The sequence below is a fragment of the Lissotriton vulgaris genome, chromosome 10, assembly GCF_964263255.1.
Source record: "Lissotriton vulgaris chromosome 10, aLisVul1.2, whole genome shotgun sequence".
Classification (NCBI taxonomy): Eukaryota; Metazoa; Chordata; class Amphibia; order Caudata; family Salamandridae; genus Lissotriton; species Lissotriton vulgaris.
In genome coordinates this window covers 327,019,678-327,091,766 of record NC_141698.1, presented here as the reverse complement: position 1 = coordinate 327,091,766, position 72,089 = coordinate 327,019,678, and positions in this window count along the sequence as shown.

Sequence of the window (72,089 nt, the reverse complement as noted above, 5' to 3'; positions counted from 1 at the left end):
TTCCAGTCCAGGGAGGACCTGGCTTGGCAGTTCGGGCGGACTGTTCCCATGGAGCACAGGGTCAAGACTGATTTGCATAATGCTAGGTTCTAACTGGAATGGCATGGTGAGAAAAAAAACTATGGATTTAGGCCCAGATCTCTGTACTGGGGTGAATGTATGACATTTTTCTGCATTCTGTCCATCAACTTTTGTTTTTGCATTTGTCACCCCGAGTGGGACGGGTATGCTCAGACGTGAGTCCTGTGCTCTCCATGCCACTGGAATCAAGCTATCCTGGCTGATGAGGGATGAAAGCCCGGAACCGCTCCTAGGATGCTTGTTACCGGTCCAGGGAGGACCCGGCTTGGCAGTTCGGGCTGGACTGTTCCCATTGGGCACAGGGTCAAGACTGATTTGCATATGGCTAGGTTCTAACTGGAATGGCATGGTGAGCAAAAAACTATGGATTTAGGCCCAGATCTCTGTACTGGGGTGAATGTATGACATTGTTCTGCATTCTGTCCATCAACTGTTGCTTTTGCATTTGTCACCCCGAGTGGGACGGGTACGCTCAGACGTGAGTCCCGTGCTCTCCATGCCACTGGAATCAAGCTATCCTGGCTGATGAGGGCTGAAAGCCCGAAACCGGTCCTAGTATGCTTGTTTCCGGTCCAGGGAGGACCTGGCTTGGCAGTTCGGGCTGGACTGTTCCCATTGGGCACAGGGTCAAGAGTGATTTGCATATGGCTAGGTTCTAACTGGAATGGCATGGTGAGCAAAAAAACAATGGATTTAGGCCCAGATCTCTGTACTGAGGTGAATGTATGACATTGTTCTGCATTCTGTCCATCAACTGTTGTTTTTGCACAGCGCTGGAAAGGGTGGCGGGCCTCAAAGTGAATTGGAGAAAATCCAGCTTGTTCCCTACTAAGCAGGAATGGAAGAAACTCCGAACGATAGAGGGTATTGAATGGGAAGGGAGATGCATTCAGTACCTAGGTGTACAAATATACCACGATAGAGTCGATCTGCTGGAGGGTAATGTGGGAAAGATTATACAGGGAACAAAAGCCAATTTCGAATTCTGCGGCACCCTTCCCTTGTCGTTGGCAGGCAGGACGTCTTTGTTAAAGATGGTGACACTCCTGAGACTCTTTTATGTTTTTGGAGTCCTACTAATATGGATCCTAGCAGACAGTTTTAAACAGCTCCAGACTATGATGACGGAATTCTTGTGGGGAGCGGGCAGGCAAAGGGTAGCACTGACAACTTTAATGAGGCCTAAGACAGAAGGGGGACTGGCAGTAGCAGATTTCGAAAAATATGTTGCAGCCCAACTGCAATGGCTATCGAAATGGGTGGCCAGCCAACTTCGGGGAACAGCACAGCAGGGGGATGGTTACCCTGCTTCAGATCTTCTATCCAGGATAGTGTTGAGATTTCCTGTGCCAGAGAGGGAACAGTCTGTGGAAGCACACGTGGTCCGCAAATGCTGGGCCAGAAGGTCGCAGAAGGCTAAAGTGAGATGCCCTTATGCGCCGGAGATACCATTAACGTATTGTGTGACGCTGCCTCACAAGGCGGTTTGGAGGAAACTGGGAGCATGGGAAGAAGCTGGAGTGCTCACTATAGGGCAATTATATCAAGATGGCATGTTATTACCATTTAATGACTTCAGCAAGCAAAACAGGATACTGGGGGGAGATTTCCTGCTTCATACATCTTTAACTGCTCAAATACGTAAGCAATTGGGGGCTGGTTTTACTGAACCTGGATTAGATGAAGGCTGCCAATATGTGGTAACGGCGGTGGGGACGTTTAAGGCAGTCACCTGCCTATATGGAAGGCTGAGTTGTGCAACCCTCCTCCCACTCGCTGAACTACAACAGAAATGGGAAGAGGACTTAGGGAAAGGTATGGGGTATAAGGCATGGGGGAGGTAACAGAAAGAGCCAGTAAGGTCATTAGAAAGTTGGTTCATTTTTATGTATTCCATAGGGCATACCTCACACCAGGCCGCATTAATAAGTGCCCCGTTGTGGAGAGGTGGGGGTGGAGTTCCTACACATATTTTGGAGTTGCCTGGAAATAGGGGATTACTGGAAGAAAGTGACGGAAATCCTAGCGGAAATTACAAAGAAAGAAGTGGCCTTAACGGCAGGTTACTGTCTGCTGCACAGATTTTCACATACCTCTAAGAATAAAGTCACCAGCAAATTTCAAGACCTGGGTTTGGTGTTAGGAAAGAGAGACATTACAAGCCATTGGAAAGCAAGGTGAGGAGCTAGCATAAGCTGGTGGCGACGAGAGTTTATGAAATGGGCGGGTTGTAAGGGGACGATTTGCTTACAAAATGCTAGGCATACTGTGAGTGAGAAGGTGTTAGAAGCAGCAAGGGCGTGGGAAGCTTTAACAATGCAATTAAAGCTGCTCAATGATATCTTGGAAGAGGGGCAATGGGAATAGCCGTGGGTGTTTGGTGGCTCAGCGGTTGGATGCACCACGACTGGAGGTGAGAGATAGAAGGAAAGTATACCTTCAACGGAAGCCTTAATAGGAACTTGGAGACCGAGAGGATAGATAGCCGTCAATAGAGGGTGACCCGGAGAAGGGTGTAGGCGATTAATGACAAAACATCAATCAACAAAGGGAGAGATAGGGTTACAGGGCACTCTTAGTCCCCAGTCAGTAAGCAAATAAACAAAGGAAGAGTGTCCGCCGGAGAAGCGTTCAGAATGATTATAGCACGTGAGATTTGAGGCCAATTATAAGGGTCGGATGGACAGACCAATTTCAAGAAAAAATACAGGATTTTTTCAGGAAACCCTCACTCACCCTAGTGGTGACATGCTTCATCATCGGGTCCACCGGGAGAGATCGAATACCTCCCCGGTATGCTGCGACGCCAGGAGACTGCGGAGCAGGTTCTTGTGAGGTTGAAGAGTGAAAAAAAGTTTAGTGTATTTAAAAATGTCTGAGGTTGTACCAAAAAATCATTTATTGGCTGGTCAACCCGACATATTAAAAGCTAACTATGTGTAGGGAAAACTAACCAAATAAAATATACTGGTGTTTCCCTGTTAGAGAAAGGTCAACATGTTTCTGCCCGTGGTATGTGTGAATTTACAGGGCTTTCTTCAGGACCAGTTTGCGAGTGTCACCTTAACAGGTATGGGCGCGCTAAGGCCCACCCTGCCAAAGGCGGTGAAAGTTAAAAATAGCACTATGTGTAAAAAGGGTGCATAAAAGATACAAACTAGTAAGTTTGGGGAATTACCTCTGTTACGAGGAACCTAGAAGTCTGTGGACAAATAGTGAGACAAACAGACAGATAAACAAAACAAAAAACATAAAATCAATCAATATTGATCATTTTTCATGGCAATTGATGCAACTTGGTGGCGTGACACGTGCTGGCAAACCTATCAATGGCGGTGGCCGAAATGATGGGGATGCGAAGAAATGGTTGTGCCACAAGCCGGGGTGTTGGGCCTCAACTAGCGCTGAGAAGTGTGGTCCAGCGCGATCTGTTGCACGTTCGATAGGGCAACAGTTTGATAAGTGGAGACTTACAGTGTTAAGTCCTTCCGTGCGGGAAGCCAGTAGAGGCTACCCGTTATTACATGGCTACCTATAGTAGGGCGACGGAGAGATAATCCCCGAAGTGTTGAGCGAAAAAAGCAGGGCTACAGTGTAAATACCGGTAACTCTGCTGGCCGTGACTTATAGTTCTGATTAAGCACACAAATAAATGAGCGTAACAGTGAAACAATCCTCACTTGTACACAAAGTGAACCACGCCCCATAGATTCAGGAGGGGGGTGGGAGCGACAATGGCACACCCTAATTGGGAAGGAAAAACAAACAAACACAGAGGATTTAGAGATCTGGCAGGATCTCGAGCACAAGACTTATCTTATTAAATGATGTCCGGAGAAGAATTCTTACGCCCGCAACGCTCTGCACCCTCTCGGCACCTAGCTGTTCCCTCGCTGGATCTCGTGGATCCTGAGCGAAGGGCGAGCCCGGTGATAAGAAGGAGGTGGCAGAGCATTGGCCAATGGGAGCCGGTTAATCGAAGCGAGGCTTGGAATGCAAGTCCCGTAATCCCGCGAGAGGTGGGCTCGAAGCGGGATTTAATTGCGGGTTGAAAATGAGGCTTGAAAAGCAAGCCCTGAATTAAGTGACTTGACAATGAGGCTTGAGAGGCAAGTTTCGGTGTAAGCTATAGTAACAATCATAGCCAAAGTACCCTGGCTAGAGATAATACAAATGGTTGTCACTGGTCAAAAAAGGGGGGTACTGGTACAAAAATTGGTTATTGTATTCAAAATAAATACTGGAGTCTTGACATAAAGTATATTAGAGTTATCAGCTTTATGTCTCAGCGCTGATAGAGGCAGAATTTGTCGAGTTAAAATTATTCCATATTACTGCAGAGTGGATGCTCAGTGTACAAGGAGCCCTCTGAGTACGTGATTCTAGAAACATGGTTTTCATGGTGTTAAGGTTCATCCCAGACTCGGGGTACTGAAGAGAGATATAGTCTTAGAATAGAAAGTCACAAAACTGACCCGTGATAAATCTAATGTTTTAAGACACTGGCCCAATGTATTTGGTCATTCAACCCATGAATGTGGGTACTGGGTCTGTATACCCAGCGCTGTTCTTTCTCAAACAGGATGCTGTCTCTGTTCCTGGGGTTGCTGACCTGTTCGATGACTGTCCAGGTCATATCATTAGGGGTGTGATGTGCCTGCAGAAAGTGTTCGCTGAGTTTGGTAGTCACGAATGTTGCTGCGGTGTTCGCCAATGCGTGTCTTAACTTTTCGTGTTGTCATGCCCACATAGCGTTTCGCACATGGGCAAGTAATCAGATAGACAACATTAGCAGAGTTACAGTTGGTATGAGATTTTTGAATCCATACTTTACCGGGTTCCAAATTGAGTTGTTTGGTATGGGTGGTAAGATGACAAACACTACAGTCAGTACAGGGAAAATGGCCTGTAATGGGAGGCAGGTGCCAGGGTTCTGTGACAGACCTCGTGAGAGTGGATGATGTTGAGCATGGTAAAGGTCTTGTATGTACCAAGGCATCTTTGAGGCTCCTGCCCTTTTTGAAGGAAAAAAGGGGTTTCTCCCAATCACTCATGTTGCTTGTGATTATTCTCCAGTTTTTATTGATAGATTTTTTGACGTTATCTGAGAGGGTGCTGTAGGTGGTTACACATGTGAGTGGCACATCTGTGTTTGTCTTCACATTCTCCTCGAGGAGGGCATCGCGGGGTTGATTTTGTGCCCGGGTCCGGCCTTTGTTGAGGATTCCTTGCGGATATCCTCTTTGTTTCAATTTTTCGGTCAGTTCTTTGGCCTGGGCTTTTTAGTCAGTAGTATTACTACAATTCCTTCTCAGGCGGAGGAATTGTCCATAGGGCAGATTTTCTCGCAGGGGTCTTGGGTGAAAACTGCTGAACTCCAAAAGATTATTTTTTGCTGTGGGTTTGTGATGAGTCACAGTGGTGAGAGATGTTCCCTCTATCCTTATCACTACGTCAAGGAAGACAATTGATTCTTTGCTATGATTGTGAGTGAATCTCAAGTAAGGGTCAAGGGTATTGACCCAGCTCAGGAACTGAGTAAGGCTGTCTTCATTCCCTGTCCACAGGAGGAGAATGTCATCAATATACCTCCTCCATAGTCCTATGGAGGAGGCAAAGGGGTTAGTTGTAGGTAAGATGTGTTTGGTTTCAAAATCATACACATACAACCCCGCTATGCTAGGAGCAAAGGTACTCCCCATTGAGGTCCCTGTGCATTGGAGGTACAGTTGTCCTTTATATTCGAAATAATTTTCTCTGAGTGCCATCCTTGCACATTGTAAAATGAATTCCTTTGGGGTGGTGTACTCCCAGTTGACTGTGTCTAGTGCTTTGGCCAGTACCCGTAGTGTTTCTTCCTGGGGGATACTGGTATAAAGACTCTCTATGTCCATGGTGACCAGTATAACAGAGTCTTGTGCAAAAGAGATGTCGTTCAGTAGTCTGAGTAGACTTTTTGTGTCCTTCAAGTAAGTGCTGGAGTTCTGCACTATTGGTTTTAGATAGTGGTCGCAGAATGTAGATAATGGTTCCAACACTGAACCGATACCAGACACGATAGGCCGACCTGGAGGTGGTAGCACATTTTTATGTGTTTTTGGCAAAGTGTAAAAATAGGGGATCGTTGGACCTCCTGCCATTAGGTATGCAGCTTCATGTGGGGAGATATGCTCATTCATCTCTGCCTCTCGTACAAAAGTTGCTATACGTGCTTTCATTTCTGCGGTCGGGTCTGTAGAAAGGGGCGAGTAATTGGTTCTATCGTTCAAAAGTGTCATGCACACTTTGTCATATTCAGAAGTATCCTGAATGACAATCCCGCCGCCCTTGTCGGCTGGTTTAATGGTAATTTCTCTGTCATTTTTTAGACTCTCGAGGGCTTTGTGTTCCGCAGCCGTGAAATTGTTGAACCGCTTGGGATTATCAGTGGTTTCTAGATCTTTCGTAACAGCCTGTTCAAAAGCAGTAATTGCTGCAGGTATTGTGTGTGGAGGTGGCATGAAGGTGGATTTCAGTCTGAAGTTGGTGTCAAACTCCTGTTCATTTGTTGTAGACTGGTCTTTTGACTCAAAAAATGCCTTTAATTTGAGTTTCCTGAAGAATTGTGAGAGTTCGCAGTGGAGTTGGAATTTGTCGGGGCGTGAGGTAGGGACCAAACCTAGACCTTTTTCCAGGACTTTCGTCTCCTCTGGGGTTAGAACTTTCTTCGAGAGATTCGTCACAAGACTTATATTGCGCTCGTGCTGGCTGTTGCTGTTCGGCTGCGGCTGTGGTTCACTTTGTGTACAAGTGAGGATTGTTTCACTGTTACGCTCATTTATTTGTGTGCTTAATCAGAACTATAAGTCACGGCCAGCAGAGTTACCGGTATTTACACTGTAGCCCTGCTTTTTTCGCTCAACACTTCGGGGATTATCTCTCCGTCGCCCTACTATAGGTAGCCATGTAATAACGGGTAGCCTCTCCTGGCTTCCCGCACGGAAGGACTTAACACTGTAAGTCTCCACTTATCAAACTGTTGCCCTATCGAACGTGCAACAGATCGCGCTGGACCACACTTCTCAGCGCTAGTTGAGGCCCAACACCCGGCTTGTGGCACAACCATTTCTTCGCATCCCCATCATTTCGGCCACGGCCATTGATAGGTTTGCCAGCACGTGTCACGCCACCAAGTTGCATCAATTGCCATGAAAAATGATCAATATTGATTGATTTTATGTTTTTTGTTTTGTTTATCTGTCTGTTTGTCTCACTATTTGTCCACAGACTTCTAGGTTCCTCGTAACAGAGGTAATTCCCCAAACTTACTAGTTTGTATCTTTTATGCACCCTTTTTACACATAGTGCAATTTTTAACTTTCACCGCCTTTGGCAGGGTGGGCCTTAGCGCGCCCATACCTGTTAAGGTGACACTCGCAAACTGGTCCTGAAGAAAGCCCTGTAAATTCACACATACCACGGGCAGAAACATGTTGACCTTTCTCTAACAGGGAAACACCAGTATATTTTATTTGGTTAGTTTTCCCTACACATAGTTAGCTTTTAATATGTCGGGTTGACCAGCCAATAAATTATTTTTTGGTACAACCTCAGACATTTTTAAATACACTAAACTTTTTTTCACTCTTCACCCTCACAAGAACCTGCTCCGCAGTCTCCTGGCGTCGCAGCACACCGGGGAGGTATTCGATCTCTCCCGGTGGACCCGATGATGAAGCATGTCACCACTAGGGTGAGTGAGGGTTTCCTGAAAAAATCCTGTATTTTTTCTTGAAATTGGTCTGTCCATCCGACCACATATAATTGGCCTCAAATCTCACGTGCTATAATCATTCTGAACGCTTCTCCGACGGACACTCTTCCTTTGTTTATTTGATTAATGACAAAAGACACGTAGGGGGTGGAAAGTCTTGGGGGTGGAAAGAAGGGGGTTGAAGTATTCACTGTACTATTTTTGGACATGTGCTTAGCAAACACCTAATACTGAAGCTTCTAAGAGCAAAGTGTAAGCGATTGGGCACTAGCATAGCAACAAGCATTAGCATAGCCAATAGGTCTCACCTTTGGGACCTTATAAGTGCTTAGCCATGCAACAGTTAATGTTGTTGCACCAAGGATATTGTGCTGCATAACTAAACACTTATAAGGTCCAAAAGGCGAGACCTATTGGCTATGCCAATGCTTGTTGCTAAGGGAAGGAAGACTAAAATGACAAAATATAATTTTGCTTGCAGTTCTGACATTCTGTCAAGCCCTGTCTGTGCTTGTTATTATTAGCAGATGCTATGCTGCACATCTGTTACCTGAGTATGCTGCTACATAGTCCTTAAATTAATGTATTTTGCACCGTTGATCTGGTATCAACATGTGCACATGTTTATAGATGAACATACAGTGGATCAGTGACAGAACAGCCGCGGTCAGTAGTAGGTGTACTTGCAGGGCGGTGACGTGGGGAGGGGGAGGGGCAGGGTGGGGGGTAGTAATGTATGGATTACAGATCTTTACAGGTAAGTAACCATATAAATAAATAAAACAGATTCCTTTGCGCGCACTGCATCGCATTTGGGGATGCAGTGCACGCAACAAAATTCGTTTTATTTATTCATATGTTTACTTACCTGTAAAGCTCCGTAATCCATATTATACTACCCCCCACCCTGCCCCTCCCCTTCCCCACGTCACCGCCCTGCAGGTACACCTACTACCGACCGTGGCTGTGACAGAATACATCATTGTTTGCCTCCCCGCCCCCGTTGCTAAAAAACCCAGATAGAAATTCCTGTCAGCCAGTTGCAAATGAATTGTGATTGATCCCAGTGGTGGAATAGAGAGTTTTGGAAGCCCACTGGAATGAAATTGGAAACATTCACATTAGTTCCAGGTTGATCTATACACTGTGTTTTGGTGCCTCGTGGTTGCTATTGGTTTGAGTTAGTACTTTTATCTGAGTTTGTATGGCTTTTATTTCAGTGAGATATATATGATCGTTATCAGGTCTTTAAGTGGGATGAAAAAACTGGTGTGTGGGGTCTCTCAAAGGGTTGTGGCCGATGCAATTAAGGGTGTGGCTTAGAAACACATGAGCTAAAAATCTGTGGTTAGCATAGTGGGCCACCCGACAGGAATTCTGCTGGGTCGGTCATTGCATCCAGATATATAAAACAACAAGTAATATTACACTTATAATAAGCCAGGACTATTGCTTTTGTCAGTGGATGTTAGTTGCATATGATAAATAAGCAACAACTACGGCTTTGTTTTTTATAACATTGAAAATGCTTGAATTGTGACATGATGAGACTATGAAACAAATATAACGAGTCTCTTTGAAGTTACCTCAATGGTGTGATTGATGGCACTGCTGCAGAGTTAAGATTTTTCTACCTGAGGGTAAGGGCAAAAATGGAGAGCTTGATAGAGACCCGTCGCAGCACCTGCTTTTGGAACTGCCAGTGCTGACCACCAGAAAGACCCGGCCCACTTAAAGCCCTTATGTTGTCAAAAAGCCATGGGCTAGGGCATCAATCTGGAAGTAACCATTTGAAATTGCTTGATACTCCTTAGCACACGTTTTGTATACACTATTGTAGTATAAGTAAATCTTCATCCATGTAGTAACCAATACTCTGGTTACTACATGGATGAAGATTTACTTATACTCACATCATCCCCACTAGAACCCCTTTGAGGGTTGGAAATATCACCTCAAAAAATAACAAACGAAACATTGGAGTATATAGCCTTGAAAAAGTCGGGGGTTACATTCCCCAAAACGACGAAACACGTGTCGGCTGTGACGTCTCCTGAAATAAACAACAACCAACCCTGAATAAAAGGAATGAAAATGTATTTTGTGTGCGAAATGTATGGTGGAAACACATGTATATATTTGCAATAGTGTATACAAAACGTGTGCTAAGGAGTATCAAGTATCTTGTGGCATCTGCCTAACCAGAAGAGGGAAAGTGGTTCTCTTCTCCTTGTAGCACCGTTGATACGTTATAAGACTGATTACCTATAACTAGGAAAAGTGTACACTCCTCTGTGGCGCCAATACCTAGCAAAGTTACCACTATCCTAGCAGTAAAACCATTTGAAATTGGTTAACTTGAATTCCTACCAGCTGCTGATGTGTGCCGAAAATGATGATTTGTGTACTGCATGTCCAAGGTCTGTGTGCAGAACACCTGGAGTAATGCATATTTTCCCTACACATCTGTTCGCATATGTAGATATGATACATAAAATGCAGGTTTAGCTCTGACGTTATAGACGCCATGCAATCCATTCCTTTGCACCTGTCTCATAGAATAACCTTACTATAAAACAGTGGCTAAATATATTGTACTCTAAAGAGTCAAACACTTCAACAGTTGCGCCATTAATACCGCAGCAGGAACTGCAGATAAAAGCACAGTAGAAAATGAGATAGTGTTTTATTCGCCGTACAAAGGTGTGCCACTCATGAGCTCTACATCTATTCTGCTCGATTGTCCAGTTAGCCTGCTCGTTTACTCACTATTGTCAGAGTTCCTTGGTTTTATTATTTAGCAGCAGGGCTTCCCTTTAGGCAAAAGAGAGCAGACAGCATTGCTTTTTCCTATGTGTATTATTGATTTGAATACAGATTTTATGCCATTTTAGCTGCATTCATTGTACTCGCAGATCACGTGATTGTAGGAGAAGCGCCAGAACTCACGGCCACAGGTACCTAGTGAGACGTGTACTTGTTGGGTTGAGTTGTATATAATATATATGTGAGTGAAAGCGATGGAATGTTCTGCAAAGGAGCCTTGAGGGGAATTGGAGTGTGACGACAACGGACGACAACAATTCAGAGAATTTCTACGTTTTTTCTTTTATTCTAATTCCTAAATATAAAGTCCCTGTAACCATTGTGTTCTTCCAGTGAATTTCTAAGATTTTTTAAATTCAATTTCCTAAGTATAACGACCCGGTAACCTTTGTTGTTTTTCTAGGCCTGGGCATAAAATTCCTTTCGGCTCGCTCTGTTTGCGTAATTCAGCAACTTCATTCCACAGGGAACGTAGAGTTACCGATAAACTCAAGTCTTTTCGCGAACGTGCAGAGCGCAACGAGCCTTGACGGGCACGTGCCAGCAGCCGGGCATCCCTCAGCAGCCAAGGGAAGTTCATCCCCCAATCAGAACTTTGCCAGGAGGGCCTCTCTGCAGAGTGGTTGAGAAAGGGGGGGTGGACAATGTGAAGGACTTACGTGACAATAGGGGTTTTTGGCCTTAAACGACCCTCAACAGCCAAGGGGATGAGAAGGGGTGGGGCCTCCAATGACATCTCTGCAATCCGGCTTTGTGGGGTCACAAAAATAAGGGTTCTTAGCCTCCAACGACCTTCAGTGATTTTGGCCCTGGGGACCACATCCTCTGTGGCCCAGCCATACGAAATGGGGGAGTGGGCTGCGTGGCGCCCCTCCCCCGGCCAATTTCGGCCCTGGTGACCCTATCCCTGGGGGCCAGACATGGTTCTCTGGGTGCACCCAGTCTGCACTGGGACCATGGTGAAAGCCTGATGGCCCTAGCGGTCCATGCTGGCTCATCGCCTCCTGTGGGAGTCGGCATTGCTTTAACACACAGGGAGCTGCTAAACATGCGCCTCTCTGTGTGTGAAAGCAGTTTGTCTGTTTCCTTGCTTGCTTGACAGCAGGCAGGTAAACAGATGAAGGCTTCACTTCCAGCAAGCAAGAGCATTTCTCCGCTCTTGTTTGCTTAAAGCAGAGTGTTTGCTGTGGCTTGGCGGGAGCAGTTAAAGCCCCTGCCAAGCAACAGCAAACTGCTATTTCCTGGGGGTGGGCACCCCGGGACATAGCAGGAGCTTGCTCTGAGGGGTAGTGGTCTCCAGGGCCATTATTGTCTCCAGGAGGGGGGCCACACAGCCCCCATCCTTTGATTCAGTAGTGCCTACCTTGGGAAGGTGGTGGTCCCTGGAGCTGAGAACTGCCCAGGAAGGGGGCTGCATGGCCCCCAACTCATTTTCAAAATACAATTTGACTCCGGAGAGGGGGTGGTCTCTGGGACCTGGGGGGGTCAGTGTTGCAATGTCAGTGCAAAGTAAATTGACTTGGGGATGTCTCTGTTCCCAGGGCACAGGACGTGGGGGGGTCCCAAGACCCCCAGTTATTTTGAATTAGCCTCAGGGAGGTAGTGGTTGCGAGCGGTCCATGCTGCTCCTCGTAGCACAATATAAGCCCCGGGAGATGGTCCTATCCAGGGCACATGGAGTGGGGGCCCCATGTGCCCAATCCTTTAAATTTTTTTTAAGCCTGCATGCACCAGGACCTGGCCCACCCGGTAGGGCTAAAAAATAAGGGGGAGAGCCGCACTTCTTTTTTGGGTTTGTTTTCATCAAGAGACATGGCTCCAGCCTGGCTCTTGCTGAATTTTTTTTTAAATGTTTATTTTTCCTGGTGCTGTCCCTGTGTGACCTCCCCAAGAGGCCTAGGTGGCCAGGGCATTATTACCCTGCCCCTTGTCTTCTTTTTAAACATATTCTGTGGGACTAGGGTGAAGGTAAGTCTTAAGATGGCTGTCAACACTTCCTGGTTTGAAGTGTTGACAGGCAATCAGATCTCAGCACAAGATCGGTAGAGTTAGAAGACCCTTTGCTTCCCTATATATACATATTTGAATTTCTTTTGATAACTCTGCAACTACTGAACGGATTTACAGCAATTCAGAGAAAGGCACTTCTCTTGACCAACAGCTACCTTTCTGCCACATTTGATGTAATTCTGTTCAATTCAATATATATATATATATATATATATTTTTTTTTTTCAAAAGCAAACGTCCCTTGTTGGAGAAGGAGCGGCCAGCCAGCTGGTGCAGGTGACGAGTCAAGGACAAGACTCGTAAATTATTTCAAGCAATCCAAAGAATACACAGCACTCTTCTCGGATGATTAAAGCAGTTTAATCCAGCTCAGTAAAACTTCCTCACCTACGCGTTTCGAACAATAAATGTTCCTGATCACGGCATATATATATATATATAAAAAATATTAAATATATTAAATAATAAAATTAATATAAAAATTAGTACATTAGACTTAATATACATTTTAACAAACATAATTAAAAAAGTTAAACACACATACATAATATTTATTATATAGATATACATATATTTACTTTAAAACAAATCATAAACTATTAATTTTATTCACTGTTATATATATATACCAATAACTTAAGATGTAATAAAATAAAACATTCTATTATAAATTAAAACATTAAACTATATAAAAATATTCTTTAAACATAAATTTCCCACTACAGTCAGTGTCACAGTAGGGAAAGTGTTGGATAGTGGATGGGTAATAATTACTATTCCCACTCCAGTAAGTGTACCAGTAGGGACAGTGTTGGATAGCGGAGCGGTAAAAATTACTATTCCTAATCAAGTGATTGCAACAATAGGAAAAGTGTTGGATAGCAGAGGTGTAAAAATTACTACTCCCACCCCAGTGTGTGTAACAGTAGGAAAAGTGTTGGAAAGTGGAGGGGTAAAAATGACTATTTCCACTCCTGTGAGTGCAACAGTAGGGAAAGTGTTGGATAGCGGAGGTGTAAACATGACTAAGCCAACTCCAGTGAGTGCAACAGTAGGGAAAGTATTGGATAGCGGAGGAAGATATTTACTATTCCCACTCCAGTCAGTGCAACAGTAGGGAAAGTGTTGGATAGTAGAGGGGTAAAAATTTGTATTCCCCTGCTAGTGAGTGCAACAATAGAGAATGTGTTGGATAGCAGAGGGGTAAAAATGACTATTCCCACTCCAATAAGTGTGACAGTAGGGAAAGTGTTGGATTGTGGAGGGGTAACAATTAATATTCCCACTCCAGTCAGTTCAATTTATAAACAAACAAAACATTCACAACAAAATATTTAAAAAAACTAAATAAATAAAAAAATGTAAATATGTAAAAAATGCAAATACAAATATATTTAATATTAAAAATAAAAAAAACACCTATAAAGTTAAATAGATATGACAAATACCTAAAAATGTTATACAAAAAACAATCAAACAAATACATATTTTTAACTAGAAAATATTTTTTTTCAAAACATTAATTATTACATAGATTGCGTTTTTATTTCCTACCCTATAACACCACACAATTCACAACCCACATCTAAATTTAAAAAAATGTACTTCTATATTTAACATAATTAATTACCAATTAAAGAAATATTATTAGTTCAAAAACAAACTAAAACTCAAGAACCACAACTAAAATCGAACCATAAAAAAATGAATTATACAATTAAAACTTGAAGTGAAGTAGTGTGGCTCACCGGTTAGAGGCGGCAGACCCGAGAGCAGAGGACGGCCCGGGACCAGGGTTCGATTCCCGGCGCGGCAGGTTTCTGGACCAGGGTCAGCGGACTCGATAATTCTCTCGCCTCGGTGCCCACTCTGATCAGCGATCACACTCGGCAACTCTGGGCATTAGCTTGCCTCATCTTCACTAACGGCCCCACCAGACCGCCGGGGATGCCTGGTCTCACCCTGGAGATACCCATTAAGGGACCATCTCTCAGGGAAGCCAGGAAGGATTTTGCAGCGGTCGAAGCGCCTTGGGACCCTACGGGTATGTAGTGCGCTATATAAATGCCTATACATTACATTTTTACATTACATTACATTACATTACATTTTCAATAAAAAAACTAATAGTATTTAACAAGTAATGTAAAGTGAGTAAAATTAATTTACTCCCCACCCTTTATCCCTATAAAAGTAAAACCCACATAGAAAATAAATTTACCCTAATTAAATATCAATTAATTAATTAAGATTAATCATCAAATAAAAATTAATTAATTAAACATAAATTACTTTCCATCGTTTACCCATCTAAACCCCAAAACCTGCAACCTCAAATTAATTACACACTACTTATTAATTTATAAAAAATAAATTACTTCCCACCCTTTACCCCTATAACCACACACCAAAATGTACCCCAACATTTTAAAAACACAATTAACGTTATAAAATCTCAATTAAATAAATATTGATAAATTAAAAATATTTATTAATGTATTAAAATTAAATTACTTCCCGCCCTATTCCCCTATAAACATGGAACCCACTACAGAACTGAAAAACACGGTTAATTAAAATAAAATTAAAAACTGCAGACATTTGACACATTTATTAAAAACACAAACAATACTTATACAACAAATACATCACAAACGTTTAAAATATATACTAAAATACTAATTAAAAAATCAATATTTTGAACAACTATATTTTTTGCAAACAATATTTATAACGTCTATATTTTTAAAATTGATATTACTTACCTTCTAATCGATATTCTTGACAACGATATTTTTGCACTCGATATTTCCATTTCATGATATTTTTAACTCAATATTATGGTAGGTTGAATTCTTTAACCTCAATATTCTGTCTCATTACCCTTACCCATTCACACAGACACTCACACAAGCACTCACTTACCCATACAGCCACTCACACTCACCCATACCCATATTCACACATCTACTAATTCACTCATACACCCACTCACTCAACCATACAGCCTCTCAGCACAGCAGCTCACTCACCAGTACAAGCACTCACACACCTGCACCAGCACTTACATACCCATTTACACATCCATATAAGCACTCACATATCTGTTCACTCACCCATACATTTATTCACACAGACTCTTACTCTACAATACAGTACCTCACACACCATCTTACTAAGCCAATCAAGCAGCCACTCGCTCACCCATACAGCCACACGCACATCCAGTCACTCACTCATACAGCCATTCAGATACCCACTCATCCACCCATACTACAACTCACACAGCCACTCACTCACTTACTTATATACTCATTCAGCCACTCACACACACATACAGGCACTTAGACACCCATGCCACAGCTACTCACATAATATATGTTACAAATAGTATTACTTAGTAGTGCAGAAAGTAAATAATTTTAAATGTTGTAGTACCTCGGTATATGTTTAACACTCATAAACGTTTAGAAAACACTTATGCTCACTGGATGATGTCATCAGTGATATCATCAGTGTGTCAAGGTCAAATAACGTCGTCCCTTACCTTGTCTTGATGTGGGACGCGTTGTGAATTCGCAGGGACTCAAGGGACCAACCTCCCTAGAGACTAACCCCTTCCTGGAGGAAGTATAAAACACTACAAGATATGAGCTAGACAAAGGGGTGGAGGGCGGTACTGGACGTAGTTGTTCTTGCTGTCGACCTGCGAAACAACATGAATAACCTGATTACTCTGCTTTGTTCTAACCTTCTTACAATCTCTTTATCAATGACCTCTAATTTCCTTGCTAAGTTCTACTTCTCGCCTACCTGCGAACAGCTGTGGTCTATCGTCCGTCCAGTATGTCTTTCTTGTCTTGTTGGTCAGTCTTGTCTGGAGGGATTCTGTTGTCTTGTCTTGTCTTGTTGTGAATTCAAACCTTATGTTTCTGTAATAAACAAATAAAAATATTAAAGCATTTGTTCTCCTTTCCTTTATGTAGAAACCCCCTTTTTACATTAAGAACTAAGGGCTGTCTCCTTTGACTTACTTAGAGTGTGTTCTTTGTCTTTATATTCTCCAGATCTAAAATATCAGGCTTTTAGGGCAAGAAGAAACAAGCACAAAACACAAGAAACCCATAGACATAACATTTGGAAATATCGCCTTTCCAATTCACTTTCTGACCTTTGATTCCTTTTTCAACAAACCCTAAATAACTAAATATCCAAATCAAGTTTCTAAAATTGTTAGTCTCTGAAGTTCTGTAGATCGTCTCTTGAAAGAAGAGTTCCAAAAATTGTTCTGGTATCCTTTCTTGCGAAGGGCGCCTTAAACTAGGAAATGATTAAACTTATCTTTTGTCTTTGCAGGTCCTTCTCTGTGAAAGAAGATGCCAGGCTTTAGCTTCGGTGAAGACGGAAGGCCTCAAGGTCGTAAATCAGGTAATCTGCCGATTTCCTTTCACCGGGAGTCCACACGTCCTTTCTCTCGCGCTGGCAGAAGGCAAAGCGTCTTCCAGAAGGCTGGGTGCGGTTTAAATACCCGACCGCACCCAGCCGCACCTTACGTATGCGTGCGCTCGGCCAGATTGAAGCCGGGGCACACGCGAAGGAATGCATGCAGATGCAAACATCCTGAAAGAAGCCTGCAGGTTACTTTTAAAAGGAAAAAAGGCATAATGGCATGAGACTGTTGCATTAAATGAGAATTAAAGGCTTCACAAAAACGGCAATCAGAGGCTTATGTCTCCTACATGAAAACATCACAAAAACGGTAATCAGAGGCTCATGTCTCCTAAATGAAAACATCACCAGTAACATTAGTACAAAACACATTTCCTCACATTACTTTACATAAGGAGTGCTGGTGCACGGGAAAGGGGTGGGTTTTTATAAGGCAGGTGATGCCAAGAAATAAGTGAAGCCTAACAAATATAAAGGCTTCACACATAATCATGACAGTACTCCCTCCTCAAGATCCCCCCTAAGACTGTTGCAATAGGTCTTGGCTTTGAAGGATTCTGCATATGGAATTTCCTCAGAACCCTTGGAGCATTTTGCAGATGAGCAATTGGTTCCCACGATCTTTCCTCAGGGCCATACCCCTTCCAATCCACCAAATAGAATAATTTGCCATGCATTCGTTTGGAATCGAGAACTTTCTTGACTTCAAATTCTGAATGACCATCAATTAAGACAGAAGTGGGAGGTCGAATTAACCTAGTTTGGGGGTCAAAAGGTTAGATCAAGGACACATGAAACACTGGATGAATCTGATATTTCTGAGGAAGGAGCAATTTGACACAAACCGGATTAATGATTTTATCAATGGGAAAAGGTCCTATAAATCTGGGATTGAATTTCTTAGTTCCTTTTATGGTCAGATTTTTTGTACTTAACCAAACCTTATCTCCAGAGCTGTACTGAGGTTGTTCACTTCTGTGTTTATCAGCTGCCCTCTTTTGAGATTCTTTTGCTTTAGCCAAATTATATTTGGCCTCCTTATGAATGGAAGACAACCCAGAAATATAGTCATGAATTGCTGGAACTGTATTATGAATCTTAATGTCTTCTGGAAAACTTTTAGGATGGAAGCCATAATTACAGAAAAAAGGAGACATATTGGTGGAAGCATGTTCAGCGTTATTACATGCAAACTCCAGAGTGCTTAGGAGATCAGACCAATCACCAGACATGGTGGTTAACATGCAACGTAAATACTGTTCTATGGTTTGGTTTGTGTGTTCAGTTAAACCATCAGTTTGGGGGTGATAACTGGATGACAAACGAATTTCCATTTGAAGAAGAGAACTTAAATTCTTCCAAACATGCGATATGAATTGAGACCCCCTGTCAGAAATTACCACAGATGGAATTCCATGTAAGCGAATGACATGTGTAATCAATGTTTTGGCTAGTTCCATAGTTGTAGGAAGTTTTTTCAGAGGAATGAAATGTGCCATACGTGAAAATTGATCTACCACAGTTAGAATAGTAGTAAATCCTTTTTGTGTCACAGGAAGTTCCACAATGAAGTCTAAAGAAATGGAATGCCATGGTTAAGGAGGTATAGGTAGAGGTGTTAGTAAACCACTAGGGGATTGATGAGAGGGATTATTTTGGATACAAACACCACATGTGATTACATAAAGTTGGACATCCTTGAACATTGTTGGCCACCAAAATTGTCTTTTGATTAATTCGTATGTTTTGGCTATTCCTGGATGAGCTGAAAGAGGTGTGTCATGAAAAATGTGCATAATTGATTCCTGAAGGACTTTAGTAGGAACCAGTATTAAATCATGTACATAAAGAAACTCATCTTTTTCTTGAAGATATGGATACACATTTCTCCATTCTTCTAGACTCTTAGTTTTTAACTCTTTCTGTATTTCATCTGATACACTCTTGATTGATAAGCAAGCTTGAAAACAAGTAGTGGGTAGAACAGGAAGAACTACAGTTTCTTGATTCACACTAGTTTCTCCCAAACGAGACAAGGCGTCAGCTTTTAGATTTTCTTTCCCAGGGCGATATGTTATCACAAAATTGTAATCATTGAAGAACAAAGACCATCTTAACTGTCTAGCTGATAAAGCTTTCACTTTTTGCAAGGCTTGCAGGTTCCTATGGTCAGTATAGATAGTGATAGGGTGACGAGCCCCTAACAAGTAGTGTCGCCACTCCTCGAAAACTGCTTTGATAGCTAATAATTCCTTATCAGCTATTGCGTAATTTATTTCAGCAGGGGACAATTTCCTAGAATAATAGGCAATGGGATGCATTTGACCAGTTTACTAAGTTTCGTTGAGACAGGATCCCGCCTAAAGCGAACTGAGAAGCATCAGCCTCGACAATGAATGGGATATTAGAATCGGGGTGACTCAAAATGGGAGCTGTAGTAAACTTTTCTTTTAAGTCGTGAAAAGCCTTATCAGCTGATTCTATCCAGTCGAATTTTGCTCCTTTTCGCAGCAATTTGGTAATGGGAGTTATAGTTTGTGAGAAATTTTGAATGAATCGTCGATAGAAATTTGCGAACCCTAGAAAACTTTGTATTTGTTTCACAGATGAGGGTTGAGGCCAAGAAGTTACTGCTTCAACTTTCTTCGGGTCCATTTCAATGCCAGAGGGACTAATGATGTACCCAAAAAATCTACTTTGGACACATGAAATAGACTTTTCTCCAACTTCACATATAATGAATTGGCAAGCAGTTTTTGAAGAATGGCGCGCACTTGTTGTACATGTTCGTCTTCAGATTGAGAGTAAATTAAAATATCGTCAATATAGACCACACAACAAATGTCTATAAACTCATGCAAAACTTCATTTATAAAAAATTGAAAAGCTGCAGGAGCATTACAGAGTCCGAAAGGCATGACTTGGTATTCATACAGGCCAAATTTGGTACGGAATGCTGTTTTCCATTCATCACCTTTCCGGACTCTAACAAGATGGTAAGCTCCGCGCAAATCCAATTTTGTATAAATGGTTGCATTCTTTACCTGATCTAAAAGAGTTGGAATGAGAGGCAAAGGGTATCTGTTCTTTATTGTGACATTGTTTAAGGCTCTATAATCTATGCACGCTTTTAATTCCCCCCCACGTTTTGGAATGAAAAAAAGCGAAGATGACACAGGAGATTTGGAGTGTCTGATGAAACCGTTAGCAAGGTACTCATCCAGATATCCCCGTAAGTGCTCATTTTCCTTTTCCGTCAGGGCATAGATTCTACTGCATGGCAATGTAGCCCCTGGCACTAGGTCAATCCTACAATCAAAATCCCTATGGGGGAAGGGTATTAGCTTTTTTTTGTCAAATACATCTTGTAAATCTGAGTATGCCGTAGGCACTCCTTCTAGGAGTAGAATACTTGAAGATTCTATGGGTAATTCAAAACCTTGAATTGTGTCTCCAGTCCTGTTTAGCAGAAAACATTGATTCAAGCAATGTTGAGATCTAAAAGTCACTGTTCTTGCGTGCCAATCGATAACCGGGTTATGTAAAACTAGCCAGGGAAGTCCTAAGATCAGTTTAAATTGTGGGGCATCAATAACATCAAAAACTATCCTTTCTCTGTGGATAGGGGAACTGTCCATAATTAAGATCTCAGTTTGTCTTTTAATAAGTCCTGAAGTCAATTCCTTGCCGTCTACTGCTCTGACTGTTTCTGGGTGAGTTTTAAGAAGAGAGCTAAATCCTAGGTGTTTTAAAAATTGTGTGTCGATAAAATTCCCTGTAGCTCCAGAATCTATAAATACTTCTACCTTCCTTGAGGTCCCAGAATTGGCCTGACTTTTCAATTCAACAATTATACAAAAGTGTCGACACCCCTTGGGTGGGACAGTTGAGGCCACGCTGGAGAACACACTCGATAAACTGACCTCCCCTTTTACCGAGTGCTCTAGTTTTCCGTTTCCTCAGATGTAAGAGCTAAACTCACGGACTTAGGTTTTCCCTTGTTTGGTTTTAAAGGACACTCTTTTACAAAATGTCCTGTTTTGCCACAATAAAGACACTGATTTAACTTTCGTCTCTTTTCTTTCTCTTCTTTAGTTAAAGGCCCACAAGCCTATTTGCATGGGTTCTACAGGTTCCGATTTTTGGGTACTTTCTCGAGGAGTAAAAACTCTATCTCTCTGAAACATTACTTTATGATCCAACTTTCCTTTTTCTCCCTTCCTTTCTGAAATCCTTTGATTCAGTTTTACAACTAGATCTATGAACCCACTAATCTCTTCGGGAGGTTCTAAAATTTGAGTTACCATGTCCTTGAGCTCGTCCTTCAGGCCCCTATAGAATAAAGATACTCGTTTTTGATTTGGCCAATCAGCTTCTAGAACCAAACGGTTAAATACTGATATATAGTGTAGTAAATCAGACGAACCCTGTTTTAGGTTCAGGAGCTCACTATCCGCGGATTGAACAAAAACATGTTTTGCAAAAATCTTTCTTAGTGACCTTTCAAAGGCTCTAAAATTATACAGAACCGGATCGTTTCTTTCTACAAGAGGGACTGACCATAAAGCAGCATCTCCTCCTAAATATGACAACATAAAAGCCACTTTGGAGGAATCGTCAGGAAAAGCTGTGACTTTGGCCAAAAAGTGTAAATGACACTGATTAAGGAAGATGGAGAATTTATTAGGATCACCATAAAACCTCTCAGGTTGAGCTAAAGGTGTTTGAACTGGTGTGACTACTTGGATTTGTGTTTGAGCTTCAGATGATGAAGAAGCTCCCCCCGAAAAGGTGGCTGGTTTTAAAATTGGCTTTTGTTGATGAACTGTGTTTTGGAGAGAAGCCATGCCCCTACGTAACTCTATGTTTTCCTGTTTTAACTCAGATAGCATAGCAGCTATATCTTGAAAAGTAATTTGGTCCATTGCGTCCACGTGAATTAATCTGCTTGGGCTTTGCCTTCTGTCAAGGTCAAATAACGTCGTCCCTTACCTTGTCTTGATGTGGGACGCGTTGTGAATTCGCAGGGACGCAAGGGACCAACCTCCCTAGAGACTAACCCCTTCCTGGAGGAAGTATTAAACACTACAAGATATGAGCTAGACAAAGGGGAGGAGGGCCGGTACTGGACGTAGTTGTTCTTGCTGTCGACCTGCGAAACAACATGAACAACCTGATTACTCTGCTTTGTTCTAATCTTCTTGCAAGCTCTTTATCAATGACCTCTAATTTCCTTGCTAAGTTCTACTTCTCGCCTACCTGCGAACAGCTGTGGTCTATCGTCCGTCCAGTATGTCTTTCTTGTCTTGTTGGTCAGTCTTGACTGGAGGGATTCTGTTGTCTTGTCTTGTCTTGTTGTGAATTCAAACCTTATATTTCTGTAATAAACAAATAAAAATATTAAAACATTTGTTCTCCTTTCCTTTATGTAGAAACCCCCTTTTTACCTTAAGAACTAAGGGCTGTCTCCTTTGACTTACTTAGAGTTTGTTCTTTGTCTTTGTCTTTATATTCTCCAGATCTAAAATATCAGGCTTTTAGGGCAAGAAGAAACAAGCACAAAACACAAGAAACCCATAGACATAACATTTGGAAATATCGCCTTTCCAATTCACTTTCTGACCTTTGCTTCCTTTTTCAACAAACCCTAAATAACTAAATATCCAAATCAAGTTTCTAAAATTGTAAGTCTCTGAAGTTCTGTAGATCGTCTCTTGAAAGAAGAGTTCCAAAAATTGTTCTGGTATCCTTTCTTGCGAAGGGCGCCTTAAACTAGGAAATGATCAAACTTATCTTTTGTCTTTGCAGGTCCTTCTCTGTGAAAGAAGATGCCAGGCTTTAGCTTCGGTGAAGACGGAAGGCCTCACGGTCGTAAATCAGGTAATCTGCCGATTTCCTTTCACCGGGAGTCCACACGTCCTTTCTCTCGCGCTGGCAGAAGGCAAAGCGCCTTCCAGAAGGCTGGGTGCAGTTTAAATACCCGACCGCACCCAGCCGCACCTTACGTATGCGTGCGCTCGGCCAGATTGAAGCCGGGGCACACGCGAAGGAATGCATGCAGATGCAAACATCCTGAAAGAAGCCTGCAGGTTACTTTTAAAAGGAAAAAAGGCATAATGGCATGAGACTGTCGCATTAAATGAGAATTAAAGGCTTCACAAAAACGGCAATCAGAGGCTTATGTCTCCTACATGAAAACATCACAAAAACGTCAATCAGAGGCTCATGTCTCCTAAATAAAAACATCACCAGTAACATTAGTACAAAACACATTTCCTCACATTACTTTACATAAGGAGTACTGGTGCACGGGAAAGGGGCGGGTTTTTATAAGGCAGGTGATGCCAAGAAATAAGTGAAGCCTAGCAAATATAAAGGCTTCACACATAATCATGACACAGTGATGCCATTTGAGATGTCATCAGTGATCTCACTGACCATGTCATGAGTGATGTAATATGTGAGTTCTTAAGCAGTGTATTACGGGGGAGTAAGTTATAGTTAGGTCAAGAAACTATAACTGTTGAATTTCACTGGATTTGCATGAGTGAAATGTGAACCTAACTATAATGTCTCTGTAATATTTGTTTTTTTAGACATGCACAAATTTATGAAATAGATTATACAATTCAAGAGGCTTTATTCGAGTATTTCTCATAAAAGCACGATACATGCAAAAATATAAAACATCATTAAATAGTTGCCTCAATCAAATAAGAAACAGATACTTTAGATAAAAAGCATTAAAAATACATATACTTTAAAATGACAAACTACATCAAGTAGATTCAGTAAAACAATCCCTATGTAAGCAGTTACTCGGCTAACGCTTTCTGCCTAATAGACCAGGCCCACCCCAGAAATTTCACTACTGCTATGGCCAGTGGCAAACGAGAACTAGTGCAAATGAGTCTCAAAGCTACTATGCCACTGTTAGTACCTACATTTTTACATACAGGTATTAACCAAATTCGCCTAGGGACGGCATAGGCTTGGCAAGAAAATAGAAAGTGCCCAATAGTCTCCTTTACAGATCCACAAGCGGGGCAGGAAGTATTAGATGGACCCCTCCACCTGCCAGTTAGGGACCTGAGCGGAAGAGCACCTATCCTCAATTGGAATAGAAGCTTCCTATCCCATGGCTTAGTTATGTTGTCCCAATAAAGTTCATGGTTAGGGGAGGTTTTGGCTTCCAAGTAGCGTCCCATCATAGATCCAGCATCAGTGTTTCTCCAGTCCCGCTCGGCCACAAAGTTCCAATATAACTTCTTTAGTGTTTTTTTACTAGGGAAAAGTGCGCCTGACTGGTTATCCCAAAGGGTTTGGAGACCCAAGAAACAAAACAAGGATCTAAGATCTTTTAACCATTTAATCCTATGAAATACATCAGCTTTGATCAGCGCTAAAAGCCCTCAGCATAATGCTTGAGTTCTAGAGCATTCCAGAGTCGTCTCCAATACAAGATCGGGCGAAGCTTTGCCAAATCATCCACAGCCTTTCTGCCTAGCTCATATCTAAGGGGGAGAAGGGGGTACATTTGGGAAGACCAGTAATTGTCCTGACGAACTTATTTTCGGACTTCTGTAATGACTGGAGCTTCCCAAAACCCCAAAACTCAGCCCCATATAGTGCTGAGCCAAGGGCTTTCGCTTCATAGACCTGTAGGGCTGGCGCGATTGGTTTGGATTTGGTTTGGCTGCAGGCCACTCGGGGTCTTTGATAAAATAAGGGTATCGTCGGCGAACATAAAAATTGGGACCTTAATGTCCGCCAACGAGGGGGCATCTCGATTAACAGACAGCATTCTAACTACTACTCCGTTGATAAACAAGGAAAAGAGATTATACGTAAATATTATATATCATAAATATATTTCAAATATTATATAGATAAAAATGTCACAAATAAACTTTTGCTGGCTGCCAAATTCATTGGAGCAAACAGAACACCATTTACAAATATGTAGTATTGTGCTTAAAAGCACCATGGAAAGAATAACAACCATCAAGCAATTTTTCTATATTTGTTTACATTTACATACTGAGCCGGAGGTGAATTTCCTTCATCTGACTATGATAATTGTAATCTCTGTTAGCTCTGTTTTTAACTTCTGTCTTTTTTATGTTACTGTGGCTTTACAGGTTGCAAAACACCATAGATCGGTGGGAAAGGTTTATACTCAAGCAAGCATACATCCTTCATGCAGATGGTGTATTTCAAGGCAACAGGCATACAATGTTCAACCTTGACAAAGTGTTGTAATTTTTGGTGGTATTTGAGGAACTCATGCTGTACAGCATCCAAAATGGCTATTGCGAATTAGCTCCAAAAGAGGGCAGGAAGGCTAGTTAGTACCTGTGAAAAGCTGTGATTCTCAATCTTTCTTACACTGAAATCTCTTGTGGTCTACTATAGGGCGTGTATCCCATTTGAGAGCATCAGGCCCTGACTTCATGTAGTGATCAATTGCAGATACAAGGAGTGTACCCTCTAATTAACGTTAGTGCAGGGTGTGTTTATTAGTGTGTGCTATTTGCACCTGATTCAGTTTTGGGACTGCAGTATGGGAAATAATTGGCTAATGGCTCATTGTATTCCCCATTTTTCTGTGCACAAACTTCTCGTACAATTTTCAGCAGGTTTGCTGCAGCAGAAGCCTGTGCCCGGTGCAAATTGCCCATGACTGTTAGATGCTAACTCTAAAACCAGATTTTCGTAATGATTGTAATTGAGCCTTCAGTCCAATTAAAAAATGTATTAGAAAGACTGTTCTGTACATAGACTGCAAACTGCTTCCCCACTCAACCACCAAAAACCCTTTCCACAGCACAGCTGTAAAGTTCCTACATCTTGCAAGGAGACATACGTTTTTCAATAGCATGGCCTTATACATGAAGCTCATGACAGGATCAAACAAGGTAACCTATAGAAATCGTTTATGTATTGTGAACCATGGCTTCCATAAATTTTTTCTCCAAGAAATGCCTTAAAGCATTACAGGGACCTGGCTAGCATCCCTTTAATGCTGAAAGAGTTACCTTCCCAGTCTAGCGCAAAGGGTTTAATTTACGGTGGAAGGGACCACGAAGAAAAGGGAGAGCATAGTGGACGGCAGTCAAACTAGCACGAATAGCCGACCAGGTGTCGGGGATGGTCATTGCTCAAGTGTGAAGATCCTGTCAGTGTCATGCCGGTTACTATCGTGGTTGTGTCTGTACCTGGAAGAGTTGTTCCACTGGAACTTCACATTGGTGATTTGCTCGAGTGGCAAGGTTTGGACACCAAGAGGCCCTACTGCATTTGCAAAGAGCCCAGAACTTCAGGGGGACTGTTCGGAGGCCACAGCAAGGGTCCAGGACTTGAGGGGAACCCCTTGGGGTCAGGAATTCAGTCCAGCAGAGCCAAGCAGGCTCAAGCAGGACCAGGCAACAGGTCAGCTGGGCAATTGTAGGGAGCCTCTGGAGCTTGTTGTATCCCTGTAGCTCAGAACAGGTCAGCTGACTAACCTTTGGAGTCTCATCAGCCTTGGATGGAATGTGCAGATCCACTATTTAATCTCAGCAGGCAGGACAACAGGCAGCGGAACAGCAGAGTAGCAGGGCAGCAGAGTGGTAGTCCTTCTGACGGCAAAACTGCACAGCAGTCCTTCTTGTGAAGTATCCACAGGTCCAAGAAGGTAATGAAGACTTGGTGTCTGAGGTATGACTTTCTATGACTAGTGCCTTCTTTGAAGTGGAAGACACTTCTAGAGGATTCCCTTTTGAAGTGCTTAGGTTTCCTGCCTCCCCTGGTCCAGCTCCAGACTAAATTAGGGGGTATGCAATCCTTTGTGTAAAGGCAGGACACAGCCTATTTTGGTGTAAGTTGGGCTGTGCATAGCTCCACCTTCCTATCCTAACAGTGATGGCCCATCCAGGTGCACCTAAGCTCTCTATTGTGTGTGGCTGTCTTGGAGGAATACACAAACACCACCTGCCAACTACACCCAGTCATGTGTTCCAGAGACAAGGCTGCAGGCACTAAAACTCTAAGGCAGGATAAACTTTAACGTGAGAGGGGATTTTTCATTACAATTTGAAAAACATCAAACAAGAACTTGTCACCTGTTTCCATTTGAAAAATATCACTTATTACATGTAATAAGGTAACTCCAATGCTATTCTGTGGGAGAGGCAGGCCTTAGAGTACTGAAAAACAAATCTAAGATTTATTTTCACTACCAGGGCATGTAAAATTTAAAAGTACATGTCCTACATTTTTAATACACTGTACTCTGCTATCTGGGGTGTTCAGGGCCTACCTTAGTAAGTGAGTAGTTTATTGTACAGTTAATTAAAACTCACAATTTAAAACCATTGGAGCGTTAAAAGTACATAAAACAATCCTTGTCTCAATTTATACTTTAACATTTTAAATATAGTCTTCTAAACTGAGCTTGTTGATGTTATGCTATAGGTAGAGGTCATATCGAGTCTCGTTTTTATCGTCTATTCAGTCCTTTTGAGTTGGGTAAAAGCAGGGGCAAAGTGCTGGTACATCAGAGTGCCTATTCTAACCTGTTGAAGTGGGTAAAAGCATGGATAAAGTGCTTGTGCTTCAACGTGCAAATGTGGGTTGAACGAGACAGGCCCACATGGAGGTTGGGTGTTAAAGTGCTCAATATAGGTAGTCAAGCTGCTTGCAATTCAGCTGTTGCCTGTGGCTGGAGCTTGAGTCTTTCAGCCACTATATCAAAGTACTTTGATAGAGGTGTGGCGCAGCGGCCAGGGTGCCTGACTCTGGCCCACAGGGTTCATGGTTCGATCCCCGGCTCCAGCGGCAGGTTAGCCCAGCACAATGTGACTCTGGGCAATAGCTTGCTTAATCTTCCCGACGGCCCCCAGCGGCGGGACACCTCCGTCGGAGGTAGATGTTTGCTTTATAAATGATGCCATTGGCAATGACTTTGTAAGCCAGCAGTTTAGCTGGATATCTTCTGGGTTAAGACACAATTTTACAGCCTGCCTACAGATTTTGATGATCTTCTGATTCAATCTTGGTCGAAGAAAGGCACGTCTTGTGTCCATCAGGCTTGGGCAGATGCAAATAATATGCATCATGTCCTCATTTCCTGTTCCACAAAGATGACAGGAGTGTTCTTCAGGTCGCCTTTTCCAAGGTGGCAGATGAGGGAAAATTGGTAAAATGCCAAAGGGCAACTTCAAAATGTTTTCTTTTATCTTCTGTTTGACTCCCGTTTTCAAATAAGCTTGTGGCGTAAGAGCTTTATAATCATTTAGTACTATCTATCCGTGAGCCCTCATGGCCAAAGTTTCCTTGTCTTCTGCTTTGGATATCATTTTTGTTACTTTGGTTACAACCTTTTTAAAATATTATGATCAACAGGGGATTCCCAGAAGTACGTCAATTCAAGCCTTTCCAGTTATTCGACCAGGTACTCACTGGCAGGAGATTTCTCTCGTTATGACAGCTCAGTCCAAAGATGCACATTTAGAGATACTTGCTCTGTGCCTCTGATCTTGTGCCAGCTTTTTATACAGGCACCCCTTCTTCCACCGATTGCTTCTGAAGACCGAATTCCAAGCGTATTTGAGCGGGTCACACATAGGGCTCGATTCCGATTCGGGAAAATGCACTCCGAATAGCTGTAAGGAGCTTATTTCCGGTACGAATCATACACCTTCAAGTTCCCAGTACGTACGATCAAGTACGATCCAAACCCAAAGCACATCCCCTTACGAATCGTACCAAACACCGTACGACACAACAATACATACAATATGTATTCGGGTCACGCAGTACGCCACATCCGTACGTAAACAAGCAGCAGTTTCCAGCCCAGCAAGTATGATTCGTCTCTGCGACACTCCGTGCGACCCTTTTTCTACGGGACCCGAAAACAGCCGTAAAAGCAGAGTCCGTCCCGAACCGCACCCGGGTACACGACGTACACGCCATGAACCCCATCGTTCGTGTCATCCCAGTCCTGAAGGCCTACAACCTGGTGCATAGAAACAGACGGCGGTGCAGACGGTGAGTACAACGTACCTCAACAATGCAAGTGTACCTGTACGGTGCGTCATACACGCTCGCGTATACCACCATTTGCAATAGTGATACGAGCCACACACATGCCCTGAATGTTGGGATACAGTGCGTCACAGGCGCTCGCGTACCCCACCATTGCAATAGTGATATGAGCCTCAAACATGCCCTGAATGTTGGGGTACGGTGCGTCACACGCGCTCGCGTATACCACCATTGCAATAGTGATACGACCCGAACACAAGCCCTGAATGCTGGGGTACGGTGCATCACACGCGCTCGCGTATACCACCATTGCAATAGTTATACGACCCGCACACACGCCATCCAAACTCCCAGCATAGGCCAACAGTATTGGGGTGGGTTGATATGACTCCCAGCAGTGTCCAGACATATGAGGGGTGGGTGCAGAGGACTCCCAGCATAGGCCTACAGTATTGGAGTGGGTGGATATGACTCCCAGCAGTGTCCAGACATATGAGTGGTGGGTGCAGAGGACTCCCATTATAGGCCGACAGGATTGGGGTGGGTGGATATGACTCCCAGCAGTGTCTAGACATATGAGGGGTGGGTGCAGAGGACTCCCAGCATAGGCCTACAGTATCGGGGTGGGTAGATATGACTCCCAGCAGTGTCCAGACATATGAGGGGTGGGTGCAGAGGACTCCCAGCAGTGTCCAGATGTATGAGGGGTGGGTGCAGAGGACTCCCAGCAGTGTCCAGACATATGAGGGGTGGGTGCAGAGGACTCCCAGCATAGGCCTACAGTATTGGGGTGGGTGGATATGACTCTCAGCATAGGCCTTCAGTATTGGGGTGGGTGGATATGACTCCCATCAGTGTCTAGACATATTAGAGGTGGGTGCAGAGGCCTCCCAGCATAGGCCCACAGAATTGGGGTGTGTGGATATGACTCCCAGCATAGGCCTACCGTATTGGGGTGGGTGGATATGACTCCCAGCAGTGTCCAGACATATGAGGGGTGGGTGCAGAGGACTCCCAGCAGTGTCCATACATATGAGGAGTGAGTGCAGAGGACTCCCAACATAGGCCTACAGTATTGGGGTGGGTGGATATGATTCCCAGCATAGGCCTGCTGTATTGGGGTGGGTGGATATGACTCCCAGCAGTGTCCAGACATATGAGGGGTGGGTGCAGAGGACTCCCAGCATAGGCCTACAGGATTGGGGTGGGTGGATATGACTCCCAGCATAGGCCTACAGTATTGGAGTGGGTGGATATGACTCCCAGCAGTGTCCAGACATATGAGGGGTGGGTGCAGAGGACTCCCAACATATGCCTACGATATTGGGGTGGGTGGATATGACTCCCAGCATAGGCCTACAGGATTGGGGTGGGTGGATATGACTCCCAGCAGTGTCCAGACATATGAGGGGTGGGTGCAGAGGACTCCCATCATAGGCCGACAGGATTGGGGTGGGTGGATATGACTCCCAGCATAGGCCTACAGTATTGGGGTGGGTGGATATGACTCCCAGCAGTGTCCATACATATGAGGGGTGGGTGCAGAGGACTCCCAGCATAGGCCTACAGTATTGGGGTAGGTGCAGAGGACTCCCACCAGTGTCCAGACATATGAGGGGTGGGTGCAGAGGACACCCAGCAGTGTCCAGACATATGAGGGGTGAGTGCAGAGAACTCCCAACAGTGCTCAGATATAGGGGGTCATTATCATAACCATACCACAACTACATGGGTGTATGTTTACATCCCTAACATGTGAGTGTCTTGATAGTGCCATAGCAACACATCACTTACATCAGTGTCCCACTCCACGGAGGATGGATTTCTGTCACACACTGCGTGACACACCGCATGTGGGTGTGATGTCAGATCCCACATGCATACCCACCGATGGAGGTTGCAGGCAATCTACACACCCTACCATCATGACACAATAGTGTATAGTCATGTAACAGCCCACCAAACAAAGAGAGCGAAGGGGAACACACACTGTCATGTACATCCCTGGGCTGATATGAATGTCCAGTTGGTGCTCAGACCACCAACATGTACTCTCTCATGGATTGAATAGGGTTGAAACCTCTTAGATGCAATGCACAAAATTGTGAGTCATGTGCACAAATACCCTGCATAACAAATCCCAACATAGAGGTAGGCTGTGATTACACATCTGCATAGTGTGAAAAGGGGTGAATGTGTCCATGAAGGCATTTCTACGTACTCAAAACACAAGTACAGTGAGTACAATGGATGGCACAGACAAATTATCAGTAGTCATCTGTGAGCAGGCATGGCCATTACTGAAGAGAACGTTCAACAAAATAGGAAATCTGCACACATGTCAGCACAACAATTGTGCAACTGTCTGTAGTGAAGATCTCATGTGTCACTGAGGAAGGAACACTCCTTGGGACAATGGCTGTAGCTAAACTGAACACACACAACCAAAGATCAATTGCTGCGACATTGTGATGGCACATAGATACCATGCTCCACCTCATTACCATCCTAAAATATACATATTTCATAACCCCAAAACATTACCATGACAGCAACTCCTTGGCCAACAGCAACTAAAGCAAGTACCTGAAATGCAATAGTTTAGAATGAAAAATGCATTATTCAGTTCCAAAGGAAAATGATTGAAAAAATGAGTACCAGCTCAAACAAGGCCAATGGCCAGTCCACATTAAAGACTGGTTGGGGGACGTTGGGGAGGTCGTCGAGCCCAAACTTGCCTGCTCATGATGGAGCTAAAGGGTTGTTGACCCTTGGGGGGCATCATCTGTGTCAGGGCCAGGCACCGCAGGGACAGTAGAGGGAAGGGTAGGTGTTGTGGGGGGAGGAATCCACCTCAGTGGCTTGTGCAGCGCCAAAGGTAGAAATAAACTCAGCGTTGCACACTGCTGCCAGTTCAGCCAGACCACCACCTGCACCTGGCGACACAATGGGAGTGGAGGTAGAGGGCTGTGAGTCTTGCAGACTTTGGCTGTGGCTGCGTGCCTGCTGTCTGACCCCAGTGCCTGTGGGTGTGCCTGCATCACCCTGAGATTGCGTGCCAGGAGATCTTTGCTTACACTTCCGTGATGGTGTGCTGGTTGTGTCCGTTGGTGAGCATGATCTAGTTGTTCTGTGTGTGCTCTGGACAGGTATGGGAGAGGGGGTGTGGATGGGTCCGAAGGAGGGGGGGGGACGGACCACTGCAGGAGGGAAACTGCTGCCCTCAGTGAGGAGTCCATGGATGATAGAATCCAAAGTTGGCCAGACATCATAGCTGACATTCCCTCCATGAATGACAACCACTGTGTCAGTATTGTAGTGTGGCCATGGAGGACAGTTAGCATTGATGTCTGACCAACCTGAATCTGCCAGAGTAGGTCCATAGACTCGGCACCAATGGCAGCAGGGGAGACAGGGGCAGGGCCTGCGGTGCCGGGGCCGTAGGAGACATGGGGGGCAGCACGGACAGAAGGGACCCTAGCAACTGGGAGGGTGGAGATGGGTCTGGAGGAGGCGGGGGCAGACATAGTGATGGTAGATGGTGTCGCTGTAATTCCCCCTCCTCCTGGGAGTCAGAAGCCGATCCGTCCGCATGGTAAGAAGTGTTGCCTTCCAAAGGTCCGGCCTCCTGACTCCCCTCACCCTCCGTGCCACTGACTCCCTCCCACTCCTCAGCTGTGGTGGCACTATGGCTGGGTCCCTCCTCTTGGTCCGTGCTCATGTCTCCTCTGTGTCAGTTGATGATGCTGTGGGCAAGGAGAAGAAACAAAAATGCATCAGTCACCTGTACACATCTGACACAGGAGCACTAAATCAGTTGGTCACACTGCAAATCATGGCATGTATCATGAGTAACAGCCAGATAGCTCTGCACATATTTGAGACTAGTACTGCCCAGTTGGTATAGACACAAAGCTACTTGGACACAAGGTTCCAAAGAACACAACAGGCCACAACTTAAATGAGAGTTACACTGAGAAGCTTCTGTTTGTTCACAGCAGAGCAGATCTATACAATGAAGTGATGCCACCTCAAGTTCACAAAGAAATAAACAGTGTGGTGACCCTCAGGGCAAACTAACACACCTTACTCCCCAAGGTGACACCACACTCAGAGCCCTGTAAGTACATTTGGGTGAAATACAATGTCACAAATTGTTGGCATCTTAGGACTCACCATACTTCACACATTCAAAATGTATTGAATGTGGTAATTCGCCATCTTGTTAAGATAACACATTTGTGCCTGCATGAAAGATCTCCCGCAAGGAAATGCACACAAAAAACATAGACACATTCATTGAAACAGCTGGCACACTTTAAGATGAAACACTTTTAGAAACAAATGGCGTAGCAGAGTTGCCATATACATGGTCCAACGGCGGTCTTGATGACTTGAGACATATTAGTTTGTACAATTGACAACAAAGGAGACTCAAGCACTCAAGACCACTGTGGGGTCATGTATATGGAGATCCCCGTGTGTTGTGGAAACTCACCGGCTGCTGCTTCAAACGCCGATTTCCCTTGCCATCCTGCCTGCCTCCCCGTATCCCTGGAGGGATTGACCGCCCTGCCGTGTGACAACAGCTTGCAGCACCCGCTTCGCGGGTTCCGCTGCGCGGCGTGAGGCGTGGGGTCGAGGCTGCGGGAGTGTTTGCCAGTGGCTGAAAGGAGGAGGGAGCACCGCGAGGAAACCGAGGGCGCGTGCCGCAGGGACTCTCAAGACCAGGAGTCCCTGCGCTGCACAGGTGTGCACGGCCGCGCCCCCAGCAAGACACACCCCCCGGCCGAAACGCCCCTTCATAATCAACGGTTTTCCGCTCAGCGGGACGCGAGCGGGACGCCGAGCGAAGCCCGAGCAAAGGGCGGGCAGTCTGTGGCAGTCAGGGGCTGACAGAGGCTGGGCTGGGCCACCGCTCTTACTTCCTTAGCCTTTGAACCAAGTTCCCGGAGTCTACCTGTGGGTCCCGAGGCCATTATGTCAACCCGCTCTGGCAAAGCCTTGAGGGGCGGCGGAGAAAGTGCTCCAGGGGGTACTATGATCGGCACAATGGACAAATTTATTACCAGGGTAGCTGCTGTCATCGAAAAGGAGATTGCAATGACGGAACGTCGCCTCTCACAAGACTCCTTTCCCGCCAAACGCTCTTCCCTGGAGGCTGTAGCACATGCCCTGTCCCCAATTTCCACCTATCCCACTTCTCCCTTGCCTGTGATCCTGTCCGGGGAGCCACATATTGTAGCTATAGAGGCAGGAACTAATAGGATAGAAAGTCTGATAACCAATCCTCTTCCCTCCAGCCCCAGCACAGTTGTTGAAGAGCCCTGCCCCGTCCCAACTATAGCTATCTCATCTGGTCACAATCCTGTTCTGATGTACCAACACCAGGCCAAAAACCGTTGCCCCAGACACGAATGGGCCGGGTACATAAGAAAAGGAAAAGGGCGACTAGTATCCGGAAGGGTTGTTACTCCTCGCTTTACAAGCGTCCTAGGATACAGTCCCAAAGGGGTCCTACGCATCCAGATTCTGGAGGGCCTGAACCATCTGGGAGTTTTACCCCTTTACAGCCAGCCGCCGACACCCCACAGTCTCACTCCTCGGTCCCGGCATTACTTATACCTGCAAACGAGGGCCCTTCACTCGAGCCCCTCGAGAAACTGGTTAAGTCTTTGCTGGTACCACTCATTGACCAAGTTAAGAGTCTGGGGGATAGGCTAGACAGATTCAAACAGGCCACCAGGGATAATTTTTTCTCCCTGAAAACCTTGCTTAAATTACAGCCAAAGCTCAGGGAGGATAACGCAGACGGGAACGCAGGAAAAGGGGATTCTGTGGGCCCACCACAGGGACACCAATCGGCATTGCCTGCCAAGGCACAAGCGACTGGGAATGTCAATCCACCAGCTTCCCTAGCCGGTGCAAAACAGGCAAGGCCGACTGCTACTACTCATGTCGCCCAGGTGCATGTTAGCCCCCCCTCAGCAGTGAAATCACCCATGCCTAACCCTGCCCAAAAGAAGCGGCAAAAAGGAGGGGACGGTCCTAATTCCAAACCTTTGGCCGCCCGGCCCACTAAAGCTAGTGGAATAGCCACGACTCTAAAGGCAAATCCATTGACTTGCCCACCTAAAAATCCCTCCCCAGTGGCCATTCCACAAAAGGCGATACGCAAGTGCCCCCCAGTCAATCTCCCCCCAGAGTGTCAACCATACGTTGTTGTGCTAGTCAAGGTTCCCCCCCTGAAGGACACCCAGCAGGAAACCCACCAGGCACTGAAGAATAAGGTCATCCACTGGCTGCAAGCCAACACACCCCTTCCATTGGGCGTGGACGGCCTGATTCTTGGCGTACGTAGGGTGGGTTGGATCGGACAGGGGAAAAAACTATTTGAGGGGGATTGTGTGGTGGTCAATTTTCAAGACATAAGAGCTGCCCATGCAATATGCAGTCTAGGGCGAGCCGTGGCCGGTCCCGGAGTTGAAGCAGTTGATCTAACATTCTTCTACCCGCGGCCGGCCTCGAATCTCCTTGTTAACCATCTCGTGTTCCTATCCCAAAATAACGCCCACGGTCAATGGCACCCTTCAACTATTGCAGCGCAGTCGCACACAGTTTTGCCAATACCGAACTGGGGCACTTGGGGCTGTTGACTCCGCGATGCCCCTGAGGAGGCTCTGGTGGTCCGGTGTCCCGGCGTCCAGTCCCCTCCTACTGCTACAAATAATATCCCTCTGACAACACCAGAAGAACAGGCCACCCTTGAGATCACAGGGGAACTAAGGGAGGTGAGGGTGCCACTTGACCCCACAGTTGGTTGTTCCACTGTGGGTGCTGTGGACTTATTCGGTCCTGTCGGGACCCGTAGCATTGCGGCTGTGGTGGACCCACCTATCAGGGTTCTCAGCTGGAATGTTGCTGGTCTGGACAGGAAGTTGGCATTGCCCGACTGGAACTCGCTTGTGGAGCAATACTCCATATGCCTGTTCCAGGAAACCTGGAGTAAGGAGCCCCTACACAAGGCAGGATACTCTACCCACCACTTACCAGCTGTCCACTCAGAAACTGGCAGGGGTCGCCCCTCGGGTGGCCTTCTCATCTGGGTGGCTTCTGCACTTAATTGCAGGGTGGAGGAGCGGGACACCAATAGTCCGGACCTTCTCAACATCTACCTGAAAAATCCAAAGGGACGAGTTATTCTAAATATCTTCAACATCTATGCCAGAGGTATGAAGGGGGGTAGAGAATCGCCAACTATAGCCTGCCTGGAAGCTTCGCTTCGATCCTCACCATACAAGCACTGTACTTTGGTTGCGGGTGACTTCAATTGCACCTTTGAGCCCCTTGGCCCCGAAATCTCACAAGATCAAGATGAAAATGATAATAGGTGGGGGATACCAGCTTTAGAAATCAGACTGATTAAAAAATGGACAGAAGTGGCGCTCCAGATTAACTCCTTAACAATGGAATTTGATCTGAGGGGCGCTAATGGCAGGACTGGTTCGGACAAAGCGGGAGCCCACACATACAACAGGCCTGGGCACACGTCAAGAATAGATTATTTTCTTCTTGACGTAAACCTGTGGAGCATGGTAATAGATATGGTGATCATACCCTCCGTCGAGAGTGATCACAACCTCCTCTCGCTTACACTGTCCCATAGGTGGCTAACTGGTACAGGGAGCAGAACCGCTTGTAACCCTGCCCCGGATATGTCATCGGTCTCCAACTGCGGACGACGGCTAAAGTGGGCTAAGCTGTCGCTCTCAGTGGAGAAAACTTCCACCATAAGGCAGCTTCTAGCTGCAGCCTTAGAAAACCTTGACTCCCCGGAGGATGGGTTGCTTGAGGTGACTGCTAGGTTCTGTAGCCTAACCCAGGCTATTAGTGACCTTTTTGTTGTCCCAGGTAGTGACAATAGGAGGAAACTCTGCCCACGGGCTAGACAAGGCTGGTTCAATCGCAAGTGCAGGGAGGCGAAGACACTGCTCGTTGAAGCAGTTAAATCCAAAATACATACTAGGACCAGGGAGGCAAGAAGGCAATACTCTCTCTGCCAAAAAAACGCCAAGAAGGAGTGGGAGGACAATTACTGGCAGGACCTCCTGGCTGCCAGCCGAGGGAGAGATGCCAAAGGCTTTTGGGACCTGGTGGGCAGCAGGAATCGTCCCGATGACACACTGAGGACCTGCACCATCACTGCCCAGACGTGGTTTAATCATTTTAAGACACTCTATTCCGCCGTTGAAGGTTCACTTAATGATCCCTTCATCCTTCCGCCATATGCCTTGGATAGAGACTTGGATTTGTTTTCTGCACGGGATGTCACGAACCTGATCAAAACTCTGGTGCCATTAAAAGCTGCCGGCCCGGATGGGCTGCCAGGGGACCTTCTTCGAGCCTATCCAAAAGAATGGGGGGGGTACTGATCTCGACACTTCTTAATGCCATCATCGGGGGAGGATCTGTGCCTGATTCCTGGAAAGGGGCAGAGGTAGTCCCAATTTATAAAAAGGGTTGCCGGGATCTACCAGGGAATTACAGGCCAATAAGCCTTATAGACTCGACCCAGAAATTGGCAGGGAAAGCAATTTTGGGGAGGATTCTCCAATGGGTGGATGACAACCACATACTGTCTGATATGCAAGCTGGGTTTCGCTCAGGCACAGGAACCATCGAACAAGTGTTTAGGCTCCTGTTACTGTAATGGAAGGTGGTGGAGCTAGGCAAAGGCAGTCTTTACTTGGCCTTCATAGATCTGAAGACTACCTTTGACCTGGTTCCTAGGGAGGAACTCTGGAGGGTGTTGTATGGTCTAGGGATGCCCCCTTACATCTTAAACCTTCTTATTAAATTGCATAATGCCAACTATGCCCAGGTTAGATGGGGGCTGAATGGGGAAAAGACCAACAAGATCAGGGTCATGAGGGGGGTCCGGCAGGGCTGTGTTTTAGCTCCCACCCTATTCTCCCTCTATGTAAATGGGGTGGTAGAGCACCTGCTTGGTGAGCCAGCAGACGCCCCCACACTGGGCGGCGTATAAATTCCAACACTGCTGTTCGCCGATGACACCCTTCTCATTTCGAAAACTCCCCAAGGCCTCCAGAAGCTCCTGAACCGCTTCCAGGATTTTTGCACTACCAGAGGACTAGTCATCAATGTGGACAAAATAAAGTACTTAATCATGCACCCCCCGTAAACTTGGCCGCCCCCCTATCTTGAACTCTATCCCCCTTGAAAGAGTGTCAGAATTCGACTACCTGGGAATCCGTCTGAGCGATGCTATGAGCTGGACTGCCCATATTAACAAAATGACAGTTGGTCATAAAAGGGTGGGGGGGCCCTCCTTAAGGAGTACAGCAACTCATCAAAACACTGTGTAGCCCCGTTAATAGGCATCTATAAAACCCGAGCTGTATCTGCATCACTCTACGGAGCCGAACTATGGGGCCTAGGCAATATGGAGTCTCTGACCAAGGCAGAGAATAAATTTATTAAGGACCTCCTTGCCATTCCGATGAGTACCCCGACAGTCCCGGTGCTAATGGACGCAGGCTGCAAATCAATTAAGGGCCAGGCTCGCCTCCGACCACTCCTGCTTTGGGCTCGCTTGTGGAGGGTCCCGGAATTAAAATCCTATGCAGACGGGCTGGCAGAGGTGATGTGTTCGGACGGTTGGCAGAAGATTAAATGGCTTAGGGACATTAAACACCTGCTAGGGGACCTAGGACTGGGATCTTGCTGGTCCAACCACTCAGCTCCCCCAAAGGAGTCCCTAAAAAAACGATACTGGGAATGGGTTTCCACCAAGCTTATCAGCAACCAGCGCCACTGCAATGCCACTGCAGCTTATCTGAAAATAAAAGACGTTGTTGCCCTTGAGCCCTACATGGACATTATTACCATTGCCATGGACCGGGCCCTGTATATTAAATTCAGATTAGGGACTCTACCCCTTGCCGACCTCAGCTCTAGGTGGAATATGTCTCAGCCGACATCACGCCATTGTGCCCTTTGTACTGATAAACCCAAAACTGTGGCACATTTTCTTTTTGAATGCCCGGATTACGTACGCCCTAGATCACGTTGGCTTAAACCAATTTGCAGAGAACTGGGCACTCGACAGTACCTGGTGGCCCTTCGGATTTTATTAACTGATACAGCCCCTCCCATTGTCTGTGCCGTATCTAAATTTTTAAAATGGGCCTGGTTGATTCGACTAAAAAGACTGTCTATTTCAATTTAATTCTTTTTTATCTAATTTATTCTGACTAACTGCTGTTTTTATCTTTCTATTTTTTTAAATGTACATTCTTTTTTTTTACGATGTGCTGTTTTATATTCTTGTAATGCTTTTATGATATATGCATATCGAAATAAAGCAATCAACCAACCAACCATATGGAGATCAAGGCACTACATTGATCACTAACACTGGCCTCCTTCAAAAGCTGCCTGCTTCTTCAAACAAATTGGAAATGTTGTTTTGTGGGTACTACCTTGTGAGACAACTATAATGCAGGCACATAAGTGTAACCGACACAATTTGTCATGTGAATACATTCTAAACATAAACAACTCTTAACAAGTGTTGTGAGTGCCAAGGTACATTCATCAATGTGAGACAACTTCTTATGTGTCAGTCCTCACAGGGGCATGCCATGATCCCCATGCTAAATGTCAACACAGTAGTGTGCACAATAAGACAAAACAGCGTTGCACCAGAACTACATACATGTGGCAAAAATGAATTAGGCACAATCATGTCTGGAAACAAATGACATAGGCTGTCAAGCCACAAATGAAAGCACTGTCCACCATCACAGGGAAAGTGCATGGTGAAACATCGACCAGCCAATTCTCACACACAGGTCACAACTGCCAAGGCCAAATCAGGCAGGCCCATTGGACTTCTCCTGCACAACACCCCCATCCCTCAGTCAATGTGATAGATACAGCTCACGAAGTGAGAACTCAGAATCGGGGTAACAAAAACTGTGCAGCAACATTTCAAAAGGTAACCCAAGCTCACCTTGTGGGGCTGCCAATACATATCAGTCACAAACGACCAACAACAGATTGTTGTGAATAGGCACACAGGCCCTGCCCAGTGTGAGTATGCACAAGCCAAATTTTGTATCCATGTCCTGTGGGAACATGTAGCAGACACAGGATAAATACAAACTATGCCAGGGACCAATGCCAATGAGGTAGACCCATGCTGAACCCAATAGAATGGGCACAGTGTTGGATGACACACATGAATAGGATGCCAAGGTGTCTCAGGGGACTGTGGTGGGCACACTGATCCGTGAGTCTGAAATGAGCTGACTGTAACATTAAGAACCGTCATGGCACTATGCATATCTCCCAAATAATGTACATCATGTCTGACAACACAACATGGGTCCTGCATGCTGCAAGGGTGTGCAGTTGAAACCTCACACTCCTATGTTGAGACTCATCATCAGTGCAAACAAATGTGAAGCCCTAACACAGTGCACAGGTCATGGCACAGGCAAGGTCACAACACATGTCACAGAACACTCTCCCACATGATGCGCTAATCAATGTGCAGTATAAATAACATGCACCATAGATGAGCATGTGCATATTTGAATACACACAGACCAGGGGACACACGTGAAGGAGGGTAAGGGATGAAAAAGAGCACCAGCTGATTATGGGGAATCTAAAATACACTGCACATATAACCTGTCTGACCAGACACCCCAACTGTGGGAGTGTTTCCAGGCTTCAGAGCACCTCAAGAAGCAGGTGACACACAACACAACAAACAGCCATGTATCTACCCCCTCCTTGCTGCTGTCTCTCCTGCAACTGCCTATCGAGGTCGGGAAAGACCACAGCCAGGACCCGGAGCATGTGGGGGGTAAGGTGACGGCTGCCTCCATGCTGGCGTGGAGCTTCCAGCTTCAACTGGACCCGGCGATACGCCGGGTCCAGCACCGGATGTCCTGCCACCTTTTTTGAATGTTGTGCAGCTTCCGGCGATGGCCCCCCGCAGTCCTGCCAGCCCTGACGATCTCCAGCCATATCTCTCCCTTCTCGTAGGCAGATACCTGTCAGGAACACAAAGTTAAACAACATCACTACACCTGCTCCATCTCCCAGAGACACACACTTGCCCACCATTGATAATGTGAGCAGGGCATAGGATGCTGACAGGACTTGCATCGTTGTCCATGTAAATTAGGCTTGTGGGCAAACCCCAATGCACTACATGGCATTGAAAGTCAACAGATGGCGTAACAGATGCAACACACACACAGATCATGGCACACACTGGAGAATACATGAAACTGCAGGGTGTAGGACTGCACGTGGCAAGCAGTCCCATGTCCAACTTAACTTAACAACCCTCAGCAGACCAGACAGACACCCTGGCACAGATCATTCACCTGTGACTGACAATAGTGGAAACAACCCTCACATAGCACATGTGCCACTTGAAAAAGAGGTGTCACAGGTGTCGTGCTAACTTTGCAAGTCAGGCACACACCACTGCTTACTAGTCACATCAGATGGCTATAGCTGCTGCAAACACCATGCATCTGTGGTGCAACACTTCACATACACACTCACCCAGATGACAAGGAACATTGACACACTGCAATGTCCATGAGATTAAACACATCATTTGTACGATATCACCACAGGTCCACACAAGTCATACACAGCTGTGAGTACAGTCAGCTGTCACTCTGGGGGGAACACTGTTACACATCAGGACCTTTTGGAATTAAGCCACCAAGGTCTTGCACGGCTGAATGTGTCACGCACTATGCAGTGAATGTCACAGTAAGCACAATGCAAGAGAGAACTGAACACACATGAACTACATCATGCTCGGCATGAGAGACACCACCATGTACACCCCCTGGGACACTCTCAAAATCACATTGCATCTCTGTCCCACCAATACACAATGCCTGTTGTGACACTCACACAACAAGTGCACAGTCAAAGGTACTGCAGTCAGCACTCCCCTGCTCCCCTGGTCTCCCATACAGCTTGCTGTACTGTGGTAGGAGGGCATCCAGCAGGGCCTGTTTTCCTCATCAGTGAATGCTGATGCCCTCCCCATTGTACGCGACATAAGAGTCCAGGGAATGCAGGGCTAGCAGCAGTGTGGTCCACTCCAATGTTGTGCAGGCAGGTGCCCTCTCACAGCCACATGCAGCCTTAAATCAGTGCTGCTGAGGGGCTTTCAGTCTCAGTAGTACAGTGTGATAGGCCAGATTACTTTGCATCCTACGTTTCATCCAATCACTTTAAACATAAGGCCCTGACACACATTTGCATGGTTCACAATTTTAGCTTCAGCTCTACAACAATTTTGCAACATTGTATAGTTTTGCCCAACAGACTTTTGCAGGACACCTGTAGCACACGCTCAAATCTCAGTATCCATGACAACCAGTCTGCATTCTGGGCCTACTACTCGTCCCCTAGGTGTCCCCTATGTATTTTTTGGGATCCACATACATGTACGGTGCGTTCAAGTCACTTATGGCACCATTTTAATAGTATCAATTAGAGGCTGTCAGTTTTGACAGGTTATCCAGTCGCACTCTTCTGGGGAAATCAATCCCTTCTATTTAAATGCAGTTCAAACATGAAGGTATTCATCGACATATACCAAAGGAAACTGTGGTTTGCACAAAATTTCTTCTTCTCATTAAATGGTGCAATCTTTTTCTCAACATTAAGCTGTTACATCACAGCTATGTGGAAGTTCAACTGTATTCCAATAGACAATTGTTGTTGTCCACAAGTTCAACCATTTGCCCAATGCATTTCGTGCTGTCCGCACTTCATCAGGGGACATACATTTCTATAAAGTAAAATCAAAATGAAGTGTAATCAATGAGGAGGAAGCAGGTCACAGTCTGTTTGTAATATTAAAGCAGCGTAAGCTAACTGTAAGTGAAATCTTTCTGAAAACATGCTGAAAACATGCTATGCCAAAGGTAAAAATATGAAAGACATTGTAAGGGGAAACGTGCACAGCCCTAATGAATATTAAAAGGAATCTCTCAGGATATAGACACTGGACTTGTGTGTTAATGGGTCCTAGATTGTGCATGATTAACGTGAATCCGGTGACCTAATGCGCATTAACATATTAATGGGGAAAAAACCGCCGCAATGGCGTGTGCTGTTAAACCGGTAATACAAACAGTTCAGTGAGGAAAAATGCCGCGTTGACGTGCAACACGGCACTCATGTTGGTGGAAGGTGAGGCTGCTATGCGCCGATTAGAGGTCACAACTATTAAGAATGAAAAGAATTTCTTCAGACGATCAGACCTATGAAAAGAATGCCAACCTGATGATCACGAAATTCCGAGAATGGAAGTACCCAGATACCATTCTTGAAGAAGCTAAAGCTAGAACACAAGCCCTCCCTAGGGAAGAATTGCTTAAAATACACACAAAGGACATGAACCAGAGCAGACCAGTTTTTGTATCTAAGTACTCTACCTTGAGCCAACAAATTAAGAAAGTGGTGTTAAAAAACTGGGACATGGTTGAGAAAGAACCGGATTTTAAAGGATTGTTCAGCAAACCATTGTTTGCTTACCAAAGATCTAAAAATCTAAAGGATTTAATTGAAAAGGAGGTACGCAACAAATCTGAGAAATACACAGGAACAATTCCATGTGCCAACTGTGGTCATTGTAATAACATTATTCGTGGCACCAGCATTAACCACCCTACCACAGGAAAACTCATTAACCTTTTCACCAACGCCACATGCGATTCCAAGAATGTGGTTTACCTGTTAAAATGCCCCTGTGGACTCCCTTATGTGGGAAAGACAGAGAGAAAAATCAAAATCCGAATGACAGAGCATAAAAGCACCATCAGGAACAAATCTACTAAGGCCCCAGTAGCCGCACACTACATTTCCAACAGCCATAACATCAGTCAGATCCGTTTTTTGGTTTTGGAGTGCGTTCCTGTGTGACAAGGCTGTGATAACAAAAAAAGACTGCTCCAAAGGGAGATATTCTGGATCAAAAAATTGAATTCCTGTAACCCCACGGGGTTAAATGAACGTCTCGAATACAGTAGTTTCTTATAAACCTGAATAGCAGCCAACATGCCACCTGAGCTACTACAATATTTAAGATATTGACCTCTTGTTTGACTACATGCCTCACAACTATTTATTATTTTTGTTGCTTCTACCTTAATCACCTTTACCCTAATGGCCATTACCTATGTTGGTTTATGATTTACCTTTGATTATGCTTATGTTTTTAATGATAATTGGTTTTACCTTGCATATTCACCATTATGTTACTGACCATTCTAAGATGGCCGCGACTTTGCCCATATTACGGCACATTCTCGTTTATCTTAATCACTCTAACAATTCCATTTGTTTACGTGTCCTGTTATTATAAGTCACCGTTTTACGTTATTTAATTTAATGTCACTTGAACGTATTATCTCTCTCTTTTCACTCGTTCAACACTGAACGTAATGTCCTAACACTGTGTTGGCTTCCGGGTCACGCGAGGTTTTTCTTGATAACGCGCTCCTTGCGCATGCGTAAACATACACTAGCCGGACCTACCACGCGTTTAACCCGCTACACTAAACCGGTGAGTAACCCATCTTGCATGCGAATTTGCATGTAACACGCACAGATTGATTTTGATTTTATGAGCACTGCGCTCTAATCGGCGCATAGCAGCCTCACCTTCCACCAACATGAGTGCCGTGTTGCACGTCACCGCGGCGTTTTTCCTCAATGAACTGTTTGTATTACCGGTTTAACAGCACACGCCATCGCGGCGTTTTTTTCCCCATTAATATGTTAATGCGCATTAGGTCACCGGATTCACGTTAATCATGCACAATCTAGGACCCATTAACACACAAGTCCAGTGTCTATATCCTGAGAGATTCCTTTTAATATTCATTAGGGCTGTGCACGTTTCCCCTTACAATGTTTTTCATATTTTTACCTTTGGCATAGCATGTTTTCAGCATGTTTTCAGAAAGATTTCACTTACAGTTAGCTTACGCTGCTTTAATATTACAAACAGACTGTGACCTGCTTCCTCCTCATTGATTACACTTCATTTTGATTTTACTTTATAGAAATGTATGTCCCCTGATGAAGTGCGGACAGCACGAAATGCATTGGGCAAATGGTTGAACTTGTGGACAACAACAATTGTCTATTGGAATAAAGTTGAACTTCCACATAGCTGTGATGTAACAGCTTAATGTTGAGAAAAAGATTGCACCATTTAATGAGAAGAATACATTTTGTGCCAACCACAGTTTCCTTTGGTATATGTCGATGAATACCTTCATGTTTGAACTGCATTTAAATAGAAGGGATTGATTTCCCCAGAAGAGTGCGACTGGATAACCTGTCAAAACTGACAGCCTCTAATTGATATTACTGATAACTCCCCAATGGTCAGAGGGAGCAAACCGGCCGGCACCTAAGCGATCAGAAGTACACTAAACTTTTGGATTACCCACAGAGTGCCACACCACCCCCTTTAGATACTTACAGTTCTGACCCAACCAGTGTGGGCACCTACTCACTATCAACCAATAACTATGGAGTACGAAGACATTTCAAATTTGACGGCAAATAGAGCTAACACTTTTGCTTTTTCCACTGAGGAGACCAATAGGATTTACGCCTTGATACAGGAAGCAGATCCCACAGCTGCGGGCACCTTCTCATCACAGAGTTTGTTGAAGCAATTGCTGTATACCTCTAAGAGGATTATAAACCAGAAACTTCACGCAGGAACATTGATCAGGTATCACAAGGACCAAAGAATACCAAGGGGGCTACGCATTGCCCATAAGCCGACACTTTGCAGGAATAACCCAAAATTCACAGAACGGTGGCATGAGATATTGAACAAATGCTCACTAGACCTCATCTTACTCATCGTGGATGAGTTATCTAAAGTCATAGAAGAATTAGATAAAGATATCAAAAGAATTCAAACAAATTTGGAAAGCAACCTATCAAAAGATGACTGGGACCGAGCATTGACAGATATCAACACACAGCTTGACAAATATACGAGAGAGATAAACGATAGGAAAATTCACAAATACAAGCGCGATACTATCGATTACAAGCTTGGGGAGGTGTATAACTGGGCTGAGGTTTACGCCCAACGAAGACAACAAAGGCCTTTTCAAAATCCATCTTCAGATGAAGGCAGTTCATCATCTTTTGTCTCCATGCCGAAGGATACACAAAGAACAGACAGACGGGGAAAACCAACTGATAACAGGACTGACACTGCCAACACCTCGGCTCCCACCACATCAGAGAGGCCTTTTTTAGGGAGAGGCCAAAGCCAACACGTCGAACCAGGAGGAGCAAGAGCACAAAGAGAGCCAAGTTCTTCAATAGCCCAATCGACACGCAGCAAAACAACCTAGTTATTAACATTTCAAAAGAAAATCTATCCAAGAATCAACTTTCTGTGTTACAGCGTGGCCTAACATTTGTACCTACTTACAAACCCAATGAATTAGAAATGGAAAAGAGCTTCTTTAAGTTCATGAGGACCCTTCGTTTGAGACATTTTTTCACCAATGTGGTGACTGAACCCTCAATCTCCTCACAAATGGACGACACATTGTTAGGGTTAAAGAGTAAAAGCACATTCTTGGCCCCAGTAAGCCACAAAATCTTGGATTCCTACGAAACAATTACAATCAACTAAATAAAGGAGCTATTCAAGAAACCAACTACTAAGCGTTCTAACTTGTCAGTGCATGAAATCCGAGCAATCAACCAAATTACGGAGAATCGGAAAATCAAATGCTGCAAAGCAGATAAAGGTGGTGCTCTCGTCATTATGGACATGGAGTATTACATTGAGAGTGTAAACAACCACGTGTTTGATGATAAACTATACATGACATTACCGAATGACCCCACAAATACATTCAAAGAAACTCTGACAATCATCATTAACCAAGCTGTTGACATGGGAACCATCACCGAGAAAGACAAACGCTTTCTGATTCAAGATCACCCAAAATGTCCAAGCATTCATATGTTACCAAAGATACACAAGGATCTGATGAAACCACCTTTTAGACCCATAGTGTCCACTAGAGGCTCAATCCATGAACCCATTGGGAAAGATTTAGACCGACACCTACAATCACTTGTTCAAAAAATGTCAACTTATCTTCGTGATACCACTGACTTTCTCACTAAACTTAATGAAACTGTACTAGATGAGACAATGGAAATAACATTATGTACAATTGACGTTTGCTCGTTATACACGTCTATCCCCCACAACAGAGGCATTGAAGCCATAGAGTCATTCTTGATCAATCATGACATTAAGCAAGAACTCAAAATATTCCTATTGGAATTGTTACATTTTACGCTGTACCATAGTTACTTTTCCTGGAATGAACAACATTTTCAACAACTGGCAGGAACTTCCATGGGGAATTGTGCAGCCCCCAGCTACGCGAACCTCTTTATGCACAGGCTGGAACTTGAAAACATTCTTGAAAATCCCAGATGGCAAAACAAGATCCTAAAATTTTGGAGATACATAGATGACATCTTTCTTATTTGGAAAGGTCCATCGACCGACATTGCCGAATTTATTGAAGAAATCAATGACATTGATGACCACATTCAATTTACCCATTCCATCAACACTGGCTCTATCCCCTACCTGGATGTATTAGTTTCCTTGCAGAATAATCATTTTCAGACAGACGTTTACACCAAAAAGACGGATAGGAACAACATGTTGATTTTTGACAGCTGCCACCCGATGTCATTGAAACGGCATCTACCGTATTCACAACTATTAAGAATGAAAAGAATTTCTTCAGACGATCAGACCTATGAAAAGAATGCCAACCTGATGATCACAAAATTCCGAGAACGGAAGTACCCAGATACCATTCTTGAAGAAGCTAAAGCTAGAACACAAGCCCTCCCTAGGGAAGAATTGCTTAAAATACACACAAAGGACATGAACCAGAGCAGACCAGTTTTTGTATCTAAGTACTCTACCTTGAGCCAACAAATTAAGAAAGTGGTGTTAAAAAACTGGGACATGGTTGAGAAAGAACCGGATTTTAAAGGATTGTTCAGCAAACCATTGTTTGCTTACCAAAGATCTAAAAATCTAAAGGATTTAATTGAAAAGGAGGTACGCAACAAATCTGAGAAATACACAGGAACAATTCCATGTGCCAACTGTGGCCATTGTAATAACATTATTCGTGGCACCAGCATTAACCACCCTACCACAGGAAAACTCATTAACCTTTTCACCAACGCCACATGCGATTCCAAGAATGTGGTTTACCTGTTAAAATGCCCCTGTGGACTCCCTTATGTGGGAAAGACAGAGAGAAAAATCAAAATCCGAATGACAGAGCATAAAAGCACCATCAGGAACAAATCTACTAAGGCCCCAGTAGCCGCACACTACATTTCCAACAGCCATAACATCAGTCAGATCCGTTTTTTGGTTTTGGAGTGTGTTCCTGTGAGACAAGGCTGTGATAACAAAAAAAGACTGCTCCAAAGGGAGATATTCTGGATCAAAAAATTGAATTCCTGTAACCCCACGGGGTTAAATGAACGTCTAGAATACAGTAGTTTCTTATAAACCTGAATAGCAGCCAACATGCCACCTGAGCTACTACAATATTTAAGATATCGACCTCTTGTTTGACTACATGCCTCACAACTATTTGTTATTTTTGTTGCTTCTACCTTAATCACCTTTACCCTAACGGCCATTACCTATGTTGGTTTATGATTTACCTTTGATTATGCTTATGTTTTTAATGATAATTCGTTTTACCTTGCATATTCACCATTATGTTACTGACCATTCTAAGATGGCCGTGACTTTGCCCATAATACGGCACATTCTCGTTTATCTTAATCACTCTAACAATTCCATTGGTTTACGTGTCCTGTTATTATAAGTCACCGTTTTACGTTATTTAATTTAATGTCACTTGAACGTATTATCTCTCTCTTTTCACTCGTTCAACACTGAACGTAATGTCCTAACACTGTGTTGACTTCCGGGTCACGCGAGGTTTTTCTTGATAACGCGCTCCTTGCGCATGCGTAAACATACACTAGCCGGACCTACCACACGTTTAACCCGCTACACTAAACCGGTGAGTAACCCATCTTGCATGCGAATTTGCATGTAACACGCACAGATTGATTTTGATTTTATGAGCACTGCGCTCTAATCGGCGCATAGCAGCCTCACCTTCCACCAACATGAGTGCCGTGTTGCACGTCACCGCGGCGTTTTTCCTCACTGAACTGTTTTTATTACCGGTTTAACAGCACACGCCATCGCGGCGTTTTTTTCCCCATTAATATGTTAATGCGCATTAGGTCACCGGATTCACGTTAATCATGCACAATCTAGGACCCATTAACACACAAGTCCAGTGTCTATATCCTGAGAGATTCCTTTTAATATTCATTAGGGCTGTGCACGTTTCCCCTTACAATGTTTTTCATATTTTTACCTTTGGCATAGCATGTTTTCAGCATGTTTTCAGAAAGATTTCACTTACAGTTAGCTTACGCTGCTTTAATATTACAAACAGACTGTGACCTGCTTCCTCCTCATTGATTACACTTCATTTTGATTTTACTTTATAGAAATGTATGTCCCCTGATGAAGTGCGGACAGCACGAAATGCCTTGGGCAAATGGTTGAACTTGTGGACAACAACAATTGTCTATTGGAATAAAGTTGAACTTCCACATAGCTGTGATGTAACAGCTTAATGTTGAGAAAAAGATTGCACCATTTAATGAGAAGAAGAAATTTTGTGCAAACCACAGTTTCCTTTGGTATATGTCGATGAATACCTTCATGTTTGAACTGCATTTAAATAGAAGGGATTGATTTCCCCAGAAGAGTGCGACTGAATAACCTGTCAAAACTGACAGCCTCTAATTGATATTACTGATAACTCCCCAATGGTCAGAGGGAGCAAACCGGCCGGCACCTAAGCGATCAGAAGTACACTAAACTTTTGGATTACCCACAGAGTGCCACACCACCCCCTTTAGACCATTTTAATAGTGAAAGGCTGCGCAAACACGCATGTAATGCCGGGGTACGGTTTGCTCGCGTATGGCCCGATTACAATAGTGAAATGCTGCGCACACACGCAAGTAACGCCGGGGTACGGTTCGCTGGCGTATGGCCTGATTACAATAATGAAACGATGCGCATACACGCACGTAATGTCGGGGTACGGTTCGCTCGCGTATGGCACGATTACAATAGGGAAATGCTGCGCACACACGCACGTAATGCCGGGGTATGGTTCGCTTGCGTATGGCACGATTACTATAATGAAACGCTACGCGCACACGCACTTGTGAATGCTGGGGTACGATGCATTTCACACGGTGCGTTTCACATGCATTTGTGAATGCAAGGGTACGGTGCGTTTCACACACTCATGCATGGCACCATTATAATAGTTATACGAGGCACACACATGGCAGGGATGTAGGGGTACGCTTCAAACAAGGATGTGTATCAAGTTCTTTTCATTTCATACTTACATGTGCAGGCCCTAGGTGTGTCAGGCATTGATATAGCACATGGCATATGATCTTGTTGCACAACTGATGTGTGCTGACCTGTTGACACATGTCATGTGTGATGGGTCACTATGTGGTACACATGACCTTTACACTTGTCACATGTGTACCATTATGCAGATGTAGCCATGCGCATCTACACTGGGATGGCACAGTCATCACTATGAGCACCTGTCTCATGATGCCAGGGACCGGGGCACTTTGTCACTTGACATTTCACGTTCAGCATGACCCTATGTGACTATGTCCGGTGTGTGTCATGTCAAACCTTGAGCTTGTTGTTTGTGTAACGTAAACTGCTTCTGCTGTTGGTGCATCTAACATGGGTCTGTGTTGAGATGAGGAATGGTTTCACATGTACGCTCACCATGCCACATGTGCATTTCTACGGCTTTTGGGTCTGATGTCATCAGACATCAATTTTCCCAAGGCACACATGTCTGCATACTGACAAGGGCTGAGTCATTTTTTTGTCACATGCACACCTTTATCGCTATGTGTTTGAGATGTACTTTTGATATTCCATCTGACCTGTGCATGTGTCTTGCAGTCAGCTGTCTGAATGGGTTGACAACCTTACACTGCAGGATTTGTGACGTCTGTCACTCAAGTGAATTCTTGGGTTCTTCACTCAGACCAGACCAGCAGCCTGTTTCAGGGCATGTCATGTTTATTGAGGCAAACAACAGGTGTATCTGGGTTTTCATAGGAGTGCCAGGAACCTGGCATATGTGTATGGGATGTATTGCGCAAGCCAGACTCCATAGTGACATGATGTCTGATAGCAGTTTTGCATGTGATATGTACCTTGCCATTTATGTTGTTTTACGGTTATTCTCCATTCTTCCCAAATATGTACTGCAGGGCACCGCCTCTACCTAGGTCATTTCCAGACTTAGCTGCCATGAGGGAACGTGACTGCATGCGACGCTACAGATTCACTTGAGCGTTGATTTAGGACTTGACGAACAAGTTGGCACCACATCTCCAACCGCAACACAGGTATCCTACTGCGCTGAGCCCCAAGATAAAGGTGATGGCAGCCCTCCATTTTTTTGCTACAGGTACGTTCCAATTAACCATAGCTGATGTAGGTGAAATGTCCCAAACAATGTTCAGCCGTGTCTTGTGTGATGTGTTAGCGGCCATGTTGGAGCATATTGATGAATTCATCAGATTTCCTAGTCCTGAAGAGTTGAGAGATGTCAAGGGTGATTTCTATGCCCTGGGTGGGATGCCACATGTAATTGGGTCCATTGATGGGACACATGTGACTTTGGTGCCACCACAGACTCAGGAACAGGCTTACCGCAACAGGAAACACTATCACTTAATAAATGCCCTGGTGGTGTGTCTTGCTAACATGCTGATTTCCCATGTTTGTGCATGTTTTCCAGGATCGTGCCATGATGCATTCATCATGAGGCGTAGCAGGGTGCCAAGAATGATGCTGCAGCTGCGCAATGATCGGGCATGTCTTGTTGGTGGGTATAATCTGCGTGTCCTTTGTGTTTCAGTATCCTTAGCTCTGCCTGCATCTCGTGAATCACTTATTGACATGATGTATATATGCAGGTGACGCAGGATATCCCAACATGCCATGGCTGATGGCACCTCTCCGGAACCCAAGAACAGCGGTACAATAATGCACACGGGCAGACCAGGCGAGTGATAGAGCGGACTTTTGGCCTCTTGAAGAGCCGATTCCGGTGTATTGATAAGACTGGCCGATCCCTCCCATATGCCCCAGCCAAGGTCTGTAATATCTTCATCCTGTGCTGCATGCTGCACAACATGGCAGTTGAGAAGGCAGTCCCACTCATCCTGGATCCTGAGGAGCAGGAACATCCACCCGTTGAGGATGAAGGGCTTGGTCACGATGCAAGTGATGAGGAGGAGGAGGATGATATCCAGAGTCATCTCATACGCAACTTCTTCTCATGATGGTGAGTCACTGCGAATGAGTGTGCAAGCTTGTAGCATTGAGTGGCATGTCTTGCAATGTGTGTGTCCAGCTGATTGTATTCATATTCACTTTGATGTGAGTTCTGATGTGTCACACAAGTGCTGATGTCATGCCACACTGAAATGCATATTTTTAGATATGTACTACATTGTTCGTGTTTTGTTCCTGCCCATGTCTTCAGCAAAGATTTGTAACAGTGAGCCCTTGTGTGTCTCTCATTCCCAGGTTGCTGTGCCTGTTGTCTGTGTCATCTCAGTCCTCCTGCTATTCCTCATGATGATTGCAACGTGGGCCGAACCAGCGTTCCATGCACGGACATGTGTAAATGTCAGTTCAGGTAAGAGAACCAAACAGGCTTTTTTGTGTTGTTATGGTTTTGTAATGTGTGGGAACTGTTTCTGTGCATGTTGAAGACACATCCATACATGTCTAATCACCATGGATCAATTTACATGTTGCACCACTCTCATGACAGGACAGTCACCCTTCTTGACAGTCATCTGTTGATGGAGTATTGACTCTGGTGAAGGCATCAATGTGTGTCAACCTTGACCCTGACACATTGCTGATTCCACGTGTTGACATTGTTAATGGGGTAACTTATATAGCGCACGGCTACTCCAAGGAGTGTCCCGGCGCTTTCTGACCCATAGCTGAGAAAAGAAAGATGGAAAGAACAGAAACATAACAAATTACTGATTGTAAAGCCAAGTTTTCAAAGCCTTTCTAAAGGCAAACAGATTGGAGGTGCGGCGAAGATCAACAGGAAGGGAGTTCCATAGTTTGGGGGCGAGATGTTTAAAGGAACGTCCACCTATCCTGACCTTCCTAATGGGAGGAACCGTTGCTAGGCCGAGACATTCAGATCGGAGAGATCTGGTGGGTTTGTAGAAAAAGAGCCGTTTCTGAATGTACGAGGCCCCAACCAAATGGAGTGCCTTGTGGGCTAATGTGAGAGCTTTGAAAGTAATCCGCTTCTTGACAGGAAGCCAATGAAGGGAGGAAAGCAACTCAGATGACCTAGCTTGCCGACGTAGGCCGAAAATAGCCCTTGCCGCTGAGTTTTGTACCACCTGAAGTTTATGCAGGAGGTAATCCGGTAAACCCAGGTAGAGGACATTTGAATAATCAATCCTGGAACAAATCAGAGCCTGTACTGTCAGCTTCCTATGAACTAAAGGGAGCAGAGGAAGGAATTTACGCAGCATTTTTAACAGACCGAAACAGGTGCCGGTGAGACCTGTGATCTGTGTTTTCAACGAAAGGGTATTATCGATTTGTTTTTTTTTTTGAAAATTCTTTATTGTCAGGAGTTTAGAAGAGATATTCACATCAGCATTCTGTAATTGCAGTAACATAACATCAGTATGCGCCCCCATTAGGGAAAGGACTTAATACAGTTTGCATCAACAACTATCAGTTTCGATTACGGCCCAGTAGTTGAACAGTGAGTAGATCAATCATACGTATAACTTGGCCCAATTTCACCCCTTATCCATAACGAACATCCCGATCATACGATTTCGAATCAGTAGTCTGACATCCCCCATATGAGGTGTTAGTGAGAATATATAAGAAAAAAGAAAACAAGCCTAAAAACCCAACAACGGTCATCATTATACAATTAAGTGTGTTCGTTCTCATATAATATCCTACAGGCTCAGACATTCAGCATTTCGTCTTCATTAGCGGTGCATACCCTCCGCCTCCCGGCCCCCCCCTTTACTATGCTGGTATATCCTTTGCCACTAGTCCTCGTCCTCCTCCGATTCCGAGTCCTCACCCTCTGGCAATGCCTCACACGGGTCACCCCTATATTTGTTCCATGGCATCCACACCCGATTCCACTTGCGGGGGCAGGCTCTTAGTACATATACAGCTCTCTCCTTCGCCATGAGAAGGTCCATGTTTCTTATCCACCCTGCCACCGTCGGTAACTCCGGGGCGCCCCATCTCTGCGCAATGTCCCGTTTGGCCACTGTCACTGCTAGTGTGACCCACAGTTGCCCATACCTGTTTAAGTCTGTAGGGTCCCAAATGTTCAACAGGCACTTACGAGGTTCCGGGAGGACAGATACATTGATGGCCTGAGAGACTGTGCGCATAATCTGCCGCCATAGTTCCCTGATTTGTGGACATTCCCATAACGTGTGGAGGAGAGTCCCCTCCTCCCCGCATCCCCTGAGGCAGTATGGGTGTGGTGCCCTCTGTATTTTGTGGAGTAGTGTGCGGGTGTAGTAGGTGCGATGTAACACCTTGAGCTGCACTAGGCAGAATCTAGCCGAGATGCCTACTTCCCGCGGCGAGGCCATTGCCTCGTTCCATTCCGTTTCATCCATGTCGCCCAATTCTTCCACCCACTTCTCTTTAAGTCTGTGTGTGGGATCCGGCAGGTTGTTAATCAATTTTTTGTACGTGAGTGAGGTCGCTTTTTGCTCCATGAATTCGGTGAGTAGCCTATCCTCTAGTGGCGATGATTCTGGGAGTGTGGTGTCTGGTGGGATCGCTCGCAGTAGAGCATGCCTGATTTGTACATATCGGTATGTTTCAGTGGGCCCCAGGTCGTATTGTTGCTGGAGTTGCGGGAAGGGAATAACCGTGCCTTTGTCCCAGAGGTCCCCTACCACCGAGATCCCTATGTCGTCCCATCTCGCAAACCCCTTACAAGTCCGCAGGTTACCCAGTGTTTTAGTGTCCCATAGCGGAGTTAGCCTGGTGATTTTACCCTTCCATCCTAGGCGTGATTGTGCCGTGTGCCAGATTGTCGCTGTGTGGTACGTTGGGCCAAGCAGGGCTTTCACTTGCGGGTAGTTGTACAGCACCGAGAGCATGCCCTCAGTCCCCAGTTTTGACTAATCCGCCTTATATGCGGGGTCCTCCCGTGAGACGTGGATCCAATGATTAATAACCTTAAGCTGTGACGCCCAGTAATATAGTTGGAGATTGGGTAGTGCAATCCCCCCCTCGTACCAGCTCTTTACCAATTTTGCCTGCGCTATCCGCGCCGGGCCATTACTCCATAACAAGCTGGAGACTAAAGCTGCTACCTGTCGAAAGTACTGTGGGTTAACCACATAAGGGGAGTTTTCAAGCACATACAGAAATCTCGGGAGAGCCATCATTTTATAGAGCGCCGCGCGCCCTAGTAGGGTCAGTGGCAGTGCAGCCCAATATTTGACATCAGCACGCAATCTTTGCAGAGGTGGCTGCAAGTTTTCGATATAGAACTGTTTAGAATCATTCGTCACAAAAATACCCAAGTACTTAAAGGATGAGGTGGTTATTGTGAGGGGACAGTCAGCCGTCAGCACCGGAGCCGGGCCCTTAAGGACATAGAGTACAGATTTGGACCAGTTCAGGGTATATCCCGAGGCCTTGCCATGTTCATCGCAGACTGCCAACAGGACGGGGACCCCTTCATTCGGCCCGGTCATGTAGATTAGCATGTCGTCGGCATATAGGGAGACCTTGTCCTCCCACCCGTCATTCCAAGTGATGCCCCGGAATAGCGGCGTCGCTCTGAGCAGGATTGCCAGTGGTTCCAGCACTATCGCAAACAACAGGGGTGACAGCGGGCACCCCTGTCTAGTCCCCCTCCCCAGTGGAAAGGTCGATGATATGCGACCATTTGCAACCACCTGCGCCATCGGTTGGGTGTAGAGTAGTCGCACCCATGCCAGATATTGGGGGCCGAAACCCATGCGGGTTAGGACAGCAAACAGGTATTCCCACTCCACCAGATCAAACGCCATTTTAGCATCTAGGGAAAGTATCACAGCCTGCTCCGTAAGAAGATGCGCCTTCGCCAGCACCCCATGGACCCTCCGCAGATTCAGCGCTGTGCTTCTGTGTGGCATAAAGCCCGATTGGTCAGGGTGTATCAGGGTACTCAGATGCTTGGTTAGACGACTGGCCAGAAGTTTCGCCAGGACCTTTGCTTCTGCGTTGAGCAGTGAGATGGGTCGGTACGAGGCAATGTCTGTTGGTGGCTTGGCTGGTTTGGGGATGGCCACGATGGTGGCCGTGCGTTGGTCGAGTGGAAGCAGCGCCTTTTTTGCGCTGTCTTTATACATGTCTAAGAGGGGCTTGGCCAGCACCGAGTCCATTGTCTTGTACCACTCCACAGGAATTCCGTTTGGGCCTAGAGCCTTGCCTGACTGCAGCGCCTGTATTGCTAACTGGATCTCTCCCTCTGTCAGGTCAGCATCAAGTTCCTGTTGTGCTTCAGGTGTGAGCACAGGGGTGGGAATGTGACTAAGTGACGCTGTGGCCTCCCGTTCAGTGACTGGCCGTGTCGGCGTGTAGATCCTCTGGAAGTGGCGAGCTAGAGCGTGGACTATTCGTTCCGGGTGAGTCTGCAGCACGCCGGCCGCATCGTAAAGCCGGTGTATCCCCCTGTTACTGCCACCCCGTTTGTCCAGCCATGCCAGCATCTTCCCTGCCTTATCACCCACATCATAGATTCGGTGTGCGGTGTTCGCAAGGTGCCCTTTGGTGATCGTAGTGAGGTGTGCCTGGTGTTGCTGCTGACGGAGCTGTAGTTCATGTGCTGAGTCAGGGGTGGGGTCCGCCATGTGCGCAATGTTCGCCGTGTGTAATGCTAATTCCAAATTAGCCAGTGCAGCTCTGGACTCCCTTTTATACCCAGTAATGGCTGATATGGACGCCCCTCGAAGGACCGTCTTGTATGCCTCCCATAGAACTGAGGGTGAGGTGACCGATCCTGTGTTCTCATTGAAATAATGTGTGGTGGTTAACTTAAGTTTCTTCCTGATGTCAGGTACCTGCAGATAATTGGGATAGATCGGGTATAGCCTTGCTCGCTTACATTCCTTAGTAGAAAGGTGAAGGGAGATCGGGGAGTGATCGGAAATGCCTCTCGGCAGGATTTCAAGTCCATCCACGGAGCCCAGCCCAACCCCTAGAAAGAAGAAGTAGTCAATACGTGAGAGGCTATCGTGGGGTGCTGAGTAGTGTGTGTATTGCTTCGCTGTGGGGTTCAGGTGACGCCAGACGTCCGTGAGGCCCATGGCTGTCAAGAATCCCGGAAGTGTGGCAGCCCCTCTCTGGCGTTCCCGTATGGGAAAGGTGTCTAGTAGGGGGTCTGTGATAGCATTGAAGTCTCCCCCCAGGATCACGTCCCCTTCCGGTAGATCGATAAGAAATTGGCCAAGTGCTGGTAAGGCTGTAGAGTGAAGTGCTGGGGGGATGTACACAGATATCACATTTAGGGCCCTTCCCTCCCACTGGCCTGAGAGTGCTGCAAACCGCCCCTGGTCATCTGTCTTGTGGCCAGTGACCAAAAAGGATGAATTGTTTCTGAGGAGTATCCCGGTGCCCCTGGAGCCTGAGGTGAATTCGGAGTGTACTGCCATGGTGTATCCACGCCTGTTCAGAGCCTTGCAAGTGGTCCCTGCTAGATGCGTTTCCTGCAGCAGCACTAGTTCAGATTTATGACGTTTAACAGTTTGCAGCACCAGACCGCGTTTAATTTTGTCACCCAACCCCCTGACATTCCATGTGAGGAGCTTCAGTGGGGGCACCTGTGTCGTTACAGGGGTACCCACAGCGGGTGTAGCTTGGTCTTGTTGTGCCATTCGAGTTTATGAACCATGATATCAATGTGCAGCAGGATAATGAAGCCAGTGTGCGGAGGTGGTGCATGCCGCCTATGGTTAGCAATGTATCTGTGCCTTGTAGAATCGCAATGATGATGACCAATAAACTTAACTTTAACTTTAACCTCGTAACTCCCATCCCTCCACCCCCTCCCTGCTCCCCTGCACCACGGACGAAGTCCCGCCCGCATCCCCAACTTGGCAGAGTGCTTTTGTCCCCCCCCTATCTAGTCTTACTTGCTTGTGGGGTTGGTGAGTCCCCTACAGGCACCGGCCATAACCCGCCCTACTCAGTTCCATCGGCCCGAGGTCCCAAGGGCTGTGTCCAGATCGTGTTGCACCCAGCTCAGTCATTCAGCCCCTGCTAGGCTGACCAGAATCAAACGGGTCCCTCTCAAGATCAGAATCCAGGCCCCCGGCTGCGCCCTGTTCAGTGGCCGGGCTGGCCGCACGGTGGTCCGTCGTCCTCTCACTGCGGAGGTCTTGGCGTTCTTTGTGCGGGCGTTGGGGCTTGCCCACCGGTCTCCAGCCATCCAGCCACTCTTGTGCAACCTCTGGGTTGTCGAAAAACCACGTCCTCCCCTCAGCCACAATCCGCAATTTGGCAGGGAAGAGCATTGAATAGGGCAGACCCCTGTCTCGTAGCGTCTTCTTAACTTCATTGAAGGATTTTCTACGTCTGGCTACTTCGGCCGTGTAGTCTGGGAAGAACGCCAGGGTAGAGTTTAGAATTTTTATCGGTGGCGCCACCCTGGCTGCCTGCAGAATGGCGTCCCTGTCCTTAAAGTTGAAGAGTCTGGCCAGCACCGGCCGCGGTGTGGCCCCTGGTTTGGCCGCACCTCCCGGGACTCGATGTGCTCTCTCGATGGAGAAGAAGTTGGACAGGCCTTTAGGCTGCAGTTTGGTCTTGATGAGGTCTTCGATGTATAGGTCCATGGCCCCCTTCCCCTCCGATTCCGGAAGGCCTAGGATGCGGACGTTATTCCTTCTCGAGCGCCCTTCCTGGTCATCCAATTTTTCTTGTAGTTGTTTAGTGGTCTTCTCCAGTCGCTCCATCGCCACCTGAAGATCTGAGGTGTCTTCAATGAGGGATTTTGTGACTACCTCCACTTGAGACACCCTCTCTGACATTTTCTTAAAATCTGCTCGCAGCAGGTTCACCTCGGTGGAGATGGTGCCCACTGTCGCCTGGACCTCAGTGAGGGTTCTCATAATGGCTTCCAGTGTAACTTTCCCAGTTCCATTTGCGTCAGTGGAAGCACCGGTGGAGTGCCGTCCAGGCCCCTGTGAGTGGCCGCTCTGGGAGTAGGCAAATTTATCAAGCTTTGCTTGCGTCGTTGTCGTGCTCCTCGTGTTCTTGCCTGCCATTATGTTATGCTTGGCTCTACAGTGTCCGGCCTTTCAGTTGATCCCTGCCCGGCCTCCCACCGTGCACACCTTCCCCTGGGCGCTCGCCGTTGAAGCAGCCGGTAAAGGTTCGGATTGTGGCGTGCCGCAGCCCCTTGACGCCAGGTCCAGGTCGCTCTCCGCCCGGAGTTTAGTCTTATATTTCAACCACTGGTGAGGTCCTCGCCTCCGTGGTTGCTGCCGTTGGAGTCAGTAGAAGGTTTTGCTGCGTCGTTGGCGGCGTCCGCGCTATTCGCACTTCGTAGCGTTTTCCCGCTACACGTGGGCCGCACCGCTGCCTCCTAGGTCTTTAACGGGCGGTTTGGTGACTGGCGCCGCTATGGTTCAAGCGGCCCTCTTGCCCAACGGCGTCCCGGACTAACGTTCAGAGCTGCAGGGGGGTTGCGCCGACCCAGGCGCCCCCCGCCCTCCTTGCCGTGTGAGTTGGGGCGTCCGCCCGGCAGCGCAGTTCCAGGATGGCCCCTACGCTGTGCAGGGTCTCACCTGCCCTCAATGGTGTCGATGTCTTGGCTCGGGGGGACCGGAGGTCGATCCCAGATGCAGCGTTATTCAAGCGCTGTGATGAGACCTGGCGTCCGGCAGGAAAGCGTGGGCGCCGGCTGAGGTCGATTTCCTCCGGCCGGGCAAGGTGAGCTTCCGGCCGGTCACTCCCAGTACTTTAGGTCGGTGCTGCTGGGCTGTTGTAGGCCTCGCCTCGCCACCGGCGAATGGAGCACTTCCCGGCGTCGGATTTGCACCGGGGGCGGCTTGATGAGCGCCGCTTGGTTCCCGGAGCCGATTTCACCCCTTCGGGCTGATCAGTAGACGGATGTGTAGTCGGATTATTGCGCGGGCCGGTCTGCCTTGCGGAGCTCCCGAGTTAAGCTGCCGCCATGTTCGGCAGTTGGCCACGCCCCCCGGGTATTATCGATTTTAATCCCCAGGTTTTTAGCAACCACGGAGGAAGAGGAAGGGGGTGACATGCACACCGGCCACCATTCTTGCCAAGGCGGGTCTGCCTGACAGCCAAAGAAGAGCACCTCAGATTTATCAGGGTTGCACTTGAGGCTGCTTCGCTGAAACCAGTCGAAGACAGCCCGAAGGCAACCACGGATGCTCTCCCCGTCGAACTCCATGCCCTTCTTGCAGGTGAAGAGAAGCTGGGTGTCGTCAGCGTATGATATGATCTGGGCACCCATGGACTCCGCTAGTACCGCCAATGGAGTCATGAAGATGTTAAAAAGGGTCGGGCTCAGCACCGACCCTTGTGGGACTCCGACATCCATAGGCGGCACCTTGGCGGAGTACGGCGGGGCCCAGACCACTTGTCAACGACCTGCTAGGTAAGATCTCAGCCAACTCAACACTGTCCCTCTGAGACCAATCTCGTGAAGTCTTCTCAAGAGGGCCTCATGCGGGACGGTGTCGAAGGCCGCCGATAGATCCAACATCACCAGCATAGCTCTTCCACCTGCGTCGAGAACTTCCTTAATGGCTTCATTTACTTCCAATAGAGCGGTCTCAGTGCTCAAATTGGAGCGGAAGCCAGATTGGGTAGAGTGGAGTAACCCCTGATCTTCAAGGAAGGAAGAAAGCACAGAGTGGACGTGCTTCTCGACGATCTTAGCTAAACTGGGCAGGAGAGATATGGGCCTATAGTTAGCATGTATCTCTGGATCAAGGCCTGGTTTTTTTAGAAGGGGAACAACCATTGCCTTCTTCCAGGCTGGCGGAACAATGCTGCTAGACAAGGATAAGTTCAGGACAGGATAAATTAGGGAATTTAGAATCTTAGCATTCCTAGCTAGAAAACTCGCCGGACAGGGGTCAAGCGGAGAACCTGATTTAATCCTGAGTAAGAGATCCAGAGAGATAGATTCCAATAGAGGTGGAAACTCTGATAGAATAGGGCATGGATCAGATGGAAAGGACAACAGATTGGAATCAATCAGAGATACATTAAGGGCAGCTGGAGGAAAGGATTCTTGGATCAGTTTGATTTTAGAATTAAAGAAGATGGCCAGCTCCTTTACTCAAGGTTCGGAAAACTTATGCTGGACTGAACTAGATTTGGGAGAAACAAACTCTTTCACGATGGTAAAAATTTCTTTAGAGGAGTTTGACGCAGATTCGATTCTGTTGGCGAAATAGTTCTTTTTGGCCTCCAGGATAGCTGTGTGATTAGATTTGATAGATAGTTTGTAGGCGGACTTAGCTTCCTGATCATACTGTTTCCGCCAGAATCTTTCGGCTAGCTTGCAATTACGCCGAGCAAGAGCAAGTGACTTAGAAAACCAAGGGGCCAAACTACGCTTGATAGATGAACGAGGCGTGGAAAGAGGGGCAAGATCATCAAGCCTTTCAGTCAGCCATTTCTGAAAAGTTTCAAGGTCCTTCTCCAAATGGCCGGATAGGGTACAGGGATGTTCCTGATACGCTTGGGCAAGACTCTCAGGGGTAATTTTATGAAAGGGTCTACTGGGGTGCCTAAGTTGGTCCGAGTTAATACAAGAACTTTTACTTCTACCTTGAATTAGAAAACTGATCAAAGAGTGGTCAGACCATAGAACAGGAGTGGGACGGGACATAATAAGGGGACTGGTGGAGAACACTTGGTCAAGAGTGTGACCCTTATCATGAGTCGCACTTGAGATGTAAGGAGTTAGACCAAGAGGAACAGTGATGTCGGTGATTTTAATAGCTTCACTGTCCGACTCGACATCCATGTGGATGTTGAAATCCCCTAGCATTATGCAGTGTTCCACCTTCAGGCATAGAGTAGTGATAGCTGATTGAAGCTCATCGAAGAAGGAGCCCCGCAGACCCGGAGGTCTATAGACTAGGAACCCAGAGAATGATTGGTGCGGGGAAAGTGCAATGGAAAAAGCGAGGGATTCGCAACCAGAAATAGGCAAGGATGGGATAATTGCGCAAGCAAAAGATCTTAGAACTACAAGTGCAACACCCCCACCTTTACCCAGTGCCCTATCCTGTCTGTAGACTATATAGTCGGGAGGAATGGCTGCCGCGATGTCAGGGTTAGAAGACTCATTGAGCCAGGTTTCTGTGAGCATAAGACAAAGTGGTTTCTCAACAGTCAGTAACTCAAAAATATCCAAAGCGTGCCTATGCAATGAGCGTGTGTTTAACAATAAGCACTTAAAGTTATTTACGGGGAGTAAGTGGGGTCCCTCAGAAGCCCGGTATATGTTAGGGTACCATCCACAGCCAGGACAGCGGCGTTTACCTTTATAACGGCCTGGAAAAACAGAACGACAGGACGCAGTGTTAGGGTTATAAGATAGAAGATCAGCTGCAGAATAAGTAAGCCTATGGTCGGAGTCCTCCGCCGCGCCGACCGCTGCCGAATCGCGGAGGGGCGCAGACGGGCAGGACTCTGGCACGACTCCGGCGCAGATCCGGCGCGCCCGCTGATCGCGTCCGCTGCGCGGAGTCATCCCTGTCCGTTTTTATGACGCTGCAAATCGTGTCACGAGCCCAACCCGACCCAAGATGGCCGCCAAAACCGGTGCTCTGCTCTCGGCGTCAACACTCGGCCGAGAGCAGGTCCGGAGCAAGAGGGGAGGGGGTGAGAAGGGGTCTGAAGCGCTACTAAGCGCAGGGGGTCACAACACACCAGTTCAACTCAGGTGTAGCCAAAGTGCAAAATGCACAATTCAGTATTTAAAACAATTTAAAATAAGAGGAAAGGCAAGAGACCTCCCGGCTTCCGCCTCAGGAGGGGGAAAATGCGTGAAGAATCAGACTTACCAGCACTCTCCCTCGCGTCCCTTTTATGACGCTGCAAATTGCGTCACGAGCCCAACCCGACCCAAGATGGCCGCCAAAACCGGTGTTCTGCTCTCGGCGTCAACACTCGGCCGAGAGCAGGTCCGGAGCAAGAGGGGAGGGGGTGAGAAGGGGTCTGAAGCGCTACTAAGCGCAGGGGGTCACAACACACCAGTTCAACTCAGGTGTAGCCAAAGTGCAAAATACACAATTCAGTATTTAAAACAATTTAAAATAAGAGGAAAGGCAAGAGACCTCCCGGCTTCCGCCTCAGGAGGGGGAAAATGCGTGCAGAATCAGAATTACCAGCACTCTCCCTCGCGTCCCTTTTATGACGCTGCAAATCGCGTCAGGAGCCCAACCCGACCCAAGATGGCCGCCAAAACCGGTGCTCTGCTCTCGGCGTCAACACTCGGCCGAGAGCAGGTCCGGAGCAAGAGGGGAGGGGGTGAGAAGGGGTCTGAAGCGCTACTAAGCGCAGGGGGTCACAACACACCAGTTCAACTCAGGTGTAGCCAAAGTGCAAAATACACAATTCAGTATTTAAAACAATTTAAAATAAGAGGAAAGGCAAGAGACCTCCCGGCTTCCGCCTCAGGAGGGGGAAAATGCGTGTAGAATCAGAATTACCAGCACTCTCCCTCGCGTCCCTTTTATGACGCTGCAAATCGCGTCACGAGCCCAACCCGACCCAAGATGGCCGCCAAAACCGGTGCTCTGCTCTCGGCGTCAACACTCGGCCGAGAGCAGGTCCAGAGCAAGAGGGGAGGGGGTGAGAAGGGGTCTGAAGCGCTACTAAGCGCAGGGGGTAACAACACACCAGTTCAACTCAGGTGTAGCCAAAGTGTAAAATACACAATTCAGTATTTAAAACAATTTAAAATAAGAGGAAAGGCAAGAGACCTCCCGGCTTCTGCCTCAGGAGGGGGAAAATGCGTGCAGAATCAGAATTACCAGCACTCTCCCTCGCGTCCCTTTTATGACGCTGCAAACCGCGTCACGAGCCCAACCCGACCCAAGATGGCCGCCAAAACCGGTGCTCTGCTCTCGGCGTCAACACTCGGCCGAGAGCAGGTCCGGAGCAAGAGGGGAGGGGGTGAGAAGGGGTCTGAAGCGCTACTAAGCGCAGGGGGTCACAACACACCAGTTCAACTCAGGTGTAGCCAAAGTGCAAAATACACAATTCAGTATTTAAAACAATTTAAAATAAGAGGAAAGGCAAGAGACCTCCCGGCTTCCGCCTCAGGAGGGGGAAAATGCGTGCAGAATCAGAATTACCAGCACTCTCCCTCGCGTCCCTTTTATGACGCTGCAAATCGCATCACGAGCCCAACCCGACCCAAGATGGCCGCCAAAACCGGTGCTCTGCTCTCGGCGTCAACACTCGGCCGAGAGCAGGTCCGGAGCAAGAGGGGAGGGGGTGAGAAGGGGTCTGAAGCGCTACTAAGCGCAGGGGGTCACAACACACCAGTTCAACTCAGGTGTAGCCAAAGTGCAAAATACACAATTCAGTATTTAAAACAATTAAAAAAAAGTGGAAAGGCAAAAGACCTCCTGGCTTCCGCCTCAGGAGGGGGAAAATGCGTGCAGAATCAGAATTACCAGCACTCTCCCTCGCGTCCCTTTTATGATGCTGCAAATCGCGTCACGAGCCCAACCCGACCCAAGATGGCCGCCAAAACCGGTGCTCTGCTCTCGGCATCAACACTCGGCCGAGAGCAGGTCCGGAGCAAGAGGGGAGGGGGTGAGAAGGGGTCTGAAGCGCTACTAAGCGCAGGGGGTCACAACACACCAGTTCAACTCAGGTGTAGCCAAAGTGCAAAATACACAATTCAGTATTTAAAACAATTTAAAATAAGAGAAAAGGCAAGAGACCTCCCGGCTTCCGCCTCGGGAGGGGGAAAATGCGTGCAGAATCAGAATTACCAGCACTCTCCCTGGCGTCCCTTTTATGACGCTGCAAATCGCGTCACGAGCCCAACCCGACCCATTGTGTGGGACATGACAACCACAGGCTCAATGGTGAATTGCAGCATCACTGTGCGCAACAGGATGTGTTTGGCATATCCACTTAATCTTGTGTGCCAGTACAGTTTGATTTGTAATCAACCATGTTGTGAAAGTATGGGCCAGCGTATGCCCCACATGTTCTGTCAAGTGTCCTGTGAGTCTATTCGTATGGATGCATTGCCCCTTGTGCCACTATGTCATGTCACTGTCACGTTGCTTCCTCAGGGCCGGTGGAGAACACTGCTTTGCAAGCCTTCTCGGTCAGTTGATGTTAACTTTCTATTCCCATGATGCCAGGAACGTTGCGCTGATTACCTCACAACGTTGTGCTGTAGCTATTGCAAACGCTTACGTTGCACCAGTCGGGTGACGTCAATTCCAGGATTCTCTTGTGGCCTGCTGCATATCCTGGTCACGGTAGGGTTTGTTTTGTGGCATTGCTCCTCATTACTCTCTGTTGATTGCCGGACCAGCAGATTGTTATGTTAGACATGTCAAAGCCCAGTTGTACGAGACAATGACTGTCTATTGTGGGGCTTCCTTGTGTTTACATAATTCCCTCCCTCGTTGGATGAGCTTCTTAAGGCTCTTGCGGGTGATGTATAATTTCACTTCTTGACCCTCACAGATTGCCAGGGGTGACTACGGATTGTTGCCTTTCTGTGAGTACCACTGCAGCGCTTTAGTATTTTTAAACATTGGAGCATTATTCCTACAATGTGAGTACCTTTGTTACTGCAGGGCTCTAATTGCATAGAAGCAGCCTGCACAGCGTTAGACACACTTCATTTTGGCTGAAAAACTCTGCTACCTTTTATGTGTCCATGTTGAAACATCAGATCTTGTAAAATTTTCATTACTGTGATGCTAAGCATGATACAGTGGCTGTTGTTTTCCTTTACAGGTGTAACGGTTACAGTCTAGGTCCTGAGGTATTCTGTGAATCAGTGGCAAGATGTCTTGAATGCCTATGCTTGTTTCTCTTTGTTTCAGGTCTCCCTCCCTGCTGGTCCCTTCCTTTCCTTCCCTCGCCTGATCACCCTATTGAGTCAGTAATTCATACTCAGACCAAGGGGCGATCAGGAGGTGGACCACAATGATCATCGCACCTTCATGAGGAATCAAGGAAACAACAGACCCAGGCTGTCGTGTGCACATTGTCTCACCAGCATTACAGGTAAACTCTTTTCATGAGTGTTATTTTCTTCTGAGCAATGGGACTGGACATGGACATTGGCTAAAGAAGCATGGGCTCCACACAAACTAAATCCATTTGTATAGCAAATGTGTCCCACACAGTACAATGTGCATCATCACAGTGACCGCAGAACTCTTGCCAGTTTGCATGCGTCATGTATGGCATAATTGACAAAGATTGTGCATATGGGAGTATGTGTACTGTGGCAACATGCATGGTGTTCATCATAGCTATCGATCCATATTGTACATGAAGTACATGGTTGTTTATGTATTGTTGCCGCTTGCTACACACAACGGGCAGCCCACACAGGCTGACGCTGTGTGTCCTGTGCGCAGCTTGGCCTTTTGGTGCCTGATCTTGTGCCCGACATATATGGGGATTGTTATTCCATTTCAGGTCTGTGACCCATGAGTAACCAGACACTCCTTCCTTTCCATACACCGGTTACATTGTGCCTTTCAATCCTCCTTCTCTTTCTGTGCTAGTTTTTGCATGGTGTCTCACCCCTTCCACCATCATGTGTTCACCCATTCCTGCTGCTGCCTCCCCTGCGGCATCACCCCACCGAGTGCCCAGATTCTGCAACACACACACCTCCCAGATGCTCCTCCCTCCCTCCCTCCCTCCCTCCCTCCATTGTTAATGCAGGCATCAGCTTGTAAGTGCCACTGTTGCCCCACATCTGTGCCAAAGGCAGGACTGTCTGCGCCTGCAACGTGCACAGTGCAAAACCCTCTGGTCCTTCCATGACACAGGTAACCCAACAAACTCATGCTCCAGCCACCCTCAAAACAGGGAACACAAGACATTCATCCACTTGCTATCAGGCACCCCCTATGCGCAACCATTACAGCTTTGCTGGCTGTGTGTGCAACTCCTACTGCCAACAACACGCTGCCCTGCATGACAGACCATGTCCGTACAACCAGGTCATGTGCCTCCTACTGCACACCCGCTACATCCACCAGCATGCCATTGGACTCTGTCACCTCAGCCAACACAACAGCCCCACACATCTCCTTCATTGCAGTGACCTGTTTGAAGGCATCCTCAGCACACTACATCAACATTGCCATCACAGATGGATACAAGATCACCCACAGGGACCACACCAACACTCCAGGACGACGACTAGAAATGTCATCATAAGTACCCCCTCAGTGTCACATACTACACCAAGGACACACTCAGCATTGTCAAACATCTGCACTTCAGGTTTCACACCAACACCCAGACCACCCTCAGTCTTAATTAAATATAATCTACAGATCTCCAGGCCTACACCCACAATTCTGCTACGCCATCTACAATTATTATAATAGTCATGTATTGAGCGCACATGTAAGCCAACGGGGTTGTCCCATCGCTGTAGTGTGCCGAAAATGAGGCAGCATACGGGAGAGCAACTAAACTAGCAGGCTAAATATCCAGGTCTTAATGGCTTAGCGAGAATCACATTCATACAGAATCAGACGCAGCGGAAGAGGTAGCTTAGTCCAACATTGGGTGGTTCCTACCTGAGAGGTTTCACCTCCTGATCTAGGTTTAGCTAAGCAAGGACTAATGAGCAAGTGCTTGTCATTGGAACGTAGAGATCGTGATTGACAATAGGGACGCAGTCTCCTCCTATGGTGGCCTTGTCCTGCACAGAAGACGAGTGTAAGCGCATTGAATTCTACTTGTGTAGCCATGGCAGGCAATGGAGTAGTCTTTGACACGTGGAGATATGTAGTCAAAGTGAGACTCAACATACCAGGCAGGCAGCAGCACTTTTTCCTCCTCTGCAGTATATGGAGCAAGCCTAATGTGATACGTACGTATGAGACTTTCACGTAGTGTAAATGGTAGGTAATCAGTGTGTGAAGCACCGTTTTGCGGATTACAATGTGCAGATAGTGTATAAATCTCTTGATGATTTTAATCTTGCAAATACAAGCGGCACCCGCCTCTTGTACCTGCGTGGCAAGGGATAGCTGATTGTCCCATCTTACTCCCAGATTCCTAACCACGTCCTTGTGTGCCAGAGAAATGGCCAGTTCCTCTGGCCACCACAGATTGGAAGCGAGGGGAGAAGGTTGATTAAATGAAGAGGAACTCTGTGTTAACTGTATTAAGTTCTCAGAAATTGTGGTACATCCAGGCCACAATAATCTAGAGAATATTTTCTAGTGAGTCAAAAATTAGCGGCACACACAGCATTCTAGGCTCATCAGCATATGATATGAATTGGACTTCTGACATGGCAATCGATGCAGCCAGCGTGGTTAAGTAAATATTACAAGACAGAGGGCTCAGAGCAGAGACCAGCAGGTCGCCCCACTTCAGTGATTTGACTGTGGAGATGGATGAATATGTCTGGACCTGCTGTGTGCAGTCAGATAGTACAGAAGATATACAGTTCATCATGAAGCCACCCACGCCTATGGTCTTAAGGAGGTTCAGGAGAATGGGATGAGCGACAGTGTCAAATGCTGTAGACAAGTATAACAGCACCAACACCGCCTTGGAACCTCCGTCAACCGCCCAGCGTATAGAGTCTGCCATTTCAATGAGGGCCTTATCCGTACTATATCTGGGGTTGTAGCTGGATTGATAGTCATGAAGGAGGCTTTATCTTCAACAAAGGCCATCAGTTGCTGCAAGGAATTGTTCACTTAAAGCTTGGCCGGAGTGGTACGTGCGAGTTAGGTCTATGATTGCAAGGAGATACAGGATCTGCGTTGGCTTTCCTTAAGATGGGCGGGATGAACACATGTCTCCACACATCAGGATTGCAGCCCAATTTGAGGGAAAGGTTCCAGATGGAGCTTAAATGGTGATTGGGACTCTTTGCAAGTATGTTGTATAGTTTGGTCGGCAAGGGGTCAGTAGGGTAACGTGATTTACACATCTGCAATTAGAGCAGAGAGGCTTCATATGAAAATGTGTAAGATATACTGAGACCACAGAGATGGGAAAGGGCTTTACATTTTGGTCCTCAGACATTGTACAAGTACATCAGGATACAGGCCCTCACCTACACAGACAACATGGGTCAGGGATACAGCAACTCCTGGCTGGAGGACAGCCATAGCACCATCCTGCATTTGCATCCAGTTGCCCAAAGAACAACACACTGCACCACGCTCTGTTACAGATCCACCAAGAACAATTGAAAAAAGTCAACACAAACAAGCTGTGTGGCACCCTCACACAGGACACTCCAACCAACAACACAGCCACACCATGCAACCGCACACACTGGATCAGCGACTGACCCAACACTTTTCCCACATTGGCAGATTTTCATGTGTAGCACAACAACAAGGCAGACCTACTGGACTCATGCACGTCTAGCCAGACTCATGTGCAAACCTTGTAAAACAAACAACCATCAGTTACCTTTCTGCCCTGAAATCCACAACACACAGACATCAGCATATCATCAGCACGGACAAGAGGACAACCTCCAGGTATGGCCTAGGCACCAACACACACAACATGAATGACCTCATCGGCATTGTGAGCAGACTATCTGACCCCAGCTCTCCATCCAAGAGACATCCCTCCCTTGCAAGGCCAAGGGGATCCCTTGCAACTTACTACCACTGCAAATGTGTGGACGTACACAACAGCCTTGCCACACAGAGGCAGTCAGCGCTTTTACCACAGGAGATACCCCCCGCCTCAGTTCCAGGACTCCCATCAGCAGCAAAGACACCACTCGACTCATGTACACCATCCACTCCGGCTCTCCATCTGGGTCCTTCCCACACAACATCTCTATCACAGCATACACCATCCTTCAGTCCCACCTTTGGGACATCATTAATGTCTCCTTTGAGTATGCCACTTTCCATGGGAGCTGTAGGCATACTGGAAGCCAGGCCCTTCTTTGACGACGTACGGCTGTACCGCAGGATCACCTGAAACGTCACCCTGCTTCCATACCCGGAAAATGTCATCATGAAAACAGTCACAAAGCAAATCACCAGATCACTTCAAGCAAACATCTCCAGGCAAACCGCACCAGACCATCTTCCCCAGTAATCACCCCACTGCAACAGCCCTCATTGGCACCAACAACAACATCTTGGACCGTGCTCAACAATGGTGAAAACACAACCCTCACCCCATTGACCTCTCATCCAGCATTCTACACCATGTGGTACCATGGTGTCAGTGTAGTGTAGTTCCTATATTCCCAATAGGCTCTGCGCATTGGAATAACATAAACAGCAGTGAAGACGTAGGACTGAGGTCATCTAGGTCTCTACTGACTATGTTAGACTTAATTAGTTTTGCCAGCTAGCTCAGAGGTCACTAGAAACTTTCTCGAATGAATAGGGAGGGGTTAACTTCCCTGATTCAGACAAGAAGGGATTAGCTTCTGACAACCATATAACATGACAACTTTGCTCTCCCAGAATAAGGAGTGTATCTACAGAGTTGTGTGAAAACAATAGACAGCTATTTCACTCAAAACCAAAACTCAGTCAATCATGCATGCTTAGTTCCACCAGAGTGCAGAGAAATAGAGAGACAGGCGTTTTCAATAAAAGGTGTTATTTTATTGAGCAGTCTTTTTTCTCATGCAAGAGAAATGAATTGCCACAATTGCAATACTTATCATGAAGTAAAGTGCGTACAGTTAAAGGAGTATTATGAAATAATACTGTAAAAGCATTGATATGGTTTCTTTGCCATATGATACTTTAAAATGGATAAAATATTTACATACATAAAAGCATTGACTAACGAACTCAACTGGTGCTTCTAAGATATGCCTACCCCGGTGTACCTGACCTAAGCCTAATACGTGGGAAGGAGTAAGTAAGTTGCAGTTTTAAGTTAAGTTGGGTTTTTTGCCAAGAATCTGAATCAAGAATTTTCTCTAAGGTTTGAATCAGCTCCGTACCTTGGTTATAGAATGAAGGAGGTCTTGTATCTCGTTTCTCAGTACTCGGTCTCCCAGTAACCCGCAAGGATGACTGGAAACACCGGAGCTGGATTTCTCGGCGTGAGAAAAGGCAGCTTCTCCAGTGTGTCAAAGGGGAGGGGCGGCTTCCTTCGGCTCTCGCATCAGCTGGGCTTCGGATAAGTAGATAGCCGCTCTGCTCCACACCACTGTGTGTTTGCTTAAGGCAAGTGTTAGTATATTTATACCTGGAAGGTGCCGTGTTTGACGTAAGGTTGGACGTAAGACATCAATAAAAGATGTCACTAAGAACTGACTGTTCCTTTAGTGCTCGCAGGAGTTCAATGACAAATAAAAACAAAGACATGGGGAATTCCCAGGTTGCTGAAGGTATGGTGTGT